The sequence below is a fragment of the Desmodus rotundus genome, chromosome 8, assembly GCF_022682495.2.
Source record: "Desmodus rotundus isolate HL8 chromosome 8, HLdesRot8A.1, whole genome shotgun sequence".
NCBI lineage: Eukaryota > Metazoa > Chordata > Mammalia > Chiroptera > Phyllostomidae > Desmodus > Desmodus rotundus.
This window is the reverse complement of record NC_071394.1, coordinates 26,531,047-26,603,135: the sequence shown is the minus strand read 5'-3', so window position 1 is coordinate 26,603,135 and position 72,089 is coordinate 26,531,047. Positions and strand designations below refer to the sequence as shown.

The following is a 72,089-nucleotide window of genomic DNA, read 5'->3' as shown; positions in this document are numbered from 1 at the left end:
TTGTGGCACCTGCCAGGGTTGCAGGCCAGGCCACCGGCTGGGGGCGTGCGAGAGGCAATGGGTGGGTGTCTCTATTGCACATGGACATTTCTCTCTTTCCCCCCCTTTCCTCTCTCTAAAAATAAATAAAATCTCTTTTAAAAAAAGTTCAGAATCATGACGGGTGAGTGTGTAGAGGCTATTGATAGAGTCATTGTATCCCAAATTTCTCTTTCACACCCTATATACACTCGCGTACATTTAAAACTTTGGGGAGAACAAGCTTAAAGTAGGTTTATGGTACTTTTTATTAAAGACAATACTGTACTACTACAAATTAAAAATGTTTACATTCCCTTTCTTTCAAGATAATTTAATCCAAAGCCTTCCAATTTGGGCATGTACAAGTTCATCAATTAGAATTTTTAAAAAGTCAATTAGAGAGGATCTGCTAGGCCTGTGATATAATTTTCTGCCACTAGGTGTCTCTGAGTCTCAAAGTAGCACAGTAATGAGGTTTTTGTCTATTTATAACAGATCACCTACCTCCCTGTTACAGAGTTTCATAATCCTCTTATGTAATGCTGGGTCGGCAGCTACAGTTAATCATCAGTTGGGAAATGGGCAGACGGGGACCTCAGGGGCTCAATGTCCCCAACACCAGGCCGGATGTGTTGAGAGAAGGGTCTGTTCCAGTGTGACCTTGAGAACCCCACAAGTCTGAAATTTGTCCCTGCATTGGGCAGGGAAAACAAAAAGCTGCCTTGGCCCCTGACCAGCTGGATGCAGAGGCCAAACCATCCTTTTTCTTGCAGCTTGGAACCAGCAGAGGAGCTAGTGGGCTTGAGTAACCTCCCAGCATTTCTCCCCGGGCTGCAGACGCCACTTACAACCCTGACGCCCTCACACCTCCTGCCCTCCCCACCAGGGCACCTAACAGCCAGCAAAAGTCACAGAATTCTCATCAGTCTGTTCTCTGCGGTGTTTCCTGTCTGAGTCTCTCTGGCAGCCCCCGACAGGGACTCCCCGAGGGCACAGACCACTCTGGTTCATCGCTGCAGCCCCCATGGCCCTGCACCCTGTGCTTTCCGGATAGTAGGGATACAGTGAGTGCCTGATGAAACCAATGTGTGATCATGGGAGGTGCGAGAAGACTGAGGAAATTGTTCATCACTCGTGAGTTTTTGAACCTTAAAAAAAAGAGCTCGAATCCTGCAATAACATATACCACCTTTGAAGAATGGCTCTCATGGTTACGCAGAGGCTGCTTCATGCAGCTCCTTAAAGCCTGCCATTTCAGTGCGAGGGTTAAGTGTGGGAACTCTGGAGTAAGACTGTCGGGGATAAAACTCAGCTCCACTATTTATTAGTTCTGTGACCCTGTGGCAGGAGATAGGCAATCTCTAGGTCAGTTTTGGCTTCTGCAAAGTGGGAGCAATAATAATACTCATTTCATAGATTAGTTGTGAAGAGTCCATAAGTCAACACTCACAGTGTGCTTAACACAGCTCCTGGCACACGGTAGTTGCTTAATAGTGATTAAGAGTTAGAGGCCAAAGTGTGATTTGGACAAGTTACCCTAAACTCTCTAGGCCTCCGTTTCCTCATTTATGAAGTGGGGGTAACACTACTCAAACTCACAGCGTCGGTATGTGAATAAGTAAAATAGGAAGCTACTACCATATGTTAGCTATTATTAGTAGTACCTTTCAGCACCGACAACATTAAACAGGCGGTGGATAGGTTGGTTCTTCAAGATCTCAGGAATCAGTCATTACATTAATATTCATCATACTGGCAAACCCTTAATTTTTCTTTAATTCCTTACTTTTGTATAATTCTGTAAAATATTTTATATTTATTGTTTTATTGGGATCATAAAACTCCTCCAGCTCATTTTAATCCAGAGGCTGGCGGTGACCAGCGAAACACCTGGCTGCAGTCTGGTCGCTCCCAGGTCCACCTGGAAAGCCGAGCATGAAGACAGGTGGGCAGAGGGAAGGACGGCCGGGAGGACAGGTCAGGAGTGCCTGGGGAGCTTTATCTAAGCCTGTGGTCCCCACCCTTTTCCAGTTAGTGGGATTGTTCACGGCTCTTTTGAAAATGCAATGAACACTGTGAAAACTCATCCAGAAAACTGTACAGGCCCCCACAACATATTCCTGGAGTTTACACAGGGTCAGACAGAGCTCTGCGGCAAGCTGTAATTTAGCATCCCCTTGAAGCAAATTTTTAAACAAGTATTGTTAAATATTTATTTGCATTGGCAGAGAGGAACTAATTTTATTTTAGTAAAACTCATGCACCTCTTGTGTTTAAAATTAGAATTTTTTTATCATCTACATGCAGTTTTCTGAACTTCTTGAACCCATTTCAAGTTAGTTAAGCAAATGACGAATTTCTGGTAGTCAGCACGAGAGCAAGGGCAACAACAGAAGCGTTTCCACTTAGGCGAGTGTCGCCTGTGCGTTAGCCGTAGGCAGCAGGCACCGTCTTTCCGAATTACGCCCGCTGTTGGGAGGCACTTGCAGAGGAAGACCTCAGCACCTGCCCACCGACCCACCCTTTAATCCACAGTCGGGGTCAGGGCTCGGGGTAAGACCTGGCAGTCACGGTGTGAAACACCAAGGAGGCCACTGGGGTTGGTGCGAAAGCCTCACTTTTCCCCTGAAGTTCATGATGACGGAAAGAGGGGGGCCGAGGTGAGGGGGCCGAGGTGGGGGGGGAGAGAACAAGAAAACGGTGTCTACCTGGAAGCCAAGGAGGGAGAGGCCACCACGCGTGCAAGGGGGCGTTGCGAAGCGACTCCTGTCCCGTGGGGCTGCCCTGGCCTCCTTCGTGCCTCAGCTGGATGGGTCTTGGCATCAGCTGACACAGGAAGCAGTTCTCAGACATCCTGCCCCGAGGGCCGCATTTCCGGTCTTTCCCCTGCGTTTGCCCGCGAGGGGATGGCCACGCGTGGGTTGGCCGGGAGAGCAGGGAGGGTTTTTGCGTTGGCTTTCGGAGCCAGGAATGCATGGGTCTAACTTGATGAACATTTGGCTCATCCCCCAACACAGTGTGGTGCTTGGCAGCAAGTTCACGCCGCAGCAAACGTTTTGTGTAGGCAATGAGAATCCACAGAGGGCTGGGCCTCCCCTGGCAATCGGGCCCCTGGCTTCCCCCGGACTTTTGCTGATGCTGTCCAGCCCAGCGCTGCGGAGGGCGGGGGCTGTGCAGGAAAGACGGCCTCTGGGCTGCTTTCTAGGCTGTTCCCTGGCCAGATGGGCGGCAAACATTTGGCCATCAGTATTGGAACAGTGTTGTGCCCCAGAAGAGAAGGTGGTGGTTTATAAAACAGTGGTCCTCAAAGTGGGGTACCCCTAGCGGAGGTTGAGTTTCTGTCTGAGAACTTGTGAGAAATGTGTATTCCCAGGCCCACTGAGTCAGAAGCTCTGGGGTGGGGCCTGGCGGACTCGGCCCTCCAGGTGAATCTGGTGCATACTCAAGTTTGGGAACCACTGAAATGGGGACCCACAGTCTCATCCCAACCTGTCTTCTCCACTGGTGAGTAGACAAGGGGCTAGTTTTGCAATTCCAAGATTTCCCCCACCCCCTGCACCCACCCCAGGGTTCAGAGTTTGTAATCAGTGCTGGTGGAAAGCTTCTAGGTCAAATCCTGCACTGACCACAGCAGCCTGAGGTGGTGGGGACCAGGACTGCAGATGGGAAGGCTGTGTGCTAGGCACAGGGCTGGTCTCTGGCTCCTGGAAGGAGCTGGGGTTGCTGGGCAATCCTACCCTCATCTAGGTCCTTGGAAGTGGCCAGCGCTTCAGCAAATATGGACAAGAGGTGAAGGCTGTGAGCAGGAAAGCAGGGTTACAAAATACTGGGAGGTGGGCCAGCTGCCCTCACCCATTCTAATGGCCCACTTTCTCCAAAGCAAAAGGGACAGGGAGGTGGCTTGACATTTCTATGACTTCCCAGTGACTGAAGCTAAATTAATGTTCATTTTTGAAGACCCTAGGCTGTCCTTAAACATGTAGGAGCCCTGTGCTTTCTCCCAGTAGCCACGGGAACAGCACTGAGGGCAAAGTGAACATTAGTTCTTGTGTGTGAGGCACAGACAGGCACAGGATGCAGAAGCTACACCCAGCTGGGGAACTCAGCCCCCAGGAGCCCAGAGCCTTCAGAGAGACAGAAGGAGCCCTGAACCAGCCCCCACCTCTCTCCTGAGAACCCCAGACATCCCTCTTCGGGCAGGGCCTGCATTCGTGAGGTTAAAGCAGAGGGACCAAGGTCAGTGCAAAATGCAGAGTGTCCCAGCAGCTCATTTTAATCCTGACCCTCTGTCTACTGGAACAGTTTCCTTAGCACAGAAAATTCAGCAAAACACTCCCACTGGGTGAGTCCAAGTAAAAACACAACCAATCAAATAAGCAAACAACTCCCTGAATAATGCTCTACATTTTCACTTTACAGCTCACCCATTTTCACTTTAAAATACCCATTTGGCCGGGGCAACGCTGCCTTTGCGTAGTGGAGTGTGGAGCACACAAACCCTGGAGTCAGACTCCCTGGATTTAAAACTCGGCTTTGCCACCTACCAGCCGTGTGACCTTAGGCAACTTATTTAACCTCTCCATTTTTAGCTTCTCCTTTTGTAAAATTGGGTTATTAATAATAGCTACATCTTAAGAGCATTAAAAAATTAAATAAGTTAAAACACATGAAATGCTTAGAACAGTAGCTGGCACATAGCTTTTTTGTGTTACCTGTATATGAGTATTAAATATGCTATATAGAAATTAAATAAGATTTCAAAGGAAGCTGTGGTGACTTTGTAATGTGTCAACTTGGCTAGGTTGAACTACATTTCCCAGCATGCCCTTCTTTGTATATTTCAGTTAGGGCAAGCCACAGAGAAATTCTTGAGCAATTTGGAGGGTGGAAGTGAAGCAGCAATTAATTAGCAGCTCAAATTATCCGCAGGCTCATCTCCTGTGTAATGCGCCCCGGCTGCAACCTGCTTTACCTCTTCCTGATCCTCCTTCAGGGCCTCTGACTCCTGGGCCAGGTGTACATGTTTGACCCCATGACCAAAGGCAGACACCACGAAGGGTGGAGGTGACAAGAGCCAGCAGGGGTTCCACTCCATCTCTGTGGGGCTCCCGCTTGTGCTTCAGGCTGCTATTAATAAGAGTTCCCAAAAGACACAGTGAACATGGAAAATAAGGGTAGAAAATGATCAAATAAATAATAGAAAATAACTTTCTCAAGTTGAAGGATATAAATTTTCAGAGTAAAATATTTATAATATTTATGCAAGGAAAGAAGAAAGAAAGAAAAGGAAGGAAGGGCAACCCAGAGAAAGACAGGTCTCACTAGCAACAAACATGGAAAACTCACCAGAGATCAGAGAAATGCAAATTAGAGTAACTTCATATCTACCAGCCTGGAACGAATGGAAATAGCTGGAACACCTTCGTTGGCAGCGATGCACAGAAAGGGACCTCTCATGCATTGCCAGTGGAATTGCAAATGATTACTGGCATTTTGGAAACAACCTGACAACATTTATTACAATGAAAAAATTTAAATGTGGACTCAGCAACTCCATTCCTGGGAATCTACCTCACAGAAGCTAAGGCACCCGAGGCTAATGTGCAAGGATGTTTATAGCCACATTATTTGTAATGGCAAAAACCTGGGGCAGGAAAAACAAACAAATAAACAAAAAACAAGCCTAGGGGATTAAAGTAGAGGCATCAGAATAAATGATGGGGCATCCATGCAGCGGCTCAGCATGTATTCCAGTCCCTGCGAGCTTGCGTCTCCTCTCCTTCACACAAGGCTGCTCCCACATCTCTCCATTCCTCCACCCCCATGAGACAGAGAAGCTGGACATGACTGCAGCCAATATGTCCCATGGCTGGCAGCAGTGGCCTCCCTGTTCTGGCCTCCCGTTAGTGTAGTGGGAAGAAGGATACATAGTCCTGGACCTCTCTCCCTGACCAGGGCGAGGCTGCTCTCCGCCCACCAGAAGCACCGTGACTTCTCCTCACACCCCCAAATTAGTTTCTCTTCCTCTCTGTGGTCTTTCTCTTCACTGACTCCGGGTTCTCAGCTGTGCGTCCCAGCAGTGGCACAGCAATACAGCCTACAAATAGCTGTGCAATACATCCACACAGTCCTCCACATGCCCGGTGAGCCCCTCCTCTGTCCACATACCCATCTCCATCAGAGTTTCCTCAGGCTGGGGGACGCTGCAGCCACTCCCTTTTTCAAGAACTTGGAGCCTCCATGGGGGCTGGTGCCCTGACTTGGGCATCACTTTGTCCTCAGGGCCCAGCACGGTGGCTGCTGGCCGAGATTTTCATTGGTGCAAATATATTAACACCCGTTTCCTGCTTTCCCATCTGCTCCTTCCTTCTTTCACACCCACTAATGGGTATCTTTTGTGACACTGAGCCAGGAGAGAGAGGACAAGGAGGACAGAAAGGGGAAAGGCCTTAGCCAGAACGGCAAGTCAATTTATAGAATAAAATGCTGAGTAGTAGGGAGGACAGAGAAAGGACGAAAAGCCACCCGGGCAGGTTGAGCAAGTGTGTGCTTTAGGATGCCAGAGGCCCCGGAGGCCCTGTGGGCATCTCAGAACCAGGGACAGGAGACACGGGCTCTGAGAGAAGTTACTGTGCAGTATGCCTTTGAATGTTCTTGAGACACCCAGGCGAAGGTGGGAGTGTCTGTAAATTACTCTGGTGGTCAGAGGGCGCTTCTTTGAAAGCACCACGTGGGACTGAGCTATGTGGAGCATTAGAATAAAAGGATTCAGAAACAAGATTGCTGCCAGAGAGTTTAATAATGAAGTAAATCCATAGCGGCTTCACACAGACACGGGCAAACTCACCCTTATGGGGAATGGCTTGGTTTTAGATGATAAGCCCACAGGGAGCTGCCTGAAGGTATCACGCATCCAAAGACAGAATGTGAAAATCCGGTGAGGCAATGTTCAGCCAAGGAAACCCAGTGACATCACTGTGTGCAGGGTGAGTATCCTGGTCCCCAGAATGAGTTCCACTTCTGTTTGCCAACCTTGGGAACATCTGCAGTTGGGATGGCTAGCTTACTACCTGTGGCAGATCCCGTGCCCAGCAGGCAGCTCCTGATTATAACCTAGTTTCCGGGAACTTGCATCTCCCAGCCTCAAGGAAGAGCAGGTACTGACCAGCAAATGCACACAAACATCGGATCGCTTGATACCTCTTTCCATTGACTTTCTGGTCTTTGTGAGGCAGGTACCCAGAACCCACTCAGCACTGGTGGGACAAACAATTGAGTTTCTTGGACTGCACAACAGGGGCTAGACTTGGAATGTGGACTCAGGTCAAGGAACTGCCACACGCCTGAGACCTATCTGGGGGTCCAATGGCCTTTCCAGGGTGATTCCTCCCTTTCCCCAACGATCTTCCCACAAGCTTTTCTTTGTGCATAGTCAGGATCAATACAAAAACCAAAGCTAAGAATGAAACAATTTGAGTTCTAGTTCAGCCCAGAGCTGGGAGTGTGTCCTAGCTTCACTAGTTGCTAGTTTTGCAAGTTTGAGTAATTTCTTAAAATTTTTCAAGCCTTGATTTTCTTATCGAAAAAATTACTGTGAAGAACAAAGGAGACGATGAGCACAAATAGTGTAGCACAGTGTTTGACACATAGTCAGTCAACATTATTATTACTTGACCCTTTGAACCGGAGTCTATATGGTTTAGGATGTGTTCAGCTGCAAGTAATAGAAGAACTAGTTAATCAAGAGATGTATGAAAGATACTTAATTGTCTCATATAATAAAGCAGTTAGAAGGAGGACAGCTCTGGGTTTGATGTGGTGTGGCTTGATTGTACGATTAAGGGCTCAGGCTCTGTTTATCTTCCTGTCGCCTCACGGTTGCAAGATGGCTGACACAGCGCCACCCAACAGTGTTAAGTCAAGAAGAAGGGTTCAAGCAAAAGGCCGTGAGCCTCTGCTTTTGTATTCAGGGAGACACTTTCTTAGAAACATCCCTTCAATAATCAGAACAGATCAAACGCTGGCTGTAGCCCTGGAGCAAAACCTTGGAGGCCCACTTCCATACCAGATGTAACCTTGTAGATGCTGGATCGTGGGGAGGCGCAGGGGGTCTGGGACAAGAGGAGGGTGTTTATCACCTGGTAGAGAAGTAGTTCAATAATTTAACAGCTAGTACCACCATTCTGGTGCATTCCAGCTAAATATCAGTCCTGCACTCACGTCTCGTTGACCAGAACTGGGTCACGCACCCCACTCCTGGGCCAGTCACTGCTTGGGGAAACAGTTGCCACCACTGGTTTGGACGAGTCATGATTCATTTCCGGGACGAAAGAAAGGCCTACCTGCTAACTGAACACAGCTGAGTCTGTTCGCAGCCAATCATTCTGTTGTTCATTTGATTAATACTAATTGAGTGCTTCACGCTGGCAATGACAAAGGATGGTGGGGGTGTGGCAGAGGGAACACGGATGATGGCTAAGTGACTGCCACAGCTGTTGTTGTAATCAAAGTCCATCATTTATCTTAGACTCTTGAGTTGTACATTCTATGAATGTTGGTAAATGCATAATATGTATGCACCCGTGTAGTATCACACAGTATAGCTTCCCTTCTCTAAAAATCCTCTGTGCTCCACCTACTCGTCAAACCTTACCCCCAACACCTGGCAACCACTGATCTTTTTACTGTATTCACAGTTTTTCCTTTTCCAGAATGTCATATAGTCAGAATCATACAGTATTTAGCCTTTTCACCCTGGCTTCTTTGATTTAATAACATGCATTTCCGTTTCCACCATGTCCTTCTGTGGCTTGAAAGCTCACTTCTTTTTACTGCTGAGTAATATTCCATTGTCTGGATGTACCACAGTTTGTCTTTCCTCTCACCTATTGAAAGACATTGCCACGGCTTTTCACCTGTACAATGGTGAAAATTATAGAAAATATGTATGTCAAGGAATTACTAACCCTAGGAATAAGCATCCAGAAAGATGTTGGTGCTTACTCAATAATTTAGATTATTTCAAACAAGATTCTCAGCTAAAAACACTATCGTTTGCCCCATAGGATTTTCCTTTTGTTAATTTTGTTCAGTTGCTTTCCTTTAGGCCACAGGTGGGAAACACAAGGCCCGCGGGCCGAATCCGGCCCTCCACCTCGTTTTATCCGGCTGGCTCCTTGTTTCTAACCCAGGGACAGCGCCAAGCTTTTTGCCCCTAGTTAGGGAGTAGTTACATTTATACAGTCCTAAAATTACATTTGGCCCTTTGAAGGCAACTGCGAGGCTGATGTGGCCCCCAGTGAAAATGAGTTTGACACCCCTGCTTTAGGCACAGAACATACTTATAGCATCTCAGGCTGAAGAGAACGTGGCTGCTGGGGGAGGAAACCTGCCACCTTCCTGTGTGGCCCATTCTGTGTCTCAGAACCTTGACTCAGAACTGGGTTTTTATCTAGAAGTCGTCACTGGAAATGTGAGCTGCTTGCCTTTTCTTCCTGGGTGAAAGTTTATTTTTAAATAAATTGTTTCGTTCAGAGCATGGCTTGGATCTTACCGTTGAGTCGTTCTATTCCAAAGTGGATACAATAGTTTACCTTAACTCACCCCAGGCCTCGTGGGTGCTAACCACGGCGACACGGCCGGGCCTTACTCATGTGCTGGCATGCTCGTCCTCCTCCTGGACTCTTGTCAGTGGTGTCACAAGGCCCACCGACTGCACAGACCCACAGGGAGAATAAGGATTAAATAAAAATCCTCCTGTGAACCATTCTTTAGTCATCCGATCTCACCCAGACTTGTCATTCTATCACAGGAGTCCAAATGAAGCATTTCTAATTCAAATCACTTCTCAGGGAGGGAGATGCTTATTTGATCCCAAAATGAAACTTGTGATTCTGCTAAGAGCCAATTCTGCTCTGTGAATGTTTCCAGAAGCCCTGAGCTTAGTTTTACTTGATGTTAGGCAGCTTGCCATTGTCTCCTCCTTGGGAAGACAGCCTGGAGTCCAGGCCCACGTGTTCAAGACGTGGTCACATGCAGTTTTAATGCAGAGCAATGAGGTCACAGACCTACTCCCTCCCCTAGGCTCTCCAGGCCCACAGGGAAGGGAAGGGCTGGCCTGGAGCCTACTGTGGCTCCTTCGGCCAGAAAACACATTCTCTGTACATTGGCTGCACACCTCCACACCCCGCCCCACCGGCCCCAGACCACTGGCCAAAGCTGCGTGGGTATTTCCCACTGACAGAGCTGCTTTCCTAAGATTACCCTGCATAAAGGGAGGCCCAGGGGAAAGGGGCTCTTCACCGAGCACAGACCAAACTGCAGCCCAGCGGCCTGGGCTCGAGCACACTTCTCATGCTGATGAGAGAATCTGGGGACCTGAGATTCCTCTTGCCTTTCTACTCATCACCCTCTGCAAGTAGTTCCTTTTTCCGGAAAAGCATATTCCTTAACGCTGCATCATGTGAGTTGTGAAATCCATCCGCCCCCTGGTGTAGAACAGGTGGGGACCACGAGGGGACCCACCTTGCTTAGTACTACGGTGGGAGGCCTGCCAGGGCCAGGCCTGGCCCAACAATTCATAGGTGCTCTAGGAGGGGACCTCGCCCCTTCTGATAGGGACTCCGGTGGGGACATGAGGGTGGTCTTGCCAGCAGAGAAAGCTTCTTGAAGTAGCACCAATGCTGACAGTGCCCAGGGCCCCTGTGAGAGGTTGAGGCCCCCCACATCCCCTGTTACAAAGGAGAAGCCCCACCCCCATCCCAGCCAGCCCAGTGCCAGGCACCGTGAAGTTTACACTTTGTCACTTAGAAGAAAATCCCGTCTCTTCTCATGCATCTTTTACGCACTGAAGGCTCGAAGATAGGCACTCTTAACCCTGATTTATAGAAGAGGGGACTGAGGAAAAGGCAGGTTGAAAGACTTGTCCCAGGTCATTTGGCTGATACATGATAAGACTGAAATTTAAACCCAAAGTTGTCCGGCTGTATAGCTTTATACTTTTCTTCTTTCTACTGTGTAGCTTTACCAAACAAATGTGATTGAATATCTGTCCAGGATGATCAGTCCTCTGGAACTAGAAAACGAGTGAATGAGTGAATGAATGAATGAACAAATGAATGAACTTACTGCCTTTATTAGAAATGGAAGCATCATCCACAGCCTCTTGAGCGTTCTGTCTTCCCTCATACCCAGCTCATGAGGAAGTTCTGGCAGTCTCCATCCTCGGCTAGGAGCAGGGGATTGGTGTCAGCCTCTCCCTCTCTCGGGCAGTAGAGTGGGACAACCCTGAAGAGGGAGTTAGAAACCTGGGTGTTGAGTCCCAACACAAGTCACTCAGGCTTTGAGAGCCTCAGCTGCCTCCGCTCTAGGGTGGAGTGGGAAGCACACCTTCAGAGGTGTGGTGAGGCGCAGATGAGGTGGAGTGAGAGCAGCTCGACGCGCATGAGGTTTGGCTGCAAGGGACGGCTTTGGAACAGTAGGGTTCTCCATCTCACCTCAGCCAGTGACGCAGCCCTCCGGTAGGGATGGTCACTCAGGAGGGGTGGACCCAGACCCTGCCCTCCGAGGCCAGAAGCCTTCACAGTGTGACCCACGTGGACCTTCCTTGCCTTTGGCTCCTCACTTCCATTCTCATCCTGCTACATTACCCCTAGCAGCTGTGAATTTTACAATTCAGAAATACAGAAACTGGAGTTTTCTTCCCTCTATATCTAAACATAACTTGGCTCATACCTTCACTTGGTGGCTAAGAGATCAATTCATCATAATCTAATGATGAATTAGATTCTACTTTTCCACCAGGTGGTAATGCATTCGTCTCCTTTCTCAGAGATGGGAGAACTGCTTTTCCACTGTCCAACCCCTTCTTCTTCCCATGTACCTCACCCTACAGCATAGCAGGGGCCGGCAAATTCTTGCAGATAAATATGAACTATTGTTGGTTTTGTGGGAGATTCTGCCTCCGTGGCAACCGCCCCTATCTGCCACTCTAACAGGAAGGCAGCCTGTGCAAATGACGGGTGTGTCTGTGTTCCAACAACTCTTCGCTGACAAAAACACGTGGCAGGCCCTGTCCCCCGACCATGGGTTGATGTTATACATTATGACCTTGGTCTTGGAGACTTCAGCTTTTGATGCTTAAGGCCAAGCTTGAAAATCCTTGACACACTTTGCTCCCTCCAGCTCTGGTCCTGGCATCAGGAAGTCATGGCTTTTGGGATTTATTGCTTCTCTGAGGGGGATTTAGGAAGGTCTTCTTAAAGGTCAGAAGCCAGGAATTTGACCACTTGTTCTTTAAGTTTCTATTCTCTATCTGCTGACATCTGCTACCTGAGTGGCGGCAGGAGGGCCCCTGGTATAAGGATGCAACCAGGAAATAACGACTAGATCTTATCCCACCACAGCCGCGGTTCTCAAAGCATGGTCCCCGGCCCAGCCACACCAGTGTCCCCAGAGAGCTTGTTAGAAATTCGAGGACTAGATGAGAAACCAGGTGAGGCCGGTAATCCATGTTTTCGCAATCCCACCAGGAAATTCCGGTGCACGCCACGGCCTGGGAGCCCTGCGCTACAGCTCTGTTTCCCGCGACTGGTTTTTTTCTTGCCTTTATACATTTGTTCATGCTATTTCCTCCTCCTAGATGCTCCCCGTGGGTCTCTGCCACCCTCTTCCAAACCATTCTACCTCTAAACCTCATCCAGATATTGTGTAGTACCATGTGACACGTCCCAAAGTATCTTCATTGTTATTTATTTCTTCACCTTTTAGCTTTTTGCATGTTAATGTGCTGCCACTGTAATGGGCCAAGAAACATTTTATAAATCAGAATCGTGTCTTCAATATCAGCTAGCAAACTTTTCTGTCCCTTGTCAGTTTCCTAGGAGGAGGGATTCTGAGAAAGGGTCTCAGATCATGTGACTTCCTGAGGCAGAACCCAAGGGAAAAGCTGTAAGGGAGTGTGGGGAGCAGGGAACAAAGGAGGGGGAAATGCTAAGCAAGAATGGGGCTCAGGACCATGCTAGTCAGGCTTTTGAGGAGCATAAACCACACCCCACTTGAGGCAAAGCCTTGGCATCTTGTGACTCCCTGTCAGTCAGTCATGGGCTGTGGGCCACCCTGAGGGACACCACTTCCTGAGGGAGGAGGTGTCCATTGGCTGAGGCCACTCCTCCACGGAGGGTGGCAGCTGTGGGTCACAGCGCACTCCCTACAGCCATCAAGCATAGCAGCTGTAGGGAGTGCGCTGTGACCCAGGCAGGCAAAGGGACCTGGGCAGGGCGTAACCCCATTTCCGTCTCGTATAGAACACACGTTCAATAAGTATTTGTGATCAATTGACTCCTTCTACCTGTCCCATCTAGCAAAGGAAATACTACTATAAAAGAACACAACTCTCTAGACCCCATAAAGCATTCTGCAGGCACACACTGTGGAAGGAACACCAAATTCCCTGTGTGATCTGCAGTAGGAGTGACCTGGAGATCCATGCCTCCCCATACACGGCGGGGAGTGTGAACACGGGGGTGCGGAGGGAGAAGAGGGACCATCTGGAGCCATTGAGAAGCAGAAGGAAAAGGTACAGCCCCAAGTTCCACCACCCTCCTTGAATCAGTGCGATTTTCATGTTTCATCGGGAGTATGAGTCATTCCCCACTCTCTTCCCCTCAGCCTCCCCAAAGTCCAAGTCAACCACAAGGGATCTCCAGATGGCTCACCCACGATTAGGTCTTCTTTGATTATTCCAGGAGGATTAATTAGTCACCACCACGAGTATGAAGACCAAATCAAGAGGCAATATGGCAGAGAAAGAGAGAGGGAGGGAGACACTTGTCTGCTGATGAGGCGCGCACAGACGGGCCTGTGGATTACACAGATGGCGTGTCATTCAAGAGCTCTTTTGAGAAACACCAACGTGGGTTGGACCAAGTGTGTTAAACAGTCCAACTCAATAATTCACAGTCCTGGCCGCACACTCGACCCACTGGGGGAGCCACAGGCCCTGCCCCTGAGATTCTGATGTAAGTGGTGCATCAAGGCCCAGGGACCAACATTCCTTATTTTAAAGCTCCCGGGATGATTCCAGCGTGCGCTTGGTGGTGTAGAGCACTGCTGTAGCCCTTGCTATTTACTCGAATGGCAGTTAAGGTTTATTGCATCTCCCCAAGTTTTTCGTACTTATCTGCCCCGTCCTGCACTAGACACTACAAAGAGACCAAAGAAATGTGGAATTGAATGAAGTAAAGGACTTGGGGAGTCAAAAGGTTGCTGTTCCAAATCCAGCTCTGCCACTTTCCAGCTGTGTGACTTTGAGGAAGTCACTTACAGGATTTGGTCCTCAGTTTTCTCATCTCTAAAATACTGGGGCCCAGAGAGAAGACAATGTGAAAACCTGGGGTTAACTCTTTCCTCAGCTCTTAAAGCAACTCAGAGTTCACATGAAGAACAATGAACTATATCCAGAATCCGTAGTCTTGAACGTCACAGAACTTTCCCTCCTATTGGAGTCGTAAAAATCTACCTGGCGATGTTGGTCTCTAAAGCATCTGACACTCCAGTGATTTACCTCCTACGTGCCCACGGCTTGCAGAGTCCACTCCCAAGAGTTCTGTGGCCCTGATTCTTATTCCTTCCTCCACCTCTTTGCTCGTGTTTTCATCCTCACCTCATATACTCTTTCCTCCAGCTCTCCAACCCACTACCTATACCTTAGCTTTCCAGGCCAGGCCCTTCTCCCCTAAAACATCTTTGGAGATTGATTCTGCCCACACCAATTGTCCCTCTTCCACCCATTGATTCTTCACCAATTATGGGACACCTGCTGTGTGCCAAGCACTTGCCAGGTGCATAACATATGTCATTTCTAATCCTCAAAGCAACCTGTAAAGTAGGGCTCTCCACATTTTACAGATGAGGATACTAAGGCGACAAAAGGTCATGTAAACTTACCTGAGGTTCTGGAATAGGAGTCAGAGCTCCAGCAGATTTGTCTGCCTCCCAACCATATAGTTTCCACCTCTCTACGTTGCCTCTGCAGTGGAGCATTTGTCAAATGATGGATTTAAATATGCATGAGTGAGTACAAGTAATATATGTTAAATGGCCAACTTGAGGAAAAAGCAGGGCAATCTCTTTGGTCCCACCTTCTCTGAACAGGAAACTGACACATCTATAGAACCCTAGTTGAACATCTGCTAGATACGTTTATCACTCAGCTTGACAGATTATGTCCAATCTGACATAGTCACTAAAATGACATAGAAATTATAAGTTCCCTGAGGGAGGGCATTATGAAACAGAAAAATAACAGGACTGTGGTCAAGGGTCTGAAGTTCCAGCCCTGTCACCTTTGCTGTTAATTTGCTGCATGACCATGAGCAAGCCACACAACTTCTCTGGGGCTTCTGTTTTTTGGTAGATTTTAGGAGTGAGATTATCTTAGTTGTTTCCAGATTTGACTTTGAGAAGCAGGACACTTATGTTAGAAGAGTTTTGTTGAAGGATGGGAAGACAAGGAGACACTATTCTTAGGGACCCCCTCTTCCCCCTCCAGAGGTAACTCTGGGGGACCTGTTGGAAAGCCACTGAGCTAGAAGATGCTCTCTCAGGATCCCTGCTGTAAGGTCCTGTGGTCCTCTCTCTCACTTGCTCTGGACAACCCCTCCAAGCAGTACTTCCTGCACTTAGGTGCTTACTGAGTATTTTCAGATGATTAATGGGAATTTTCTTGGATCTTGTCTACCAGGCACATTCTTCTCCTAAGCACATGGCCACTTCTCCTCCCTGCCTTCCTCTTGCATCCTATCATTGATTAGTTCTACTTGGCAAGTTTGTCTTAATTTCCAATCTTCCCTGCCAAGTTCATTCCTTGTAGGATGAGCCGGTCTCGAGGACAATGATGCATATGTCCACTGGGGATTCTGGAAAAGAGGGGACTTCCCAAAGTATGTGTTTCTGTGATTTCTACAACTCTTCTCTACTAGGGGCTGTTGGGCTGCCCCTCTCCACCGTGAACTGGGAGTGCCTCATCTACTCCATCAGTTAAGCTTGCTCCAGACCCCATTAAAGGAGGTAGAGACAGGGTGCTTCCTAATCGATGATGCCTTTATTAAAATTTTATACTGTGTAAGCTGTTACAGGGCTTAAATCAAAACCAAGACATTATGGCTACCAGGAGAAATAAAGAGTTGTCTCCAACTCTTCTGTGTCAGTTGGAGTCTTCTGAGAAGCAGACAGCAAGAGAAGCAAAGAAGATAGAAGCAAAATCAAAGAAGCAGAGCAGAATGAGGTTAGATGTGCCAGAGAAATATCGAGGGACACCCGTAATGAATAGAGGATTGGAGTCAAGAATAGTCAGGGAGAGGCTTCGGCCCACAGTGCCGGTCTGACTCCAGTAAAGGACAGTGGGAAGGAGGAGCGCTAGAAAGAACAACCTCAGACTGAAGTGCAGCTCTGAGGAAGTCCTGGCCGGCAACAAGGAGTCTCACACGGGGCAGGCACGCTCAGCTCCAGGTCTCTGTCCTGGGAAAGCGTGGCTTTGGTGTCAATGCCTGGTAGAGAGACAAATGTACACAGCTGCAGCTTCTCCTAAAACGAGATGGGAAGAAAGCACCTCCGTGGCTGATGCCGCCATTCTTGATCCATTTTATTTCACCCAAAGGACCCCAAGAAATGCAGCACCCTTGTCATGGTTTTAAAATTTGGCAGGATTCCTTGAGCACATTTCTTATAGCCAGAAAGGAACCTCAATGGAAAGGTCATAGGAACACTTGATAAGCCTCACAAATATGAAACCGTAAGTAAGAGCATTGTTTTACTAGGGATTGTGTTAAACTCTATCACCACTGTTCCGTCTTCTGTAAGACCTCAATCAACCAGAAATACAGCTGAAATTTAAAGCTTAGCCTAAATTCTTTGGAAAGAGCAGAAGCAATGCAAACTTAGATCAGAGATTTATCTGAAGTAGCTTTCCAGCTTAAATGAGCAATGATGATGACGAAAGCCAATTTTTAAAAAATGTAATCTTTATCATATTTTTTTCCATCACCATTTAGTCCTCTTATAACCCCTCCCCCCACACAATCACCACACTGGTGTCCATGTCCATGAGTCCTTTTTCCTTTTTGCTCATCCCTCCAGCCAGTCCAGGGGAGGCAGCATTCCAATGAGCTCACAAATAGAGTATAACCACAGGTTAATTTAGGTATTCTAAGGATGAGTCAACCACCATCGATTCCATTCTTTTTTGTATGTTCCCCTTACTAAGGCCTGGAAATATACATTTTCTGGAGAACTTCTTGCTAAAAGGGTTACATTCCTTTTTAAATCTCATTTACCCAGAAAAGCCAATTACTCAAAACATCCCCACTCCCGGACTGCCTCCCTCCTGAGCCCCCAGGGCTTGGCAACATTTGGGTCCCCGTGTTTGCCCCGCCTCTCTGCCTCACTCTGATTGGCTAATTTTCCTTTCTTTTCTTAACAGTACTTTCACCTGCTCAGTTTGTTTGGCTACCAACCCGCCTCCAGCCTTGGTTACAAAAAGGTAATTATAGAGATTAAAGAGAAAATAAGTAGTTAGCTAATTATTAAGTAGCCTTTCCCAAGAACACTGAAGACATTTTAAAATTGTATGTATCTATCTCCCCATTAAGCCATGCAGGCCTGGAAAATCGTGAGTGGTTTTAAATCTCTCCTGGGGGAGCATGAGTGGAAAATGTACTATTTAAACCAAAACAACCTCTCTGGAGCCCTAACAGCTTAATGTGGTTGGAATGTGCCTTCATCCCAACCAACATCCTTCCTGGGGAAAATTGAAGCGTGGTGAGCAGCCAGTGCAAAGGTCTTAAACACAAAGAAAGGGCTTTTTATGAGGGTCTATGGCCTTATGTTAAATTAGAGAATGGTGCTTTGCATGGGTTATTGCCTTGGGGGCTGCACTTGGAGAGGGTGAAAATATACAGAAGCAGAAGCATCATTTTAATAGACTCTTTGAATTGTTTGAAGTCAGTATGTCTATTCATTCCATACAAACAGGTTATTTTTTGGAGACAGAGAAGCAGGAAGAGAGAGAGAGAGACATCAATTTGTTGTTCCAATTACTTATGCATTCATTGGTTGATTCTTGTATGTACCCTGACTGGAAATCCAACCTATAATCTTGGCGTAGCAAGACAACAAACATTCTAACCAACTGAGCTACCTAGCCAGGACACAAACAGAATTTTTATATTCTCAAATTTAATACTTAAGAGTCTCAATCCCTTAAGAATAAACATGTACTCTGAATGTGTCCCTACAAAATGTGTGTGTTGAACCCCTAACTCCGCCAGGTGATGGGATTTGGAGGTGGAGGTTTTGTGAGGTGATTAGCTCACAAAGGTAGAGACCTTATGAATGGGGTTAGTGCCCTTATGAAAGAAACTCCAGAGTGCTTGCTTGCCGCTTCAGCCCTGTGAGTTTATGGTGAGGATACAGCCAGCCTGTATTCTGTGAGGGAACAAACAGGCTCTTACCAGACCCTGGATCTGCCAGCACCTTGACCTTGGACTTCCCAGCTGCCAGAATGGTGAGAAATTAATTTCTGTTGTTTATAAACCACCCAGTCTATAGTATTTTGTTATGGCAGCCTCAATGTACTGAGACAACACGGAAGTTTTAAAACCTGCATTAACTAATGACTCACCAGTGAAAGGTGTGTCCCTGAGGTCCCCAGAGCTAATCACTTTATGTTAAGTGTGCTGATGAGCCTCCCAGAAGTCTTTTCCCAGCGTGGCTGTGTGCTTCTCACCTATGACTGGATTTCATTCAATCATCATATCTACCCTCTGGAGTGGAGCAGTGACATCACCAATGGGCCAGGTCCTGCTGTCTTTCTGGTGGGGATGGCTGTGCTTCCTTGCCCCCTTGTAATTAGGGGGCAAGGAACCCCCACCCATGTCCTCTGCCCGGGCACCTGGGCTTGGCCACTTGCTTTGGTCAATGAAATATGAGTGGAAGTGATGCATTTCACTCTTGCATGGAAGCATGTGAGCTCTGTCTTCTCTTCCTACCGTGACCTTGAAAGCATATGTTGATATAGAGGTGACTTAAAACCAAAACATCCTAGAAAGATGAACCAGCCCATCTTATGTAAAATGCCTGTCTCCAGGGCTGCTAGAGAACAGCAGCCCAGAGAACTACTGGACCCACAGTGGACTTTTTGCATAAGTGAGAAAAAATTTTTAGTGGTATTAACTACTGAGGTTTTGGGGTCTTTGTTACTGCAGAATAAAATAGCCTATATAGCCTGGTACAAGTAAACATTAAAGATATTGAGAGAGAAGGAAACTGTAGAGTTTATGATGGTGAAAATTTAATATTCAAAGAACCTTGATATCTGCTTCCCATAACTTATGATGTCTTTTATCTTTTTCTTTTTCTTCTATCTATTTTAAACATTCTCAAATCCCAAACCCTGCCAATATCCCACATGCTCCTTTCATTGGTCCCCACTTTACGAGGTTAAAATCCTTGAGGGGAGAGACTGTCTCATGGTGTTCTGCACACAGCGGATGCTCAGTGAAGATTAGTGTCATTGAATCACTTCCGATAATGTCATGTTTGCTTTAGTTTTTGACATACAAAACAATCCATTCTCTGATGATTTTTGTAAAAGGGAAGTCAAACACTTTGAGAAAAATGAAATCTTTATTACCGGTATTTATTGAATGCCAGATGCTGTGCTTGGCATTTTACATAAGTGGTCTCATTTGCCCCTGGTGTGGTAGGTAGTCCCAAAGGTGGCTGCCATCAAGTCCTTTTTTCTGTGCACATACCACTCCTCCCACCCATGGCCTCTGCCCGGGCACCTGGGCTGGTCATGTGACCTGCTTTGACCAATAGACTCAGAGGAAGTGACACTGTGACAATTCTGGATCTAACTCTCAAGAGATCTGGCAGCTTCACTTCCACTCTGAGAAAGTCAAGAACCATGCGGTAAAAAAGCTCAGGCTAGATTACTGAGAAGAGACCACACGGAGAGCGAGGCCACTGGGAGGAGCACTGAGGCACCTCACGTGTGAGTGAAGCCCTCTTGCACCTTCCAGCTGAGTCATCTGGCAAGCTAAAGGCAGCCAGGAGAGTGGCCCCAGCTGATGTCACGGGAAGCAAAGAACCACCCAGCTGAGCCTTTCCTGAATTCCTGACCTACAGAATTATAAGACATGAAATTGCCATTCTAAGTCAATGCTTTGGGGTGGGTGGTGCACAGCAATGGTTATTGGCCACACCTAATAACAACCTTACACTGTAAGTACTATTTTTTTTAAAGGGAAGCAGAAAGAGAGGGAGAGAAACATTAATCTGTTGCTTCTCACATGCCCCTGACTGGGGACCAAACCTGCAACCCAGGCTTGTACCCTGACCAGGAATCAAACCCATGACCTCCCGGTTTGCAAGATGACACCCAACCAACTGAGCCACACTGGCTAGGGCTGTAAGTACTATTGGGGCTGGGAGAGGTTAAGAATCTTCCCCCCAAGGTCACACAGTTAATAAGTGGCACAGCCAGGACGAGAACCTAGTTCCATCTGACTCCAAAGTCTAAACTCCTAACCACACCCTGTATCACCTCTAAAGTCAGTCCGTTTGTTTAGGAACTGGAAATGCATGCTGCATATAACTTGACCTATTTATTGACTCAACACAATTAGCATATGAGGAAACTCAATAATTGCAAACTTTCCATGAGTTATTACCTCTCCCAGTGGTGAAACACCATGGCTTTCCTGTTTATGACACCTCCTCCTGGCCTTCAGAAAATGAAGGAACGCGCCACAGCTGTCATTCCCACCACTGACGGTGATATGCCCCAAGGAGGCTGGGAGGGAGGTGACTGTCAGATCAATGCATGCCGCGTGACACAGGGTGTGCATCTGGAGCACTTGTGAGATTGCAGAGGTAACCATGTTTCTTTACAAGTGGGTGTCAACTACATGTTCACACAGAACACAGTTATTGAGTGAGGTGGATTTTTCCAAAAATGGCCATATCATTCTGCATCCTCATCCTCAGTGTGAACTCGCCATTCCTCTCTCAAGTGGTGGAGTCCGTTTCTCCACTCCTGTGGCCTGGAAGGACTCCATGCCTGCTTTGACCAATATCATATGGTAGCAATGACCCAGTGCCAGTTCTTCTTATAGACCTCAATTGGCCTGGCATCTCCTACATCCCACCTCTTGGAAGCTGTTCCATGTGAGAAATGCAGCTACTCTGAGACCACCGTGCTTTAAGAAGCTGAAGCATAAGCCCTGGATGGTGAGACACTAGCCAGGAGAGGGACACCAGAGACCACTGAACGGGCCTGACCTGTGAGTGGGAAGCCCTGTTGGAAGTGGGCTTCTAGCTGCCCCAGATGACATTGTGTAGCACAGAGAGAAACCATTCAGCCAGGCCCTCCCCAAATTCCTGACCTACAAAATCATGAGCAAAAGAAAGTTTTGTTTTAAGCCATTAAGTATTTGGACATCTTGTTTCTTAGCTATTAAGTCACCATAACACTGAATAATAAATATTTGAAAGTAACCAACAATTATTTCTTAATTGTCCTGTATGCATGATATAAGTCATATGTCACAGGCTTTCACTGGTTATCAGTTCTAGAGGTGAAATATATTATGTATATATAATATATATTATTATATACTATATTACATTATAATTTTAGTACTTAAGATATATTATGTATAATATCATATTAACATCAATGTCCAAAATGCAGTGGCTTTGAGCCTCCAGCCCCTTGGTTGCCACCCCATAAGACCCTGCCACCCCCCTTACCCTGTTCAATTCTCCCAGTCACTTCCAGGAGCCCAAGGGTGCCCTTGAACCCGTCTGTCAGTGACAGTCACCGTGGAGTGTCCTGTGTCTCTCTTCTTGTGCTCCAAATCCCACTCAATCTTGTCCATTGCCCGAGGTGTCTCTGAAAGCTGACTCAACACAGCCACTGCCAAACAGCCTTGTCTTGGCCACCAGTTCCCGGCCTGCCAGAGCAATGCAAGATGAAGCCAGAGCCTCACCACGTCTCTGATGAAAGCAGTGCCTTCGCTCTGGTCCTTACCCCTCACAAAGGCTTCCGTCCTGCTCCAGGTGCAGGCAGGAAACAGCCAGCACACAGCTGATCCCGTGGTCCCTGATCCCACTCTCCTGGCCCTGCTGTTCTCTAGTGGCTGCTACAAGCACCTCCCACCTGTTCCTCTCTACCGCTCACAAAACCAGCAGCCCCCAGGCAATCCATGGGTGCAAAGGAGCCATCAGACAGAATGCTGACGGCTGCCCAGATAAGATGCCCTATTTTAACAACTCATTGGAAAAAATAAGCAACAAACAGAAACTAATAGAAGTTCTTATACATAAACGGAAACTTTTTTAATGTGATGGGGACTAGAAAATGTCTTTCCTCTTAGACGTTTGCATCTCTGCTTGTGTAGGGCAGTAGGATATAGATACAGGAAATCCTACAATCTGGAAAGATCCACAGCACATGCCAGGGAGCAGCCTCAGAGAAAGCAGAAAAAGATGAAAATGTTGGGCAGAGAGAGAGGAAGGGAGAAGAAGTCATGGGAAGGCGCCCAGCCTGGAGCAGGCTTCCCTGGCACTCAGGAGCAAGGCTTTAAGTGCCCGCTTAATAATGAATGGAGCTCCTCAGCTCCCCGGGGAAGCCCTGGAGCCTCTGTTCCTAAGATGGTTGAATTATTGATGGAAAGTATATAATGTTCTGACAGCTGGAAGACAAGCTGACGGCAATTTAAATGGATTCTTCCCCCAATAAAGTGAAGGCCACTTTCTGATGATCTCTGAGATGCTCAAGGCCCCTGTGGCAGAGATGGCAAGGAGGCCTGGGTCTTCGGAGTCCATGACTTTCACTTACCAGTTCTGGAAGCATCCTGGGCTTACCCAGGGATGTTCTTCACTTGCATGTGAAGTCCCGGGCCTCCTGATAGCTCGCCAGGTCTCCAGGTATTTTTCTAGCAGCGTGCATTCCCCACTCTAATCTGCTCACTCTTGCTGACTTCTGGTTGAAGCCTGTACTAATTTGCCAGGGCTGCTGCAACAAGTACCACAGTCTGGGTGGCTTAAGAGACAGAGATTATTCGGTCCCAGTTCTGGAGGCTAAAAGTCTGAGGTCAAGGTGTCAGAGAGTTGGTTCCTTTCCAGAGTTAAGAGGGAGGCTCTGTTCTGTGTTCTCTCCCTGCTGCTCTCCCTGATTGCCTTGCTGGCCATCTTTGGTGCTCCTTGGCTTGCAGACGAATGGTCCTGATCTGTACATCCCTTTAACACAGCATTCTTTCTGATTATGAGAAATAATGCCGGTGCTTGGCTTATGGGAGGCCCTCGATGCAGAGAAGCCACGAGTAGCAGAAGAGTGGAGAGCCACTTAGTCACGCTGAGGTTGTGCAAATTCAACTAGCTACATTCAGCACCCCCCCCCAAAAAGTGCAAGAGAAAAAAAGGATTTCATTTTACTTACTGTGGTGTTTTCAGAGTGGCCACAGATTCTCTGCCATAGATAGGTAGGAATCATTGTCCCCTCCTTTTGAGTCAACGCAGGCTCTGTACATCTGTATTGTGGAATATTATGCAGCTGTAAAAAGGAGTGAAGTGCTGACACATACTACAAGGTGGATGAACCTTGAAAAACATGATGCTAAGTGAAAAAAGCCAGATACAGAAGGTCTCATATTTTATGATTCCATGTATATGAACATGCAGAATAGGTAAATCCATAGACAAAGCAGATCAGTGGTTGCCAGGAGCTGGAGGGAATGTGAAGTAGGGACTGACTGCTTAATGGGTATGGGATTTCCTTTCACGGTGATGAAAATGTTTTGGAACTATATAGAGATGTTGGTTTCACAACATAATGAATGAACCAAATGTCACCGAATTGTTCACTTTAAAATGATTAACTTCACGTCATGTGAATTTCACAACATCAAAATAAATTAAAGCTAGTTGCTCTTGTGAAGCGTGAAAAAGTATCATAATTTGGGGATTCTCCCCCCACATGGGACTTCAAAGAACATTTTGCATTTGTCAAAAATGACACATGCTACCCTGTCATAGAGGACTGAGCGCAGAATAAGAAAATGAGCCATTTTCTTTAACAAACTCAATAGCTTTCTTGGTTTTACAAAAATGCTAAAATGATTTTCATCATGTTAATTATTGGGATGTACCCAAAATATTGATTTTATTTTATATTTTTAAAATATCTTATTTATTTATTTTTAGACAAAGGGGAAGGGAGGAAGAAAGAGAGGGGAAAAAACATTAGTGTGTGGTTGCCTCTCACATGCCCCCTACTGGGGACCTGGCCCGCAACACAGGCATGTGCCCTGATTGGGAATCGAACCGGCGACCCTTTGATTCGCAGGCCAGTGCTCAATCTAGTGAGCCCCACCAGCTAGGGCTGATTTTATATATATAAATGTATATTTATATACCACCATCTATTTATAAATATATATATTCCTAGTAGTCTAAATATCTTATATGTTGGGGAAAAAAATCCACTAATGGGAACACTGAGAATTTTAGGATTCCACTGAAAATTCTGCAGAGAACTGTTCTTATTAGGAGCATTGATTAAAGGGTGACATTTTGAGGAACAGATACACCACACTTACACTTTGGGGGAGAAAAGTGGCTGAGAGGAGCAGGGAAGAAGTGGAGTTTGCTTCTGGAGCTTACGTGTTTCGTTTAGCATCCTGGGTGTGCCGAGAAATGGTGGGCGGGGTGGGACTCACTGGAAATGCTTTGGCAATGCGATGGGTGGGTTGAGGAGGGATTCTGGGGGACGGGAACACCGTGAAGCTCAGAGGCCTGACTTCTATGGTTTTGTGGACAAGGGAGCCATCAGGGAGCCAAGTGCTGGTGCAAAGCTTTGAGGAGGCAGTGCCGCCCTACTTCCTGGAGAGCCGATGTCCTTTAAAACTTGCCCTAGATTCACCGATCAGTCCCTGGAGCAAGGCGAGGGATCTCAGAGGTGGGACTAAAAGCCATCTTCAAGGATTGTCTTAGCATTTGGGAGGGGGGTAACCACAATTCATTTCATAAAAATGGAGATACAAGGATAAAGATTATGAATGCAGGAAATACCCCAATTCAGGGTCAGGGGACCTGACCTACGGTCCCGGTCATGTCACCAACTGTGCGACATCAGGCAAGTCACTGAACTGTCTAATGTCCACCTCTGTCCAGTGAGGGGCAGCCCCAGAAGCCCTGCCCAGCTGCCGGTTGTAAATATGAATCATTCTAACAAGACTACAAACATCATTATGTTGGTCAGATCATCCGCATGGGGATGAGCATGTTTTATAAACTATAAAAGCTGTGCAAAGGTAAGGAACTTTTACTGGAGGTTGGAAACACTAGGTACACTTAATTCTCTCAATCAACAATCGTATATGAGGCCACAATACTTAGTGAGCCTCTGCCCTGGAGGAACCTGGAGCCAGGAGAGGGAGACAGCCAATTGCAGTGAGCTCGAGGGCTGCGGAGGGGGTTATACTGGGTTGGCCAAAAAGTTCATTTACTTCTTTCCTTACGATGGCTCTAGTAGTTTTTCGTTGTCTTTATTCAAAAATAATTTTGTCATTGTATTGTGACAGCTATTGTGTCAGTGTGCATTTTTAAAAACTTGTCAAAATTGGTGAATTTCTGTGCATTCTAATATTGAAGATGGAAGAAAAATGACATTTTCAGCATATTATGCTTTATTGTTTCAAGAAAGGTAAAAATGCAACTCAAACACACAAAAAAATGTGTGCAGTGTGTAGAGAAGGTGCTGTGACTGATTGAACATGTCAAAATTGGTTTGCAAAGTTTCTTGGTACTATTGACATTTTGGCCAAATAATTCTGTGCTGTGGGGCTGTCTTGAGCACTGGAAGATGTTTAGCAGCCTCTACCCACTGGAAGCCAATAGCGGGAGATAGCCAACATACTCAAAATATCCAAATCAATAAAGTTATTGGTGAAAAAGAAAAATGTGTCTTTTATTTTATGGAAAAAAACTAAGCAGACGTTCCAGCCAACCCAATACCAGGGCTAAGGAGGCCCATGGGCAGCATGGGGCAGGGCTAGAGGGTGTTCCTCTCAAAAGAAGGTGCAGTCTGAGTCTTAAAGAAAAATATTCTAAGCAAGGCATTTTTGGCTTCAAGGAGCAGAAATCTCTTCAAAGCAGTTAAAGTGAAAAAGAAGTTTTTACTGTAAGAATTGAGGACTGTCATAGAACCCAAGCTTGGGAAATGAGTTATGTAGCCCAGGGTCATCAAACTGAACAGGACACTGGAAAGATTAGAGAAGCCACAGTAGCTACTGGTCCTTTCCTTCCGTTCCCTTCCTCTGCCCTCACTCCCTTCCCTGCCCCCTCTCCCTCTGTCTCTGTCCCTGTCTCTGCCTCTCTCATTTCTGATTCCCGATATGTGTCTCTCCCTTTCCCTCTGTAGATCACCTTCTTCTGCTTGCTCATCAGCTTGTGAAAGACCCCAAAATGCTGTCATGGACCCCCGGCCTAGAATCCAGATAAACTTCTGGTAGCATTTTTGTTTTGCATTGTTTTTCTTTATCACTACCTGGCCACAATTTACAGAATTAGTTCAAACGTTAAAAAGAAACAGCAATCTGATTGACCCAGCTGAGTTCTTCAGTCCAGGCCCCCAAGCTGTTTGGGGCTCAGGTGACCCTGCTGGTCCAATCAGCAGATTGATAGGATATTTGGAGCTCCCTCCTCCAGGGGCTGTGGGCCAGCTAAGTTCCAGGGGAGTGGTTGGTTGGTTGGTTTTTATTATTTATTTATGTTTTTAATTCACTGTTTTTTAATCTGTTGGTGAAGAAAGAGGAAGAGCAATGGAAAGGGATCAGGGCCTGCCTGACAAGAAAGTAGCCTGGAAATGTAAAAGTTCACGGTGCGATGGAGGCACCTTGAGAGGTCCGGTAAAGCCCGCTTCATGCAGAGGTACTTATTTAAGTGACAACATTTAAGTGGCATGGCATGGGCACCAGCCAATCAGAACAGGCAACAGGAGTGAACAGCTGGAGTGACAGAAATGCCTGGATGTCAGGCCTGCCTTTATTATCAAATCTCCTTGTGTGCGTGTGCGTTTTTACTGAAGGGTGTGACCCTTGCTTAACAGCCTTCCGTGATGTCACTTCATCCTTCACCAAATGAACTAAGACTGGTGGGAAGTGTAGGATCCGCAGGGGTTGGCCAGGGTTGGGTTTCATCTCCTGGCCACTTGTGGGGTGGATAGCACAGTTGTCCCTTCTGGTGGCTGCTTGGGTAGGGGACTGGATCTGCCTGAGGGTGTCTAGAAGCTGCTCTTCCCTTTCCCAGCCTTTCTGTGAGTGAGGAGGAGGCAGCAGAGTGTTTGAGCCCCACTGAAGACTGGGTCTGCAGATGAGTAAGCACTAAAAACGTGGGAAGTTTCTGGGAAGTGTTTCTCAGCTGGCGATACTTTAGCCTGGCGGGGGCAAGTCACTGCCATTGTGTGTGTACAGATGAGTCACCAGAGTGACTGTCCTTGGGAGGAGCTGGCCTAACTGCAGCGGTGGGAAGGTGGGTGGGGGAGAGGAGCTGATACCAGGCATTTCCTCTGTGCCAGACAGAGTGCGCTGTCCTGTACATCATCTTATTCAATCATCCCAAATACCTGTGAGTATTTGGTCCTGATGCTCTGGCCCCATGGCCACATTCGAATCCACCCCATGAATCTTCCATTCCAAACATCCCCAGAGCCCAGCTATTTTATAAGAAGCTCCGGGTACTGTCAGAAAAACAAAACAAAACCATCCAGCATTTAAAAATAAGGCAGGTAAGGTGGACAGAACATTCTTTCAATATCATAGCACATGAAAGGCCACCCAAGAATTGTCTATAATTGTGCTGCCCAATACAATAGCCACTAGCCACGAGTAGCTACTGAGCTTGTGAAATACAGCCAGTCTGAATTGAAATGTGTTGTAAGTGGAAAGTCTACACTGGATTTCAAGGATTAATATGGCAACAAGGTAACATAGCTTATTAGTAATTGTCAGGTTGATAACATGTTAACATAATATTTTGGATATATTATGATAAAACATATTACTAAAATTTATCTTTTCTTCAATGTGGCTACTCAAAAATTTTAAATTATATACGCAGTTTGCACTATATTTCTATTAGACAGCCCTGGTCCAGTGAAATGTACTTATTTTAGTATGTCTCATTGTTTCTTATTGATTAAAAGTCCCAGACTAGTGAAGCTTCTTGTTAATTTGTAAATTTGTAGGGGTGCAAATAATATCTATTGAGTTCAACAAATAACCTTTAAGATTTAGGGCCTGTTGGATTTAACTGGTTTTATATCTAACCCAGTAAATTTTATCCTAATATTTTGTTGTTAAATTACCTTGGCTTCTAATATGTTGTTTGTACTGGTCATAATATTGTACTGGTTCCCTCTTTAACTAATGAGTTTTGAAAAAATCCTTGACACATGTTCATTCTATATTTGTCTGAGAGTTGTGGCGTTACCAGCACTGTCTAATAGAAATAGAATGGAAGCCACGTGTGTAATTTTAAATTTTCTAGTAGTCGCATTAAAAAATAAATTTAAAAAATGTTTTTTAACTCTATATGCCCCCAATACTATTATTTCTACATGAAATCAAGACAAAAGCAGTATCAATGAGATGTTTTACTATTTTTTTCATGCTAAGCCTTGGAAATCCAGTACATCTCAGTGCGGACCAACCACATTTCAAGTTCCTGGTACATGTGGCAAGTGAGTTCTAGATTGGAAGGTGCAGGTTGGACTCCATCTTTACAAGGAAAACAATATGGCCAACACATAAAGGCAGCTCGAGTCATCTAGGGTTCTTGTGTGAGCTGGAAGGCGGCTGTCTCTACACAGATAATCACAGGTCTAGGGGGAATAGGTAGGGGTGTACCTGAAAGTGTATTTCATGCTCAGGAAATCCTTCTCTCACCTTTGGACACTTCCCTCCTCTCCACTCACCAGCTGCATCACCTTAAGCAAAGCACCTCCATTGTTGGGTTCTCAATTTCATTTGCAAAATGAAGGGGTTGAACTTGAAGATCTCTGAGGTTCTGTCATTGATGTGCCATCACTCTCTGAACTACTCCTTGAGCATCTCTGGGGAAAGCAGCACCCCACTCTTGGAAGCTTTTGGGCACTTCCAAGAGTCTTCTTCCTGTTCTTTCCATCTCTACAGTAAGTGTTGTTGAACATGAAGCTGCCTACCCAACCAAGTAGTGACTGCTCCCCTCGGCTGGGGGGCAGGTAAGAGTTAAGACAGGGACGCTTTGAGGTCAATTATCTTCCTCTTTGGCCTAAAAGTGCATGTGGAGTTGGGGAAGGGAGCTTTTGCTTCAGAGTTCTATAGTTTATTTTTAAGCAATAGAAGATAAAGGAATTCATTCTCTGTTGAGGATCCCTAAGAGACTGTGAAGAAAAGTAGGAGCCAGAGTGTGAGAGAAAAGAAACTACTCACTGCTCACTTCAAGAGCTTTAACTAAGTCTTGGCTTCTGCAGTTAAAAGTCACTGGAGCCTTAGATTAAGAAAAGGGATTAGAGTGTTGGATATTCCTCTTAAGTCAATGAGAAGAAACCAACCTGGATATGCCCTTCCCCAGCCCCAAAACATGTATGTCCTTGAGGACCCAGCAACTAAGTAACTGGAGACACCTGACTTGCTGGTGCCCCAAACCAGGACTTGTGGGTCAGTTTCTGTCTGTAAGAGGAGGGACTATCTTAAGGATGGAACATCCTGTAAATCAATGGGCAACCTCTGAAGACAGAGATACACAGGTCCCTGGAGGCCCAGGCAGAGGCCAAATGACACCACCTGGAAGAAATATTACATGCAGAGGCTTAGGACCACCTTCTCTGTGCTCCTGTTTAAGTTATCTTACTATATTGTTTAATAGTTCTGCTTGAATACTGATCAGACTATGAGGTCTTGTGCCTTTTATTTCAGCTTCTTCAGTGATCTGGCCCAGAGCAGCTACTCACTAGATGCTGAATGAATGAATGAATGGATGGATGGATGGATGAACGAATGAATGTGTGATTCTTACATAATGGGCAAATTGAAGTAGGCAGTTTCTTCAACCTGAGACTGGACAGTTCAATGAACTAGTAATGGATGAGAATCACCCCCTGCTCCAGTGCTTAAGCCTGGCAGGTGACAGTGCTTTCTCCTGACATTTATTTCCTCAGAGCAGAATGGCCAGGAACTTGTGAGGCAGGGCTCCCTCTCCTCCTGGTCGGTCATCCTTACTGGAGCCTTCTGCCGTAGAGGCAGGAGAGGAACAGGGGCTGAGATCTTCTGTCACATTGGAACTCTTCCACTCAGGCCAGTTTGATTTGTTCCATCAAGCCACACCCTTGAGACTGAAATATGAGGGCAGTAGAGAACCACCAGTGGCATAATTCGTTAAGTTCTAGGAAGGGCACACAACATCTCCCTGATCGCTGCCTGAAGTCCCCACCAAGTGGGGAGCATTAATAATTCCTTTGCGTCTTGCAAGTAGTCTGATTTTAGGTCTGTTATGCTGGCAGACTTGTTTTATTGTGTGTCAGGTTTTTTTGTTTTGTTTTGTTTTTTTTAACAAAGCTAAGGCAAGACTCTACCAGCAGAATGACTACGACTCACCTTGTTGCGATACCCACTTGACTGTGATGGTCTGGAACCAATCCCTCCATCTCTGAGGTCTGCCTATACTGAAGAGTATAAAAGGGAGGACAGGCATCCTCGGACTTCTTAGTTCATGGAAGCAGCTCTGCCTCAGGGCCCTGTGGGATAGAATGGCCTGAAATGCTCTGCTTGCTCCCTCCCTTACACTGCAGAGCGTGGGCCCTTCCCTCCCTGGAGTTTGGGACACTTGTCCCTCCTGTTGCAAGTCTCCCTGTCTTCTGGGTCTGTTTCCAGCCCTCTCCATGCCCATAGTTCTCTGCTTCCATGTTTCCATCCCTGATCCTCTGTTCAGGCCCTTCCCGTCACCCGGCCTGCTTGCCCCCTTTGAATCCAGGGTCCAGCTCTGCCTGGCCAGTCTGGATGTCAAATTTAGGGCACACCAGTTATCTTGTCTAAGTAGTTTCTTCAATGTCAACAAAATGGGAGACTAGTATCAGTGCCATTAACCTCACAGGGTGGTTGTGCGAAGTTCCTGATTGTGAAAAAGGCTTACAACTTCCGAGTGCTACACAAATGTAAGAGATTTCCATAGTACTGCTCCCAAAGGACCAGCAAACACAGGCACATAGGGTAAACTTGGATTTCTAAGTCTGTCATCAGGATGCTTTAGAAAGGATGTGATCCATGGGGCTGCTAGATGATTGTCCAAGTGTGGCTGGAGGGTGTGTGTTCAATGTGAGTTGTCGTCTTTGGTATTTATTCTGCTGTGTGTTTGCCATGAAAACCCACTATTAGTCATTTGAGACTTGAGTGGATAAATCCCCAATGGAGCTTTCTCTCTTTCATCTAGGTCTTTGAAATGAGACACTGGATTCTGGGATGTAAGTAAGCTAGAGATGATGTAAGTAAGACTTTCCTCTTTTTAAGACTGAGGTCTGATCTTTCCAATGAATCATGGCAGATGCTTGATATATTTTTTCAAAACTGGTTTATCCACTTGTACAATATATAAATGTGGGCCGAAATTCAAAAGGATCTGCCTCCCACTTCTATCCAGCCATCCAGTTCTTCCAAGAGGCAACCAAGTAGGTTTCTCGTATATTCTTTGAGATAATCGGCATACTGATAGTTCCTTGATTGGACTCTTTTATTTAACATTTTGTAGGTTTTTTCATGATACAGAGCTTCCCCTCTTTTTATGGCTGTATAGTGTTCAACATGACGGTGGAGCTGTGCTGCGGGTGCTTTCCAGGCATGCGCTACTTAACAAAGCCACACCGAATACTCGAGTATGCGTGCAGGATGCCTACTAAGTCGACTTGGGGGTCACAGGGGCACGTACTTTTGAAACTGAAGGTACTGCCCAGCTATCCTGCAAGGTTATTTTACCGAATGATGCCCCACCAGCAGTGCCCAAAGCTGCTTTCTCATCAGCACAGCATTTTAAGCTTTTTGATCTTTGCCGACTTCTCTCTACTCTTGAACTTGCGCTTTTGGCTGGACTGTCAAGACTCCTTCCCTATTTTGCATCTATCATAGCTTTCCAGCTGATCTAAAACCAGAGAGCAGTCTTCTGACATCTCGTATAAACTTGAGGAAAAGCAAAAATAAATCCTTCCTATACATTATAATTTTATCCAAATGGCCATTATACCTTAGCTTAGGGTATGATTTCTTATTTAACCTAATAGTTGCCCTTTTTTCAAGTTCTTACATATGTGAGGGTTGACAGTCACATGTAACACAGATTTCAAAGGATCCAGGTGAGTAGTGTAAGCAGCTTTGGATGTACACACACCTTTAAGGTCAGTTTTTGGGTTTTTAAAGCAGACCTATTGTGATGGATTCTTGAACCCATTTTGTCATCCAAGAGTACCATCCTCCTTAGAAGCCTATTGTGAAGTTTCTTTATATAGCTACCTAGACCCAGAAATATCTTAATTTTAGGTTACTCGTCTTTTCAAAGGAGAGCTGGAATTAACCAATGAGATTGTGACTACTGTAAGACACACTAAAGATAACAAAATTATTTCACTGACGTCATTTCACATTTAGAAAAGGATCCAAATCTGGCCATTTTATAGGTCCCCAGTCTCAGCCACCACCTTGACTAGATATTTCCAGTCTACCACAGTAATCTCCTATGTGGTATAACAAAATATAATAGAGCTATGTAAGATTTGACCTTTCCCCCGCAGGGGTGTCCAACCCGTGGCCCAGGACGCCTATGAATGTGGCCGAACACAAAATTGTAAATTTACTTAAAACATTTGATACTGCTTTTGTGATTACATGTCGCAATGTATTTAATGTGTGGCCTGGAGACACCAAAAGGTGGGTCACCCACAGGAGTGTGAGAGACTATCTCAGAGCACACAGCACCAGTTAGAATGTCTCTAACGTATTGTAGGCTCTCACGCATTAACTCTGACATACTTGCACCCAAATAAAGCACCACTCTCCCCTTAGGGAGAAAATATAAACCATTTAAATGATGCTGCTGCTGCTGTTGGAAAAACCTCCCAACTCCTCACATCCGCATTCAGTCTGTGAAAGATTTTTAAACATCTCACTGATGGATAGAGTCCCCCAATTATTCAATCAAGGTTTCACTCTCAAGGTGAGGTGTACCACAAATAACCTAAGACTGCAGACTCCAAACGGCCTTGACTAACTTTAAAACATGCTTTGGGTCATGGCAGGATTGGTGACTATTTTGGAGGGAAGACAGGAAGGAAAAAAAAGTTGAACCCCTATAGTTAAACCACTTGACAACTTTTAATCCTCTGTTTTACCATCCCATCCCCGACATTTCCATGATCTTTAGAGAACAAAGTAACAGCTATTTAAAAAGCCAAGACCTAGGCTAGGGCTGCAACAAAGTCACACTTTCAACTGAACATACTGCTGCTCTACTCTCAAAGGACAACTCTAAAGTGAGTATACATAGCATTTCTTAACAATTCCAATACTACGCACACACACACAAATACTGTCAAATTCTCCAAACCCCTAAAGCTACATGTTATATTGACAAAAACAGACATGAAGCCTGAATTTGGGACAATTAAAGAAATAAATTACAAAAATTTTATTTTTCAAATCCAAGGCAAAAAAAAATCCCAGGTTGGAATCATCTATTGGGAACTACTACGTAGAAACATATGAACACCTATTATTAACGAAGTATTACCACAATTTGTTTCAGAATCCGACTAGTTTAGTAGATGACTGACACACATAAAATAGGCAAATGTGACAAGGTTCAGATTTTACTTATAATTTACTTGAATGAGATCAATCTCCTCAGTCTAGCTTACTTCTCCTGGACTATGGATTATTTCATGTTCTTGGCCTGGGGGTCAGAAGAAATCAGTTAAAATAAAAAAAAAAAAAGAGCTGTGAGTGAAGATGCATTATAATGTTGTCCCAAATGCATGAGTTATTTTCTTCTTGAAAAGGAAGACCCCAAGGCCTCCACTGCGCTTTTATTTGAATGTAATTTTTGAGACAATTGTCCTAAAGGGCTGGTATTTCCCAATTAGTCTGAGGTCATAATAAAACAAGCAACAAAATAGTATTTGGGATTTTGGTTTCCACCCTTATTATCAAGACTCACTGCCTCCCATCATCAATATTTATTGAGCATTTACAGTGTACTAGGCACAATAGAACATACAAGAAAACATTGTCCCTGCTCTTGAGGAGCTTACATTCTAAAAGAAAAAAAAAAATACACCTCTTTTAAAATGGTATTTTTGTTTGGTGTTTTTGCAAGGTACTGAGGAAATAGTTTGTAGGGTGAGCTTTGGGTATAACTTAGCCCCATTATTTAAAGAAGAGAGGAAGGAGGAGGATTTTAAAGCAGCCAATGACAGACCTTCCAGGATGGCAGTTTTACAGGGAGGTAACACAACCTCATCAACCAAGGAGACTTGCTGCAGTAAATAGGGTGAGGGAAATAGTTTGTGGGATGCAAGCAAAGGAAGTAGGGTATCCTTAGACATTGAGTGGAGCCAGAAAGATCATGCGGCCTTTTCCCCCAAGTATATGGCCACCAAGTAGGAATGGTTGCTGACAAGACAAAAGGCTAAAAAAGGTAATCCTGTGCACCCGACAAATAGAAAGGCAGGCTATAAGAGTATCAAGAAATTCTGAGAAACAAAAGTGATTTGGAAGCACAAAACTTACAGTTAACGCTACCCAATGTCACCATGGGCCAAGAACATTGTGACTTCCGAAGTTAGAAAAAGCCATGTACTAAAATTTTAAATGGAACGAACACATTACCTTTTTCCCCCCAATCAATCCCACCCCAAAACTATCCTTTTTTCCAGGGGGTTGAGGGTGGTGGGGAGGAGCATGGGATGTGGTTAGGAACAGTAGTTCTAGTAGTAGTATTTTGTTGTTATGATAAACTTTGTATTTAAACTTGGTAAAGCCCATTAGCTGCCAAGAGGGAATAAGGAATAAATTTCCAAAAATGTACAATTTCCTTGAGAGAAGTTTTAGAACCAAAAATCTAATTTACATGAAAAGCTGTAGAGAAGTAGTTGAAAAGTCCATTCGTAAAACTTTTATTCCACTTACATGAACTTAATACACATGTTCTTAACAATTATGCTTAGATTGTTCATGAAAATTTCATAAGACATTAACAAAGCTAGCCATCATCTCAAGTTATTTCCCTGTTAACTATTTTTACAGCACATGCATGTTAGGCAAGTATCAAAAAAACCCAAAAAACAAAAAAAAAAAGCAAAACAAAACAAAAAACCCTAAAAAAAGTTAAATACATGGGTTTGTTTTACTGCTATGCTTGATATACATACAGTAATGAATATCAAGCAAGTAATTTTACTGCATCTTTACTTGTACATTTGTTCTTCGGTTGCCTAAAACATTTAAATACAAATAAAATGAGTGTAGCAAAAATAATGAAAGCAAACAGCAGGTAACTTTACAAATAATGGAATGTGAACCGTTTCTGCCCTTATCCAGAGTAAGTTGGGTCACAACTAAAGGAACACTTCGGCAGCTGTAAAGGTGTGCACATCGGGACTGAGTATTCCACAGATACACACATGGTTCAACATGTGTTACCCATGGGACAGCCATTTCTACTACAGCCCTCTAAGTGCTCCAAAACGTAAGTACCCACAACAACTACACCTGTGACTGGAACCAATGATCCCTTTTATTCCCCACCAGGACAAACCAATATGTAGGCAGTTTTCTTTGCTTAGACATGGATGCAATTTTAGCACTGGCTCTTGTGAAGCCACGATGTACCAAAAGTACTACGCCAAACATTTGTAACTTGTATAAAAATTCCACATCCCCATATTGGCCACCTCAAGATGAAAACATAACTCCCTAAATATTAACTGGCTCTACTCCCCTAATATTAAACATAAAAACCACGTGGGAAATATAGAAATTCAAATAGAAGTAACATAAACCTGTCATAAGTCGTAAACAAAAAACTATTTGTGGGACAGCATGGATGACAAATGGTCTACTGTGTAAATTTTAAAATGAGGCAGACAAAAGTTTGAAGGCCGGTTAATTTTCTCCTCCTTCTCCTGCTTCAGCTTCGTCTCCTTGGGTATCTGATGTCCACAACTGGTTAAAAAAAAAAAAAAGGGGGGGGGATGAGGAAAAAAAAGAAGAAATAATTTTTCAGCATGTTTCAGTTTGGGGGGGTCTGAATAAAGGCAGTACTGAAGATAATTTCAAGATACAAACACCTCAATATAATACATTTATTTTCTCCCTAATTATCTTGTAAGCATGGTAAGCAGAGATGTCTTCAAATAACAAAGTCAAATACAGGAAACTCTTGGCTACTCACAGAAAGTAAAGAGAAAGCAGAGTTATCAGAATATTAGACTGTCCTGAATGAGAGCTCCAATGAGAGACAGATGTACAAGTTCAGTGCAATGCAACCAGAATCATCTCATCTGGCCTATGTTCAAGATGCTTTCCCCTGGTAGAACTCAGACTCCCATCCTGAAGAGAATTCCGCACTTCATGAAATTCAAGAGCCAGGATACTGAACTAAAATGCAAACTTAGCTTTTCTAATATTTTTAGCTTAGAGAAACACACTTTTATGAATTTGTCTGATTTAAAATAAATAGCTGAACACAAACCAGTATGGTCAGAACCAAATCTTCTAAGAGGTAAAAACTGAATTGTCCCATAGTGGTAGAATTATGGATTCAATTAACTTTTTCATTAATGTTACAGATTTTCCAGGTTAAAAAATTATTTAAGCTGCTTCAAATATTAATATTTTATAAGTCTTATCATTATATAATCTTAGAGATAATTATAAAAATTGATTCAAGACGACTTTAAATTTTATATTGCTTATACATTGAAAAACTAAGTGGAAAAAAAATCTCAATATTCTATCTCCCAAATCACCCATTAGTTTTATTTATTAACCAAATATATGTCTGGCCTGGGAAGGAGATTTCTTCCCAGGTCAAAGAGTTAGTTAACTGACTCCTGAAAGCCTGTGTGCTCCCACTAAAGAGGGAATTTTGTAAGATAAAATGAGATGGTCTTCTAGTATCTCTTTCCAGGTATAACCTTCAAGGAGATTATTTTTACCTATAAACATGAAAAAATCTGATATGAGATATTCTTCCTGGAGTTAATCTTGACAATATCTGGTCAACCAGATCCTAACTCAAGTACTAGGGAGTTTGGGAAAAAATTCCTTATGTGACAGGTAACAGATCAATTCGACCTATAATGATAAGAGATGATACTACCAAGGCTCAAAGAGAAGACATACAGTAAATACAGACAGAATCACAACCTTAAATTTTCTTCTCACTCATTTGTTATAAAATGTTCTTTATGCTACACTGATACCCAAATTTAGCTGAAAGTATATTTCAGATCAGGTCCTCTCAAAAAGTGATGGCAATACAACATAGTAACTAGGTCTCAGGTTCTAACTTTTAGAATGACAAGTATCTTGCCACTTCAAACAAAGAAAATACAAAAAACTATTATTAAAATTAGCTAGCAAATTGAAGTGCTTCTTTTATTTGATATAAAAAGGGTCATTCTTTAAGAAACCATGGCTTATTTTCTTGATTAAAATAAAAATCTCACAAGTTTGTAGGCAGTCCCCTAATTACACCTTCTATAATAATTTTCAGTATTTAGTGATAATAAACAAGTATACAACACTGCTTAAGAACTCTCTGTGGAGAACATCTGACACTAGAATGCAGAACTGGTTCAGGAAATTGGCAGTGGACTAGAATAAAACGAAGTGAAATGTGTAAAATGATTTACAGTCCCCAAGAGAAAAAGCAAACCAGTAGCACTAAACTATGTAGCCCTAAACTATATAATCTTCATTCCTAACTATTTACCTGGCACACAGCAGATACCTGATAATTTTTTTCACCAAACTTTAAATTTAATGTTTACCTAAAGGAGAATGGGAAAACCTATGGGACCAAACAGATCTATCAACAAACTGCAACGTGTAGATTTTATGAAAAATAGAGATAATTGCAATTTGAACAGTACTGAGGTATTTCACATAATTAAGGAACTACTGTCAATTCAGTGTGATAATGGCAATGTGGTTGGTCCTTTTTTCGTCTGGAGTACACCAAAGACAATCATGACCTTTTTTAAAGAGACAAGGCAAAATAGATTTCTATTTGGAATCTGCAGAGTATCTGAAATTTTGTAAGTGAAGTTAACAACCCCCTGTTATAGCTATATAAATATGGAGGTAATTTGCAGTCAAGAAAACTAGAACTTCAGTACACTTACGATGCTAAAAGCCAAACTCTTCTGTGACTAAAATGGAGGGTAGGGATAAAAAAAGAAATCACAGAGATTGGAACAGAAAATAAAATGGCCTACATGTTTAAAAGTTGAAAACCATGAATTACAAAATTTTTATTTATTACTATTAATCTTCACCTGAGGATGTATTTATTGATTTTTAGAGAGAGGAAAAGGGGAGAGAGAAAGAGAATCACTGATTGGCTGTTTCCTGTACAGGCCCTGACCAGGGATCAAATCTGCAACTCAGGTATGTACCCTTACTGGGAATCAAACCCGTTCAAAATTATTTTAACAATGTATTTTTAAGTAATGAAACTGTACATTTTTGGTCCTTGGTCTAATATTTCAGTTTCTGCATGTTAGGTGTTTTTTTTTTCCTGCCAGTCTTAACAGCAGATAGGATCTTGTATTTAATTAAAAAAAAAGGACCAAAAATATTCCTTGTAGTAATCTATACAATGACACCTCTTCAACCAGAGTAGCCATTACTGATGCTATTATGTACTTACTGTCAAGTTGTCTCTCAGTAACTGCATTATTAGCGTGCTGTCTTTGTATGACTCTTCACTTAAAGTATCAAGTTCAGCAATGGCTTCATCAAAAGCCTATGATTGAAAAAAGTACATTTCAGTGCCCAAATAATAAAGATAACTACATTTCCATATAATAGGTAAAATACATACTGTCTTTGCAAGAGAGCAGGCTTTCTCCGGGGAGTTCAGAATCTCATAATAGAACACAGAGAAGTTAAGGGCCAGACCCAATCTGATCGGATGTGTTGGTTGCATTTCCTTTTTGCTGATTTCAAAAGCTTCTTGGTATGCTTGTTGTGACTGATCCACAATCCCTAGATAATAAAACACGTCAAAATGTACTGATAAAACTTGCATTTCACCTCCATCCCTCAAGCCAAACCTTTAACATCCAACAATATCCTATAAAATATTAAGCTGTAGCGACCTTAACTGAAATTCTTTAATTTAAAAAATAAGCTTCCTTCAGACTGCCATACTAGCTACTGGTCAACGTCAAGACAAAATGACTCTATAATCATCTCAGCATTATATTTTATCAATTTGCACTGCTGTACATAATGCTGTAACCACTGTTTCTTAAAACTATGATGAAACATTCATATGCACAAAATTGGCTTTTCTGTAAGCATACAATTTACAATACCAACATTAAGTAGCAGATATATAGCCTCAGGACTAAAAAGAAAGCAACAAAAAGCAACAAAAAGCCCTGCCTGCTGTGGCTCAGTGGATTGAGTGCCAGCCTGTGAACCAAAAGGTTGCTCGTTCAATTCCCAGTTAGGGCACATTGCCTGGGTTGCTGGGCCAGGTCCCCAGTGGGGGGCACGTGAGAAGCAACTAACTGATGTATCTCTCGCATATTGATGTTTGTCTCCCACTCCCTCCTTTCCCCTCTAAAAATAAATAAAATGTTAAAAAAAAGAGAGAGAGACCACTACCATAATGTTATTGTATAGAAGCTCAACAAACAGGTTAGAAACACAGCATACCTTTCTTGTCATCCCCAGCAGCAACCTCGGCCAAGTAACGGTAGTAGTCTCCTTTCATTTTCAAATAGAAGACTTTGCTCTCTGCTTGTGAAGCATTGGGGATCAAGAACTTTTCCAAGAGAGACTTGGGAAGAAAAGAAAGTCGTCATAAGAATAAAACACTTATAAAACTAAAAGAAATCTGTATTTCTTAAGAGCGTAATAGCCTAAGTTATAAAATTTTAATATAGTCATCACCAGTAATACAGTAGTTGAATGCAGTAGACTCACGAATTTGTGGCTTAAAAGCAGAATGCTTTATTCAGCAGTACTTAAAATTTGAAATGTGTTCAGTTTATTACTTAAGTTTCATACATCTGAATATTATTACCCTTCCCCCTCTCCCATAGTGCAATCTATTTATATGCCAATATAGACAGACTTCATGTTTCAGTGATAGTTCATAATATTTTCTAACAAGCTGGCAAGCTTTCCGTGCTCAAAGTTGTCATGATGTTAGAAAGGAAAAAACATAAGAGGTTAATCTTTTGGGACTCTAGAGGAGCATGACTTAAGCAGAAACTAACAGAAATTACCAGAGTCCACTACAGAGAAAACAATAAAATTAACTTCATTTGTAACACAATTCAAGGAACACCTCACAACAAAGATCTTCAAAGTAAAAGTTTTATTTTTCTTAACTAAACTAAGACAGTAGCAGAACTATGAAAATTATAGTTCTGAAGAGTAAAACCTTTCATTTCATTAGAGATTTTTATCTAACAAGATACATGTTTACAAATCACTTCTAACAGATAAAACTTCTAACTGAAAAACAATCTAAACTAATTTTAATTCTAACATGCTAATAATTATATCCTATAATTGATTTAAAGCAAAAAATGAGATCATCATATTAGGGGGAGAAGTAACAATAAAATAGTGATTTTTTTTTTTCCTTTAAAGGGAAAATAATTTCAGTAGTAGATGTCACTTTGTGGAGTGAGAGTGCCTAATCACTACACCATACACCCGAAACCAATACAAAATACTGAATGTAAACTCTAAGTGGAAAATAATTTTTTTTAAACTGAGAAAATAGACCCATCAAATTGTGCATATTAAATATGTATCGTTCTTTGTATATCAATTATACCTCAATAAAGCTATTAAAAATAAAAGTTGAGAGAGGGTAAAATGGCACACTTCTATCAAATCTTCCAATTACATAATGCTAAGAACCATTACAATTAGAAAAATAAAAAGCAAGAAAGACTGCATTAAAGATTAAAGGGACTAACTTAACACACTAGTTCAGAAAGCTAAGTATGAAAGAACAGACCTGTGGTAGGCTGTCTCCAAAGATGGCCTCCACCAATTCCCTTGTCAACCCTGTTCATGTACTTGAGTGTCATTCCTCCTCCTTCTAAGAGGTAGAATTTATTTCCTTTCCCCAGAGACGGGGCTCACTTTGTTGACTTGCTTTGACAAACAGAATGTGGTGGAACTGACTGCAGTTCCAGTTCTAGGCCTAACTTGAGAGGACTGGCAACCTCCCCTTTTGTTCTCTTGGAGCACGGAGCCAGCAAGCAAAAAGTCGAACTACTCTGCTGGAGAGAAAGGCCAAGTCAGCTCCAGTCATGGTAGATGCTATCAAGTGAAGCCACTTGGTTATTTCAGCCCCTGCCGAATGCAGAACAATGAGTGACCTCAACCTATACTATGTGAAGAATAGGCCAGCAGAGTCTAGGCAAGTCACAGAATCACAAGAACAAATCACTGTTTTAGTCACTAGATTTTGATTGGTTTGTAATGTAATAGTCAAATCAGAAAAATAATCATAACATTATTTCAATAACAAACATGACATTTTTGACACTTCAATTAAGCATTTTTATGGATTATTTAATTTGACCCTTCCATAACTTTACCTATGAGGCAGAAATTACAATGATTTCTATCTTATAAGGCCAGCAATATAATGCACTGTTTAAAACCACAACTAACTTGCGAAGATACAATTCCAACTAGGCAATCTGACCTGTACTACCATTCTTACATTTTCTCTGGATGATACATGTCTACTAAAAAGGATGCGATTCCAAGATATTAATAAAATTAGGATGTTAAAGGAAATGATTCTGTTCTACGCTGGGCAGACAAGACCAAATCTAGAGTGTATTGTTGTTGTTATTGTTTTAAATGTACCAAGACAGGCATTTTCAAACTGGAGAGTATCCAGGAAAGCAAACAAGAACGATAAGGAAACTACAAACTGCCATGAAGATTTGAAAAACTGTGTATGAATGACTCCAGAAGACAAGATTAGTTAGGTTTAGCAAGAGGCAGATGTTTGCTCCATATGAGAAAACTTGTATGAATGGTCCAAGCTTGGAATAGGATACCCAGGTGAACAGTGAGTTCTACTCTTCTTATAAAGATTTTATTGAGAAATGAAAGAATCACTTGGATATTCTGTAAAGAATATTCATAAATCAGATGGCCTCATTAAATTCTAATGAAAGATATGGAAGATAAAGAGGTCACTGAATTAAGTTAATTGTAAGACTAAACATGTGACAATGTTAATTTGTCAAACTGACCAAAGAAAAATAAAAGTTCAATTTTCTGGATTTGGAAGCTAGAAAAAAGAGGCAAATATAGGTAGAATAAGAACAAAGGGGAAAAAAAGAAAGTACTACTTATCAGAAAGCAGCAGTGATGAGAAAAAAACACTGGGAGCAAAGAAAATAGAAAATGGGAGAAAGGACTAATAGCTATTTTCGAGATATACAAAAACTTGAGAATATCCTACCAAGCATACAATGCAATTTCCTAAATTTCATTCATCTACCTTAGTACAATGAATGCGATGATGACTCGGGGACACTGTAAAAATCTGAACTTAAAAGGGACACAGAGCATTCTGTAAGAAGTGTGGATAAGGCCTGTTACAACTTCAACAAAGGTTGGGTTGACTACTGATGTCCCTTCCATTTGTAAAATTATTCACATAATATTGTATATTAACTTTCTAATCCAAATGTAATTTACAACAGAAAAGGTTAAGTCAAACACAGTATTTATAAACATCTTACACTCACTCACGGAACTGAAGCTACAAAATTCACCAGTATGAATCTTGCTCAAATGTAATTTGACTTAGAAATTCACAGTATTTTCTAAAGCAATTTAAATTTTTTTTAAAAACACAGCCACTGTCTTTTAAAGATATCATGGCTAACCTTTTCAAAAATACCTAAGATTAATTTGTTGAATTAGAGTTGATGCATATTCCAAAGCCCACATCCAATACCTCTCTGTAAATGGTTCATAACCCAGAGCTAAACACATGATTTGAACCCTACTTAGTCTAATCAACAGGTAAAAGAAAATTATGTGAAGCTTGAGGTCTTAGTGATAATAGATTTTTCTCTCTACCACATTCAAAATGGGTTGGTCAAGAAGTCCCTTAACGTTTTCCTATGGCTCTAATAGTGCTTAGCTGTCTTTTAAATTATTAGAAACAATTTTATTAGACTGTTTGTGACAGCTGTTATATCAGCATGCATTTAAAAAAATACTTATCAGCACAGGCTGGTGTGGCTCAGTGGATTGAGTGCCAGCCTGTGAACCAGAGGGTCATTGGTTCGATTCCCAGTCAGGGCGCATGCCTGGGTTGTGGGTTGGGTCCCCAGAGGGGGCACGTGGGAGGCAACCACACACTGATGTTTCTCTCCCTCCCTTCCCCTCTCTCTAAAAATAAATAATCAAAAAATTATTTTAAGTTAAAAAACTTAAATTCTCTGCTGTGGAGCTGTCTTATGCACTGGAAGATGTTCAGCAGCACTCCTGGCCTCTACCCACTAGAAGCCAACAGCAGAAGACAGCCAACATACTTAAAATATCCAAATCAATGAAGTTATTGGTGAAAATGAAAAATGTCTTATTTTACAGAAAAAAAGTAACATGTTTTGGCCAACTCAATAAAATTGATATTCAGGGTCAAGTAGTGATTCCCTCCCGTCTTCAAGTCAATCAAACTACCTAGGGCAGACTACATTAACCATAGTTTTTTATAACACATGCCTTGATCCAAAGATGGTCTATATGTAACACCAATGCTTTGCTTTAGAGTGTATAAAAATTCAGGAACCACACAAACTGACAGGTCATCTAGTTCTGACAGGTTCAACCTGCCTCCACTAATAGGAAATTAAATATCCAATCCTGATTATGGACAAATTATTTCTAATGAAAGGTTTATAAACTGAAAATCTGTCTCTATTCTAGTGATAACACCTTTCACTGGTCCTTTAGTATGGTTATAGTCTAAAACAGGAAACATAAAACATCAAATCTTAGGGAACAATTAGACTAGACCAAAATGCTGTCTGAACCAGTGGCACTTCTTGGAGCAATAGTTTTGTGTAAGAAAAACAGTATAAACTCTAAAATTAGGCAGACTTTGAATTCCACTATCAGTTTTGAGATCTCAGGCAAGCTAATCACTCAGGGCCTTAATTCTCTCAACTATAAAATGATTAAAATAAAAACTATTTCAAAAAGCTATTAAGTCTAAATGAAGAGTATAAACAAGAAAGCACCAATCAAAGCTCCTGACACAGCTGGTATTCTACTTACACGTGAACGTAAGATACAGGATTCTGAACAGGAATACTTTACACTTTGGGTTAGATAAGTAATCTAAAATCTGTGTAACTAGTAAGAGTAGTGAAATACTACTGCACACAAAGTTTTCTGTATCGAAGGACAAAAAGATACTTATTCTTTTTACATCAGACTTGCAAAGGGCGCAGACTACGGAGACAAGACTGCCTTACTGCCCAAATCCAAATCCCAGTCAGTGCCTACTAGCTGTGTCACCCTGACTAAGTTCTGGAATCTCCCTGGGCCCGGTTTCTCATCTGTAAAAGGGACATACCAACCAAGTAAATGGCCACAGTACCCTTTCTACTAAATAAATACATACATACATACATACATACATACATACAAAAACAAAAACTGGCAGTAACAATGAATGCTCCATATTTACAGTTATATTAAGTTTTTGGTCTTAAGATCACTTTGTATTCATAAAATTTTTTAAAAAGCTGTCAAGATCAAGGTGGCACATACAAGTTTTCTAAAATTCTCATTTTTGTTTCAAAGTTTGAACTTTATCATTAAATACTATTTCTTTTCCTTAAAGTGACATGACAGGATAGTTTGTTATGATCCCACTTATGTATGTTCTTCAAGGAGAGAATGCAAATTTCCAAGACATGAAAATGCCCAATAATTATTACCTCTCATGTGATGGGATGTCAGAGTTTTAATTTTTTACTTAATACCCTATTCTCTTTAACATCTAAATTATTATTCAAAACAAGTATAACTTAAAATTATGATTTCATGCCTAACTTTTCACATACATATGCATTCTTAACCTACTTGTTGGCCTGTTAAAGACACATTTTGCACATGTTAGGCACTCAAATGTTAAACCCCAGGCTGAACTGTAATATATGCATAATTTAAAGCTTCATTTAAATATAACAGAAACTTACAACTATCTTAAGAGAGGGAAGGAGAAAAATCTTAGGTCAGCATGCTGAAAACTATCAAATATTCATCATCCTACCAAACTTCTAAATGGTTAAGATAAAACACAAAAATTATTGAAGTTGATACTGTATGTTAGATAATAAAAAATACTCAATGTTCTGCTTCTCAGAAGACTTAAGAAATTGCTCAAAAATTACATATACTATACTAAGCACATATATTCAGAAACAGCAGCCAAGGAGCAGACTAGGTATATCCCAATAATATGCTTCCTGAATGCTTGAATAAGCTCTAGGATTCCATGCAGTGACCCTGAAGGAGGCAGCAAAGGGAGAGAGAACACCCATCAGAGATAGGGTGCGAGGATAGTTTGAGGCAGCAGTGCAGAGTAAATTTCCAAGTTAGGAGGCCTGGATTTTGGTATGAGTTTCAAATACAAAATCACAACCTGCACTCTCATTCAATCTTTTTTTCAACTATAGCACTAATTCCAAAACCTCCCTTCCAATTTTATTCCAGGAAACTGTCTCTAATACACTCAACACTTGCCACCCCACCACCACTATTCCTCAGATGCTCCTCAACACAATGGGGTTATATCCCAATAAACCCATTGTAAGCTGAAAAAAGTTAAGTTGAAAATACATTTAATACGCCTAACCTACTGAGCACCAGTTTAGCCTAGCCTACGCTACATGGGCTCAGGACCCAATATCCAAAAAACATTGGTGACACAGTGCATCTTGTACAGTGTTGGTTGTTTACCCTCACGATCGCATCCCTGACTGGAAGTTGTGGCTCACTGCTGCAGCCCATCATTATAGAGTTTTGCACCACGTATCGCTAGCCTAAGATCAAAATTCAGAATTCGAAGTATGGTTTCTACGGAATGTATATCGCTTTTATACCATCGTAAAGTCAAAAAAAAAAAAAAAATCACTAACTCAGACCATTGTTAAGTCAGGGACTATTTATTTAATGAATGGCCACTTGCCACTTTGCATGCAAATCACTGCACTGTGTGCTGTCATCATTTGGGCTTGTGAATTAGAATATACATGAAGCCAGCTAACGAAAAATGTATTTCAAAGGAAAATTACAAGTTATAGGGCTGGGATATCTAATGTCCTATCTGAATGAGTAAGTAACAAGAATATATCGTGTGTTTCCTAATATGATGCACCAAGGAGTGCACAATATCAATTCCAGAAATTCTTCCCCAAAATGCACAATCTGAATTTAATCATGAGGAATCACCAAATACAAATTGAGAGACACTGTACAAAATAACTTATCAGTACTGTTGAAAGTGTCAAAATCATGAAAGGCAAAGACTGAAAAAAATGGTGCAGAATAAAAGAGAGTAAAAGGAGACATGACAATGAAATGCAAAGTGTGATTCTGGATTGAATTCTGAACCAGAATTAGGAGATTAAAGTGGTATAAATTTGTGAATAAATCCAGAGGTTACATAGCTTATGTTAAGCAATTAATTTACTGATTTTGATTAACACTTGATAAGTGTTCATAAAATATCATTAATAAATAGTAAATAGCCCCACAATATCAAAGCAAAGGAATCAACCACTAATGAGACATTAATGGACTGCCATTTGAAAATGTAGCTGAGATAACACTCTCCTTTAACTTGACCTTACCAAGTATGTGAGTGGGAAAGACTAAAGCCTCCATAATCTATTCCTGTTCTTGACTATACTATCCTGGCCCCTCTTCCATGAACACAACAGAGGAGGAGAGAGGTTAGGAGAAACAGATATTCCACTTTTATACATATCATGCACAAAAAAATAGCCAGTGATTAAAAAGGAAATGATGACAAAACACACAAGGGCCCTCAAATGTAATTCTTGTTATTTTCATTTAAGTATAGAACCCTAAAATATAGTCTGAAACTATAGTCATCATCCCTTTTAATGAAATTAAAACAGTCCAGTTATTCTGACAACCCCCAACCCATCATTCCTAAAACTGTACATGATAGCAGAGTAAATATGTTTCAATCTATAATTAAGTAAATACTACCATAAAGGACAGAAATTATTAATGCTTACAGCATGACCTAATGGGAAGTCACTGGACCACTAAGCTTCAGTTCCCTGACCTGTAAAAATGAAAGAAAAGTTCAAATTTCTAGTCTTTCACAATTCCCTTGGCACAAAGAGGAATTTCCCAGAACTTTCACATTATTCTGTAAAGACACCGATCCTTTAACTTCCTAGATTCCTAAAAATTCTAAAACAAATGCAGGCTATTTTTGTTGCAATAGGGATCCATTAATTTGGAAATTAGTCTCTTACTCCCCCTTGTGGCTGGAATGGCTTCCTTTCCTTCAATAGCAACCATCCTTTGCTTTCAACGAATTAGAAAGTGCTCCATCAAAATTGCTAAAACTCAGGTAACATAAAGAATCAGTTTATTAAGTATTAGCAGACATTTTGACTTTAAGCCCACTATCTTGTGCAATGTTGGCCTAAGAAAGTAAAATTTTAAGTGTTCTATGAATGATAAGGTCACACACGTATGAAGGAACAGCGCTATTAACTTCATGAATGGAATCATAAAAGACTGACCCATCACTTAATTAATAACCATTTCCCATTAATAACAGATGGTAAATCTTCTCCACTTAACTTTTTAAAAAATCAGTAAATCTGGTAAAGCCAAGTACATTATCCCTGGTGTTTAAAGAATGTTAAAGCCAGCCTAAATTTCATTATAATTCCCATTGAAAGCTAGAGTGTTTGCTCTTTGTTTTTTTAACCCAAAATGAAACAGACGATCTGCACAAAACTTAGTGTTAATAGAAAACCACCAATGTTCTAAAATGTTTTGTTTCTCAAAAAAATCAACGGGGTGAAAGGGCTAACTCTAAGTGGGACTAAAAAGTGTTTAATTAAATCAGGTTCAGGGAATCACCTGTCTCTGTATACTTAATGCTAGCAAAATAATCCCAGGAAAATCAAGTGTTTTACCTCATATTCAAAATGTCACTTCTAAAGATTAAAAGTAAAATGGTAAAAAGTACCAAAAAAACCATACTGAGTATCAGGTGACAACTGTTAAAACTGTTCCGACACTCTTGAGGATTTTCCTTCTATCCTCCCCAAGAGTCCCCTTTACAGTTGCCATCAACCTTGACCTGGGCCCCAACCAAGGCCCCATTTCTCACTATTTCCATCACAAATCATTTTTTGGTTTAAAACACAATTTTTGATTGTTTTGTAACTTGCATATTATATAATATGTATGGGCCTAGATTTTATCAGCTGTCTTAAAAAAAAAAAAAAAAAAAGGTCCAAGACCAGCTCTTCCATATCCAACTAACATAACAGTCATACTTTCCTTCTCATTCTGTTGTACTATTTGTGTCCATGCCCATTTTCCTCTCTAGATTGGAGATTTTTTAAAAAGCAGGGTTTTTAAAAATAAAATATTAAATTTTTTTTATAACAGAGCCCATGAAATAGCAAGTAATCAATACATAAAAGATTTTAAGCAGCTTATTAAAATTCTATTATATTAAATCTCAAAATTGATAAAATTAACAGTCTTAGGATAATCCCCCCTTATCAAATGGAAACAACCAAAGGTGAAACTGGAAGCAAAAGTCATTACTCTTAACAAAGAGCACGATCACTTTGGGATGGTTTATTTCCAAACATCTTCCAAACATGGTAGGAAAGTATTCAATAATTCACTGAATTGAGAACTTGTTTGTTCTAACTATACTACATAGCCTGCCTATATAATTCTGTCCTCAACTGTCAATTCCACAGAATCACATTTTAAAAGTAATGTGTTTTGGGTAGAATATTCATCAAGCGTCCCTGGGATGAATGTGGTCCAAGTACCTCCCTTCTACACCTTCGGCAAAAAATTATGAGCCGACAGTTTATGAGTCTTGGATCAACAAAGTGGGTCTTTCTCAGAAAACATTTATAATCATTTAGATGAGAAACATTCAACTCACTACTGAGTTCTCTTTGGTAATATTGCTAATTTTAAAAACTCCTAGATCCCCAAATTTGTTTGCAAGATGGAAACTAACCTGCACTAAAAAATGTTTCTAACTTTTCTAATGATGTCCAAGTCATTATACAATTCAAGCAAATAAAACTTTACCAAACAAAAACTGGGCACACCCTGCAAATTAATGCAATAGGATCTTTCCTAGGTTTTAGGAGAACAAATATGCATATACAGGCCAACCCACTGGATAAAGTCTTATTTTGGTCTACTTAACTCTTTAGATTAACATTTGAGTGACTGTACTGAGGTTATTTATTTATTTTTAATTACATCTTGTCTCTCATGCACCCCCTACCGGGGACCTGGCCCTAGCAACCCAGGCATTTGCCCTGACTGGGAATCGAACTAGTGACCCTTTGGTTCGCAGGCCCCTGCTCAATCCACTGAGCTACATCAACCAGGGCTGTACTTACATTAACTTGCCACCCTGCCACCCATGGCTAATACCACTGCAGTATATTTTTACTTAGGGGAGAAAAGGGAAGAAGGCTCACAATGAATTCTGTCAAAAGAAATGCTTATTCACTGAAACGTGTTAGTAATCTATTTCAATGTAAACAAACATTGCCCAAGCCACATAAGATCATACTGATAACAAATCAGCTACTCAGTCATGCTTTGCTGCCCCCCAAATCCACAATAGCAAAAGAATGTCAATAGAAAGAAATGAGTGAATTCTGTCAAGATATGATTATTTTGTACCAAGTTACTATTTATGTCACATCGTACTTTAACAGAAAATGCAGAACTAAATCAATGACAAATGACAACTGCTACTGCATAACAATTTTCACACAGGTAATAGTTCATCATTACAAGGAATTACTCACTAGAGAACAAATGGACAATGGCCATTGCACAGAAATGTACCAAATACAATGGGAACTACTGAGATATGGTGGCTAAACACACTGTTCCTCTCAAGCCTAATTCAAATTTGTACCACCTAAAAAATATTAAGCATATCCTACTCCTTCAGTGTACTTTACAAGTTAATTATCACAAATGTTAATGGTCCTGTTTTCAAGGAAAATGAAGGGATTGAAACCAATTCTCTAAAGTGAAAACAACTGAGACATCAAGTTTAAAATAAATTCTGAATCAGAGTAATAAAAAAACCTCTCAGGCCATAAAGATGAGAATTAGCAATGGCTGTATGAGGTACAGTGGAGAACACCAAACTAGAGCCAAAGGCTTTGTGTATAGGGGATGTGGGGAAGAATCGAGCAGATGGAAAGCAGTTACCTTATACAAAGGTAAGAATAAGAGCTGTATGCAGCATAGAACTGGAAACAGAAAATTAAGGTAGCAAGTTTGAGTGAATTAGCTAGCACCAGATATAGTAAAAAGTTTTATGTAGCTTTTGTTGAATAAATCACGTTTATCCTTACAATATCACTCTCTTGCCAACATGCTTGAGTGGGAGAGTAAGGAGTAGAACTACTACTGGTACAATGGGAATGGTTAAATAACTTAACCGTGGGCACTATAAATGAGTTACCAACATGAATGTAAAAAGTTAAGAACAACCTAGTCAACATAGCAGTAACTTGAGCCAGAAAATGAAGTCCAAGTTGGGAACAATATGTCATTTTAATTAAGTCTAGAGAACATGCTAAAATTAGGTAGTTAGAAAGAACAGGTATTTTCAAAAGGAAGATGATGAACCTTGACTTTCAGCATACTGAAATTGACAGCAATTCTAAATCCCGAAAGAGCAGTGTTTATTCTCAATGTAAAACCATCACAATAAAGCAAGCACTATGGGAACCAGGATGAAACCTCAAAAGGGATTTCAGAAACTCTAGGAAAAAAATCATTCTAAGGCGTATCAGAATTTTAGTTGACAAGTTTTTTAACTTAATGATCAGAAAACACATTGACTTTTAAAAACTTATTTCTCTCTCCAATATAAATGTGCTAAAGACCATCTATTTTGGAATCAAAAATGTATGGTCAAATTTATCTCAACAGTCCAATAACATTTAATTCCAAATTATACTGGGCTCCCTTTATGTGCTAGGACCACTTACCACATTTAAAAACAGGTATTATATTCATAGGGTAAAAAAGTCCCTATGTCTTCCATAGGTTAAAACCAAATTCCAAGGAACAACAGGATTAATATATAAAAAGGCTTTTAAATCGAGTAACCTTGTGTCCCTCTAATGTTCCAACACCATGATGCAGAATGCAACAATTCTTTTACAAAATGTTCACTTAATTTGTTGGAATAACCAAATTTCACTTGAGAACCTAGTTTACACTAGGTTCTTCATTCCTGGGTAAACGCTGATAATGCTCATTACTTGGCCTAAAAATGCTTGAGGATAGTTTTCCAGCTACTCTCTAATTCCCTTCAGCTTCTATCAGCAATTACATTCTTATTTAAGAGCCTGATTATTTTGTCTCCAAGGCTATGCCATTATACTGACCTAATAACTTAAAATGCAATGCTACTTAAATGCTATGGATAAATATGAAAAGATGTGTTCCTATGAAACCTATGTTGAATTCACAAAAGATGCACTTATGGGGAGGTTTAGCAAATTATTTCCAAACTGTGGATCTACGTATTCAAAGAAAATCTTTAAAAATGGGCTTACAATTTTTTTTCCCTTAATAATCCAGGTGAGAGAGAATGGTGGCCAAGACCAGGGTGGTAGTATGGAGGTGGTGGCAAATGGCCAAGCTCTGGACATGTATTTTTTTAAAGATTTTATTTATTTATAGAGAGAAGGGAAGAAAGGGAGAGAGGCAGTGAAACATCAATGTACGAGAGATACACTGGTTGGTTGCCTTTCACGGGGATCTGGGGATCTGGCCAGCAACCCGGGCATGTGCTCCTGCCTGGGAATCAACCCTGCGCAACCTTTTGGTGAGCAGGCTAGCACTCAATCCACAGAGCCACACCAGCCAGGAAACCTTACAATTTCTTCCTCTTTTGGGGGTACATTAAAAGAGTTGGATCAAAGTGTGCATGTTTTTTCTGTATTTGAGTCATATTTTTCACTCTAATTCCAATGTGTCGAATCCTTTAACCTCTTCCTCTTAGTTAACTTTTAACTATCTTCATAGCTCATCTAATCACCAAACATCTCTAGGTCATCTGCATCTGTTACTAGAACAGGTAGGAAGAATTCCGTTCTTATTTAAGTATTGTTTTACCGAAAAAAGGGTCATCTGTCATTCTTGATCTTGTTGGTTATTCTCCCCCTTCCCATCAAGAGCAAACATCTGCCTTCCCATTCTCATCCCTTTATTTTCTTTCATTTCTATTTGATATACCTCAGACTTCCCAACTGTACAAAATACTTCATCAGTGGAATACTTAATAATACCTACTGTGAAAACTCTTTAGTTATGAAGATGAGTATAACACCACAGAATTATTTCGAGAAGCCCTTATTCCACTAAGGGGGCTACTTAAGTGATTTTCAGCTTAAAATTCTATACATGTTTTTAAAGTCCAAGACACATATTAATATATTCAGACTAGGAAGAACCTAAAAGCTGCCTGGTTCCCTAGCTTGCACCTGCTTAATGGCAGTTCTGTGGGCACGAGGGGAAAACGAGTGCCTTGGAAACACACACCTTAAACAAACCTGCCCTGGGAAGATAAAAAAGTTCAGAGAAGCATAACTAAGTGGGATTCAGTCAGGTTAACTGAATCACTATTACTAAACTACTGTTACTGAGTTGGAAATGTTAAGACTCACAATTTTGTTCCTTTACCTGCTGGAAAAGCAAGCCATTTTTTGCCTTATACTGGAGTTTCTCAATTATTTAAATGAAACTTTGGAAATCTGTTGGCCAGTAACAAACCCTGTGCCCCAGAAAATACAGTTTTTAAGGTTTCTTGGCTCTTTTAAATCCCATCCCTGGACTCAAGTTAAGAGACCTCGCAATATTATTGGCAGGCTTGTCCTGTTGTCCCTGCTTCTAAGCAGAACCCCGGACCCGACACAAATGGCACAGAAGGTAGTCAAGAGCTTTACCTGACTTTTATTCTCTACAACAATCCTATGAGGTGGATATTATTTCCACTAATTGAGCTCAGTTGTCTCAGAGGACTGAGTGATTTCTTTAGTATAAGAAGGTATTAAATGGTGAAAAGTTGTCTGAATCAAAATCTGGAGCTCTTTTTACACCACTAAATTCTTATTTGAATGTGAATTAAGTTTTCTAATATGTATTTCCTCATTTTGTTTTCCATTTCATCAGTTAAGACAAAAGTATCCAATTTTTGGTTGCTTCTTGTGGATTTATGCAGAAGAGGTGTTAGTGATCCCTAACCAACTTGGTAGAGGGGAGGTTAAGTCCCTCCCCACTACCACCAAGAGAGCTTTTTGGTCTATGATCTGACAGGAAAGGCAGATTGCGTTAGTTCACACGTTGCAATTTCAAATTAACACGCAAGAGAAGAACCCCAAGCTCTCTTGCATAAAGAGAAGTCCATACTGAAAGAATATGCCAGTGATCCTTTCCCACAGTAATGTTCTTCAACTCTCACACAAAGTAACATGGTTCCTACTCTTTGTCTGCCTGGTAGATGGTATTAATTAAAACCTATGGAAAGAGGGTATTTTTTTGGACAGGTGCTCAACAGTACAATGGAGTCTAGTTCATTACTGATACTACCAGCCAATAACATTAATTCTAAAACAGGATTACCTGTGTATTTTTCAAATTAAAAAAAAAAAAGACTCAAAGTTCAGAAAAATTGAGTAATTATAATTGATATGTTAAGACCTTAAAATATAATTAAAAGATCATTTTTACTAACTATAAAGTATCAGTTCAAAGATGTTTTTCTCTAGAAGACATATCAGTTCTGCTATATTTTACTACTCCATTTTACTAGAAAGGGGGAAAGGAATTTTATCCAAGATGTTTCCAGAGTCAACATGACCTGTTTGAAAAGATGACAGGGACAGTAGGCTTGCTTGTAAAAAGCCACATTATCTGTAAATATCAAATTTTCCCAAGTTGAAACAGAAAAAGCCTTGGAAAATTAGCAGTGCTGCTGACCTAGTTCTATTATCCTCTTTTCCAAAAGAGGTTCTTTTGCTCATTTACTCAAATACTTGGGGGTCAAACTCATTTTCTACTGGGGTATCAAACTCATTTTCACCATCAGCCTCACGGTTGCCTTCAAAGGGCTGAATGTAATTTTAGGACTGTTTAAATGTAACTGCTCCTTAAGAGTTAAGGGAGAGGTTGGTGCCACCACCAGGCAGAAACAAGGCAGCATAAAATAAGGTGGAGGGCCGGATTTGGCCCGTGGGCCTTGTGTTTGCCACCTGTGTACACGTTAGGAGTCAGGAGCCATGCAAAGATCACTAACGAGACTTTTACTCTTGAAAAGACAGAGGACGGACGCAAAAGCTTGTTTAGAATTCTCTGAGCCTTTTGTATAGTAAAGGAATTAAACTTTCATTTACCTAAACTTTCAAAATTCAAAATTTCAGTCAAACTTGGTGATAAGCCAGTGCTATTCTGAACAAGGGTAGTGACCAATATCAAACCCTCTTAATAATTTTATCAACAAATAGCTATTCAGAGATTATCTTATTATCATCCACTGATCCTATGCAGTACTTTTTTTTCTTGATAAGGAAACCAAAGGGAAGCAAAATTAAAACTGCTACAAGGTCTTTCCTATGAAAATACTCAGGAGCTTTTATACTTTCAGTGTGGAAAACATGCAAATACCTACCTGGAATAGCAAATAAGCTTGTTAGTAGAGGGTAAATGTTACCTCGTCCCCCTTAATCCTAAAACTGACTTTTGTCTTAAGGCAAATTATAATGTATTAAATTCTTTGAAACCAAAATAAAAATTATTTGATTAGGTGTAATAATGGGGGAAAACCACGAGAGTGAACAAAATTCAATAACATATACACAGGGACCAGTTAATAAAGAGAGCAAGGGAGAAAATAAAAATCCCAATACATTAAAAAAAAAAAAAAGTTGCAGAATCCTAAAACTTATACATTAAACCACTGTTATGTTTATTCATTGTTAAGGAGTGTAGTAGTAATTGTTTTTAATTTTTATTTAGTTTTAAATCCTCACTCAATGATTTGGCAGGGAGGGGGGAAAGAGAGAGAGATGTCAGCTGCATCCTGTATGCGCCCCAACTGAAACCTGCAACCTTGGTGTGTGCCCTGACCGGGAATCAAACCTGCAGCCTTCTGGTGCACAGGACAATCCTCCAACCAATGAACACAGCCACCCTGGGAGGGTCCAACACTTTTTTTTGTTGTAGAAAACACGATCACTTAAAAATTTTAAATATTCTTATTACCTTTGCAATTAGGTGGGTTGTGGGCCAGGTCCCCAGTGGGGGCCATGTGAGAGGCAACCACACATTGATGTTTCTCTCCCTCCAAAAAAATAAGATATTGAAAAACAATACAAAGATAAAATAAAAGACAAGCATTGTCATTTAGCCTCAATAAATCATAGAACTCCTCTCTCATCTTTTCAGTGTAAGGATTTCAAATAAAAGCAATTAAAAATGCACCCAAAAGAGAGAAGACGTGAGCCATGAGACGATGTTAATTAAGATAAAAAAAATATTGTTCTTTAGAAACACAGCCTGAAGTCAGGGCACATGCTTGGGTTGCAGGCCAGGTCCCTGGTGGTGGGGGCACCCAGGAGGCAACCACACATTGATGTTTCTCTCCCTCCCTTCCCCTCTCTCTAAAAATAAATAAATAAAATTGTTTAAGGGGAAAAAAAAAAAAAAGACAGCCTGAAGAAAATACCATTTGAGAAAAGTACTCATAATTTAGGAACTAAAGCTATTCTATTAGTAATTAAAAACTAGTTAAATGAATCGTAATGCCAGCGCAACTTAGACAAAAGCCTATATATTTGTTCATTATAGTAGTTCTTCCATGAACAAGATTCAAATAAATAGCGCACCTGGATTTCCATACTGAGTCCCAGATTCAGTAACCCGTCCAGAGAAACTCAGATACTATCTGTCTCTATATACCAGAGTCCTACCCAACATGTAATCTAAAGTTCTGCTATATAAGGGGAATTATTTCAGTAACAGCACTTTAAATATCCCCAAAACTCCTGGTTCATTAAATAGGTAACATATCAATATATGTGACATTATATGCTAAATGGTTGAATCTTCCACCAATTTATCCTCAGACTAAACTTTTCTGAGTCAGAAAGTCATCATTTGTTAACATAAGCAATAGAAGAAAAAAGCAAACAAAATATAACCAGAGACATTGAAGTTAAGAACAATCTAACAATAGCCAGGGCGGGGGTGGGGGGTGGGGGCGGGGATAGTGGGAAGAGGGTATTACAGGAACTACTATAAAGGACACATGGACAAAACCAAGGGGGAGGGTGGAGAGGGGGGAGGGAGGTGGGTTCACCTGGGGTGGGGTAGAGGGATGGGGAGAAAAGGCATACAACTGTAATTGCATAACAATAAAAAGAAAAGAAAAAAAAAAGAAAAAAAAAAAAGAAGTAAAAAAAAAAAAAACAAAAAACAAAAAACAACATACTGTTTAATTCTTTAAAGCTTTTAGGGCAGCAGTGTTTCAACAGAGTAGATACCGAATACGTAAAATACTTTGACTAAACCTGAAAAATCAAGCTTGAGTTATGAATAACCTCTTATTGTGAATGTCTATGTACAAAGTTAACTTCCAACACTTAAACGCAGGAAGAGGCAAGAGTAACTGATGCCAGTGCTTCCTGCGAGGCTGACTCATTACGTTAACATTACAGTGGGTAATCCAGAGGATAGGTACTGTGTCTCTACAAAGAGTCTCCCATTACATCTCTTTTACATAAAATCAAGATCTGTAAAGTTACTATATCCACATATGTACATTTAAAAAAATTAACTCCACAAATATTCCAACAATGAACTGAAATGGCACTACTACTAATCTTTTCAATTAGTGCAAAAAAACATTACCAGTCTATTTTATAGTCTCTTGGGACTCATTTAGTACAAATTTTAAAAGAAAAACCAAAGGAAAAAAAAATGACAGTATCAAAACTGATTTCATTATAAGGACCCTATAGTAGAGTGAAGCTAAAATGAATGTTGGATTCTCACCAGGACATCATTGCAGATATCTCTTAGCTCGGTCTCAATCTTCTCTCTGTATTCCCGAGCCATCTGCTGTTTTTTCTCAGCACCTTCTGTCTTTTGCTCAATACTTGAGACAACCCTCCAAGATGACCTACGGGCTCCTACAACATTTTTATAAGCAACCGAGAGAAGATTCCTCTCCTCATTGGATAATTCAGCTCCTTGCTCAGTTACAGACTTCATGCAGGCTGCCATGTCATCATATCGCTCAGCCTGCTCGGCCAGCTTGGCCTTCTGCACCAGCTCATTTTTATCCATGACTGGATGTCCTGCAGAAAAGAAAAGACAAGCATTTAGATATTTTTTCCACCAAAACAAACAGACTCAAAATTATACCTTCTGTTAAAAAATTTAAAAGCTGTATTTAACAGCCCATGGAAGACTGACTGCCTATGGAACATTCTTCACAGGAGGAATTTAATGCAACCTCACACATACAAAAATTATCAGAACGAGGAAAAAAATAGCGAATCAGCTTTCAAAGGGTAAATTTAAAAAGCCATTAACACCAGTTTAGCAAAATTTAAACTCCATTACCTTTTCTTTGTTCAGAAGATCCTAATTTCAAGTGTAGTCAAAGCACAAGAGGCCACCTTAAAAACCAACCCTTACCTTACTTGGCCAAAATTTCAACTCCAGTTTCCAGTATCACTAAGTAATCAAAAATTAAGCAGCTTTTCTTTAGTGAAAACGCTGCCTACGAAGAACACATTTCTATCATACTTTCAGAATCATGATTCATGTCAGTTTAATGTGTACTTCACGTCTCGTTGCTTTCATAAAACCTACTTTTTTCAGGAGTGTTTTAAGTTTAAATATTAGTTGGTATTACCCCCACTCCAACTCCACTGATCACTGTAACATTGCCAGCTGATTACAGAATGATAATTTTCTGGAAAGAATGACCAAATTTCTTGTTTTAAGATTTTTTTGAATACAAAGCAATACAAAGCAACCACTAAAAATCGATAACTGTCCCTAAGGCCTCATTTAGCTGTATCTTGTTATATACACACCCGCTTAACAAAATTTACCCATGAGTCTTGAAACTTCATCTCTCACCATCTGTGAGCACTAAATTTATACATTAAGTGCTGTCAGTGTGACCAGTGCTTCCGATATCATTATTCCAGTTTACACATAGAATTGTTTCTAGAAATCAAAATTGAAAAGTGCTAAAACACAAAGATACTAAAACATACACTGAGACCCCACATAAGAAATGATTTTAAATAAAAATGTACAGTGTGAAATACACTAATTAAAGGTGAACCGAGGAACCACTGTCACTATGGGAATTGACTCACCAATACCATATCCTTTATCTTCCCAGGGAAATCCCACAAAACTTAAAAGAAAAATCGGAACTGATCCCCAGTATTCAAACAAGTCATCAGCTACCTTGAATGTAAGGCAGTGTTTCAATGCTAAAACTATTTAAAAATTGTGATCGCGTAAGTCTCCACCCCCATTTCTCGAAATTAACAAATTCTCCCCCCAAGAACTCAAAAAACGCTCTCAGATTAATGCTGCTTCTAACGCAGAATCATCTAAAACCAGTATAAAGGTTTTTCTCCCCAACCCCTAGGGTACAAGGGGAAGTGGATTGGGTTTCTCACATAATAACTAGTCCTCCCAGGCCTCGCCGCACCCATTTAACCCTTAACCGACGTCAAGACGTCGAGTTGGGCGAACCGAAAACCCGCCGACCGTGACTTAAAAGCGCAGATCCTTGGGTCCGCGCTATCTGCAACCCCCACTGCTTGGCTCCGCCCAAGCTTGTGCCTCCGCAGAAGTCCCCGACTCTCCCTCTTTGTCATGGCGGATCTGTGTCAAGGAGCCCAACCTACTGCCGAGTGTTAATTTTCCCCCACCAGAGCTGGAGGGAGGAGCAGCGCGCCCCCGCCCGAGCCGGGGTACGAGAGAGCCGCCGCCTGCCCCGGGGGCAAAGAGGCCAACGACGCCCGCAGAAGCAGAACCAAGGCCAGCCGGGCGCTGGACACACCCAACTCTCCCACCGGCGTCCCCTCCGCCACCCGACACCGCGGGTGCTCTCATTCAGTCTGTAGCAGCCCGACAGCTGCAGCAGGTGGGGGAGGGGGCCAGAGCCACACCCTGGCGAGCCGGGCCACCGCCGGCTGTTAAGCTCGGGCTTCCCGGCCCCGCAGAGCAGGGTACGCGCCCTGAAACAGAGCGCAGGGACCCTCCAGTGTAGCCCACCCGGTAGGCGAGCGAGGGCCTAATACAGCCGTGCCCACAGTCTTGCCCATCTCCTCCACCCCACCTGGGCTCGGGGCCCCCATCCCCCACCGCGGAATATTCGAGCCCCCTTCCCCGCGGAATCCAGGAAATTCGGCTGTGTCTCAGGTGACCCCCCCCCCCCCCGCGCGAAGCGCGGCCTCGCCTAGTCTACCTGGCGGGCGCCTCCGGGCGGGCCTCTGCTCCGGACGCGGTCCCCAAGCCCGGCCCTCCCGCGGCGCCGCCGCCCGAGTCGGGGGGTGGTGCTGGGTGCCGCCGCAGCAGCGCGGGGCGCCGAGGCTGCGCCGAGGAGCGGGCGGGGGGCAGGGAGAGCCGCGGGGAGGGGGCGGCCTCACCTGCGCCACCGCAATGCCCGCAGCCGCCGAGTCATTATCTCGGGCGGAAGAGGGGAGCGAGGAGGCGAGAGGGAAGGGACTCTGGGGGCACAGGGGCGACGACTGGAACGGATCTCGGAGAGTGAAGCCTCAGCCACCCTGGGAGCGGGCGACGAGCAGGTCCCCGGGGATCCCGCGTGCGGGCGCCCTCCCACCCTCAGGGAGGGGAACCAGGAACGGGCGCCTGTCCGGGCCGAGGCGCCGATCCGGAAGCAAGCACCCCGAGGCAGCCGCGAGCCGCCCGCCCGAGTCCAGCGGAAGGAAAGCCGCCGCCCGTCTCCGCTGGCGGAGACTCCGCCTCAGCCCAGCGCCGCTACCGCAGGGCGAGCGGGGCTGGAGGGCTGTGGAGCGGGGCTGGTCCCCGCGCTTCCAGAAGATTGGTCTGGGACAGGAAAGAGTGGGGCGAGGCGACGGCGGCCGGGTTCCTTACCTGTGTCCCGAGTGGGTGGCGGCGGAACGACCGGGGCTCTGTAGTCTCTGGGCGGCGGCGGCAGCAGCGGCGGCGAGGCTGAGACTCTGTCCCTCGATCTTACTGCTCACAGGCTACAAGACGCTCCGCAGACACGGGGTTTCCTCCAATCACCAGCCCCGGCAGCAGGGGCACCACACGCACGATGACGTCAAAGGCTGCTATGGCAACCGTTGATTGGTGCCCACAGCTCCGGGGGCCAGCACAACCGCCGCTCCCGAGCGCGCGCGTCCCGTCCGCCCGCGCTAGAGGGCGAGCAGAGGAGCGCGCGTCCTCTCCCGCCACCAATCCTCCTTCCCAACCTGCTCGGCTCCCAACTTCTCTAGTCCCAAGTGCGCCTGGGCAGGAAGCTCCTTTTTTTCCGTCTCCACACCGCTACGCCCTAAGTCTTCCCCTCTAGCTTCAGCAGCTCAGTCTCAACCAGAGGGAAAACTCCCCACCCCCACCTTAGCTTGCCTTGCGGGCCTGCGCCTGCGCCAGTTACTCCCTCTGGAAGCGGCTGTAGTTCAGCAACATCCGGGACCTTTCACAGACCCCTCCACCCCTTCCCCGCGGCCCGCCCCGCCCCTCTCTCGCTGCTTCGCAGTGGTAACTGTCCTCGAGGCTGTCCAGGGGCTGGATTACGAGAGTGGCTCCGCGGTTTGGGCATTGTGATCAGGCCTTGGCGGTGGCGGGGGGGCGGGGCGGTGGAGGGACAGGGCGCGATCTGGTCCGGCGAGGTTGTGTGGCTCGCGCCCCCAGACTGCCGGGCGGGCCCCTCCCTTCCTCCCTTCCTCCCTTCCTCCCTTCCTCCCTTCCTCCCTTCCTCCCTTCCTCCCTTCTTCCTCCCTTCCTTCCTCCCTTCCGCCGCCGCGGCTTTACCTGCAGGCTCCGAAAACTCAGTCTTAGCCCTTTTAAGGCTGGGAATAGGGAGTGTAGCGTCCGGTCCCAGAGTGTGGACTGAGTGACGCGAAGGTTTTCCAATCGGCAGTTCAGGATCTGCGCGCTTTGACAGCTGCGAGAGGACAATGGGTGGGCGCGAAGTAGGGGTGAGGTGGCTCCGTAGAGCGGACGGAGCTGACGGGAGGTGAGGCTTGGAAGGAGACGCCGCTGCTTTCAGAAAGCCTACAACTTCCGAGTGCAAAAGACCACCTTCGTATGTGGAGGGTTTGGGGTGATCATGGAGGCCTTTTGTACTAGCTCATTTATCATAGGTTAGATTTTAATACCCAAATAAGACATTCACTTGAAGACCTTATGCTGTAGTGATTTAAAATATACAGATCATTACCTATTTTCTTCTGGAAACAAAGTTTGAGGCAAGTGGTAGTTCCCAGGGCTCCTGCTGACCCGACCGTGGCGGGAGAGGGGGGCGGGGGGGTTGGTGAGTGAGCCACCGGCGAGGACCTGGACCGAGACCCAGGAAGCAGGGCGGGGTAGAAGGGCGGATATTGCTGGTGCCTTACAAACCTGCCGACCTAAAACGGTGGGCCTCCACCCAGGCTGCTTAGGGAAGTTCAAAGAGCTACATTCACAGTGTAAAATGTCTCTGCCCCTTCTCCCTCTAACTGTATTAGAGCTAAGGAAAGGTCAGTGGTTTGGATGACCTGCGAAATCAGTTGCAAAAGTCTTTGAGAGCTTACAGTTAGCAATGAGAGAAAGCAAAACTCTTCTACTACCTTTGAGCAAACTCCATCTTGGCCTCACTGGTTTTAACACATCTTTACTGAGGGACCTGCTTTAGGCACAACTGACAAAGGTGCCTCACGAAAGAGTTCAGCAAGCTCTGCCAAGGATTTTTATCACCAGCAGACACAAAATGACTCCTCAGTCTTCTAGCACCTTGTCGATTTTGTTTGATGGAACAATGTGCCGCAAGGCTGTTCTACAAATTACATTTTGTCTGAAGACCAACTGGCATTTAGGTAGCAAAGTAAACCAGGAAGAAGATTTCCAGTGGCCAGTTCAGTTTCTGTGTTTTTCATCGCCCCCCAAATTTCCGCATCAGCACATTCATAGTGGACTGAATGGATAAACACATTGATCAGGGTTTAATTTCTGAGTAGTAAAGTCATCTTTTTTTTGATTCCTAAGTCATTTCTTTTAGAGAATGAGTCATTTAAATGACTAATATTTCAAAAGCTTTCTTTTTTTAAAGTCTCCAGTTTTATGGTAGGCACCAAAAATTTGACAGAAGATACTAAGTTAAATATGTCTTAAAACCAAAACTGATGTTCCTTCAATACCTCAAATATGTGCATAGATCCTTTTTGTTTTAGAGGAAGTAAAAGGATTTCTCCCCGTAAGTTGTGGATTTACCTTAGGAAACAGCTAAATTAGGTTTTTTGCTTCATGCTTCCAATAGCAAGGCATTTTTTTAAGTGAAACAATGGGAACTATTAGGTTTTACATGCTCAAATGAACATGTTCATGGAATAAAGGTGTGATGAATGAGGTTGCTGGGAAGCAAAGAGAGAGAATGCCAAATGATAAGTATTTTGAATGGGAATAATATGTGACAAGGATAATGGCAAAACACAAAATAAAACCTGTGAATTTTGAACTCTGGGAAAATTACAGGAGACTTAGACTAGTAGGCTGCCCTGTTTTATTTTCTTCATTGTCCATCTCTCGTGCCTCAGTCAAGTTGCTTAACATGTGCCTTGATTTCCACACCAATAAAATTCTGGTAATAAAAACACTTAATTCATTAAGTGGTGTTGAGGATTAAATGAAGTAATATGTATACACATATTACTTTATTATATCTATATATTAATATGTATTACGTAGGTGTATATATAATGCTTAGCACCATTCTTAATACAAAGTAACAGCTATTATTTACTTGCAAATGGATATATTGAATGTCTACTTTTCAAAGTGTTGTGAAGATAATTCAAATTATTTTAAAAGTGTGAGGTATAAAGACGTTCACTCTGAAAATGCAAGTTTGCGTTGGTCTGTTAGCACTAATGAGATATAAATGGTGAGACCGTGCATATCACTCCATTCCTACACCAGGGACTGCAAGGATCACTTCACATCTATGCTATACATTAAAATGGGGAAGAGTTTAGGTGAGTTGGCATAAGCCCATCATTCCAATTGGAAAACTCAAAGGATGGAATCTAATGATGATGTGCAGTTACGTGATCTTTTAAATTTAATCACAATTCAGTCAGGTTATAATATCCCTTAGACTGCATGATTTAAATGAAGAAAGCAGCATGGTACAGAGGGCTTTTGGAGTCAGAAAGAGGTACAAATCCTGGATTGTTATTCAGAGCTATAGGTTACCAAATTGAACATACTATAGTAACACCCAATTCCATCAGGTTACTGCAAGGATTAAGCGAGAGAGTAAGAAGAGGGCTGCACATAGTGCTGTAATCATGATGATCTATTGTTGGAGTAAGTTGGAGTTTGTGGCAGAGGCGGGCTGGTATTCACCAAAGCCCTTTTCCTCTATCAGAGCCACAGCTAGACTCTAGCCCCTAGTCCCCCTTGCAGTTAGGCGGGATTATGTGGCTGAGCGCTGAACTACTGGGATATAATCAAGTGATGTGCTCCACTTGTGGTCCTGGTCCATAAAAGCCTCTGACCTCTCTGTGGTCCCTGAATGGAACTCTATCTGCCAGTTGAATGGAGAGGATTCCAAGGCTTTCCAGGAGGGTAGGCCCATAAAATAAAATGAGCCCAAGCCCCTGAAAGTCCATGAAAGCCGATCCCAATCATTTTAGAATTTATTGAGGGATAACTTCTATTTTTGTCACTGAGAGTTAGACTTTATCTGTTGTGACACCGAGCACTGCGATATCTAGGTATCACTGGCAAGTCCAATGCGTGGTAAAGATGGTTTTTTTTTAAGAAGAAAATGGAAAAGATAAAAAAGTGAGTGAGAAAGAAAAGGAAATCTGATCTTGTGATAAAAGGCAGTTTATAAATTCTTAGTTAATCTGTTGACTTCTAGAATGACCTTAGGAAAGTAATTTTTTTCCTCACTTAATTCTAAAATTTAAATTTACTTTTAAAGTATACTATTTACTGGATGCCATCTTTATTTCTGTGCCTACTACTTTAGCTTTGTTTTTCTAAAAGAACATTTTTTGTTTTCAGTCCATACCTTCTAACTCTGTTCCCACACCTCAGACTCTAGCCTATGTTCTATGATACTTTGGTCACTGACTGGGTTCTCTGCATGTTGATGGAAAAAACAAAAATGTAAACCAACAAGAAAGCCAAACTGATTGTGAACTGTCATTTCATACATTCATCGAGCCCTTAATGCGGGCCCACTGGTCAGATTATGCTGCTGGGTGGGATAGAAACACCTGCGTAGATCATGGTCCCTTCCTGGAGGAGCCCACGTTCCAAGGACAGAGACAGGCACCAAATGCAATTACAGAGCAGCACAGTGAAGTAAGAGCTAATAAAGGTGAGCAAATTGTGTTTTTGGAAACCTGACCTGTGAGCACTAACTGTCCATGGAGAGGTAGGGAAGATTCCCTGAAAAAACTCACACTCATCCTATAAATTACTGATTTGATTATCAACGACTCAATTTTGCTTTCTTGCCTCTGCAGTGAAATTTTTGAGTTTCTTTACATTCTTAACTCATGGCTCACTGTTTGATAGATACCAGGTCTCCTCGCATGCTATACTAAAGCATCTTCAAATATATGTTCTTCCTTGGGGCCTTCAAATAGTGTTTTGTTTCCTTGTACTATAGAAATTTTGGTAGATCTTATGCTCTGGTAGTGATAATTTTCCTATTACATGTCAATGAAGTAAGCCTTCCAATCTCAGAGTTGGCCAACTGACAGATGAAATTTCCTCTGCTTCTCTACCATCCTCTTGAAAAATGATAGGTCTAAAGATTTGGGAGAGTTCAAGTGCATGCTGCCTTGCCTAAGTTCTGGAATCCAGCAGACATTTACATCTACCACCTGTTGAGCAGCCTCCATGAAAAGATCTTGCCCTGACCTATTGTCCAGTTGCCTGCTATGAAGAGAATTTATGTTGTCACGAATCAGAGGCTCTCTGTGGTTCTTCTTGAATAAGCTGTGATAAATGAGAAAAACTACAAACTTGAACACTATGGGGTTGTCAGCATGCTTCCGCACACTGCTTTATCTGTGGCTTCTTTTTCCAGGCCTAGCCATCACATTTTGTAACCAGCTACCCCTGGCTCTCTGGTCCTCTGTACCCCTGTTGGCCTTCTGGGATTTGTAGATTTTGACTGAATAACACTTTGAAAGCTCAACTTCTTTTTACCAACTTTGCTCTTTCTCAGCGGCTAAAATATTTGTGATAAATTTTTTGGTTTAACCTCCTCTGCATTATAGTCAGTGGAAATTTCTCTTGCAAGTGGTTGATTCTTATTTTTCAGAAACTCATGATATTATAATGGGGAGATGAGAAAGGTTGTAACAAGAATCTTAGTTTGGCACCATTTTAATATCTTTAAGTTTCCTTAGTTTGGCACCTTTAAGTCTCTAGTAGTTTTCTCTCTATATATGAATTCTACTTATAAATTCTATACATATTATATATGTGTAGGTACATATACTACTTTTATATGTACTTTTTTTGAGTAATTTAAGGTTCACAGCAACATTGAGGGAAAGACACAGAAATTTCTATATACGCCCAGCCCCTCACTCTACCCCATTCATGCATACCCTCCCTGTTTTAAAAATCCACCACTAGAGTGGTATATATGTTAAAACTGTTAAAAATGTTTTGTTAAAAATTGGTATATTTTATTAAAATACATTCACAAATCATTATCACCTGAAGTCCAAAGTTTCCACTAGGTTTCACTGTTGGTGTCGTACATTCTATGGGCTTGAACAAATGTGTAATAACACACATCCACCACTGTAGTATCATACAGAGTAGTTTCCCGGCTCTAAACGTCTTCTGTTCCACTCTGTCTCTTCCCGCCGAGCCCGTGGCACCACTGGCCTTTTTACCGTCTCCATCATTTTGCCGTTTCCAGAAAGCCACATAGTTGAAATCATTCAGTATGTAGCCTTTTCACATTGGCTTCTTTTGCTTAGTAATGTGCATGGGAAGTTCCTCCACGTTTTTTATGATTTTTCTCCATGGCTTTCCATTTCTTTTTAGTGCTGAATAATATTTTATTGTCTGGATATATGTCAGTTTATTTATCCATTTACCTGCTGAAGGACATCCTAGTTGCTTCCAGGTTTTGGCTGCTATAAACATTTGTGTGAAATTTTTTGTGTGGATAGGTCTTCAACGCCTTTGGGTAAAACCCAAGGAGCGAGATGGCTGGGTTACATGTTGAGTATGTTTACTTTTGTAAGAAACTGCCCAACTGTCTTCCACAGTAGCTGTACCATTTTGCACTCTAAGACTTCCTGTTGCTTCATATCCTCGCTGGCATTCGGTGTTGGTAGTATTCTGGATTTTGGGCATTCTAATAGGTGTGTAGGTAATAGGTATCTCTTTGTCGTTTGGGTTTATATTTCCCTGATGACATATGATATGAAGCATCTTTTCATATGCTTGCCATCTTCTCTTGGTATCTTCTCTGGTGAAGTGTCTCTTAATGTCTTTGGCCTACTTTTTAATTGGGTTGGTTGTTTCTCATTGTTGTCTTCTCATTTTCTTAATCAATTTTATTTCAATGTATTACATTTTTATATTCTGTAAGCAAAGGTAAAGACTTTAATTTGGTGTTAAGCCTTAGAATAGGTTTTGAAAGTGTGAAAATTAATGAATGGAAACCTAATTTAATTGATTTGGGAGGCTAGAGGAGAGAACTCTCAAGCTTGTACCTCTCAACATCACTCAACACACACTCCTGACCAGGACAGGAAGAGACACATCTTGCATCTCCCACAGGAAATGATACTGCTTTACTACCTCAGCTGGAGGAAGAAAAGATTCCTCCTTGCCCAGTACCAGCGTAGCTTGTAGGAGACAGCCATAACTCAGCCAATGAAAAGTCACTATACTTTGAACTTTCTGTTTCCTCCGATGGACTCTTCCTTTACAAGAGCCCCTCCCCAGTTCATAAAAGAGCACTTCCCTCTTTCGCTACTCCAGGCTTGCTCGGATTTACCACACGTCCTGAATTGCAGTTCTTTGTTGCTCCTGAATAAACCCATTTTGCTAGAAAAATATTTGACTGTCTATTGAAGGTCAACAGAAGTTAACATTGAGACTAGTGGCACAGAAATGAAGGTTCTGGTTTATAATACCAGAAACTTTGTCTGAAGGTAGGAATCGTTTCATATGAGAAATATGCATATGCACAAAGAAAAATGAGAAAAGGTGCAAAGGCACTACCCTGTCAGTTCATTCAGTGGCCCTTGCCACCACGTGACGGTGGCAGAGGCAAGTAAAGGCAGCTGGGAGCTCAGAGTTTCAAAACTGCATCATTTACAATTCAAAAGTGACCAGTGGCAGTCAAGGGAATAGAAAGGTCAGATGAAGAATTTATCCCTTTCTGGCCTGTGTTTCAATCATGAGTACCCACGAATAAGCAAAAGGAACATTTGGAATTAATTAAGGGTTTAAAATACAATAAGAATGCATATGTATTTGAAGACCTTAAAAAATAATTCCCCCTCTAGCAAAACAGGCATCTGGAAAAGGAATTAAGGGCAATGTGGATTTCTGGCAGTTTTCCTGGAACCTGATATAAAGCTTTTCCTGAACCTACGAGCAGAATTTCTGTATTCTAGTTTTCTTGGTCCTTCCTCAGCTGCGATTGCTCTCAACTTGAAATTATTTTTAGGAAGAGTTCACACACTTTTTTAGCCATGAAATCCTCAGGAATCTCTGGGATATTTCAATATTTCAGCAATGTGATAGGAAATTGAAACCAAACCCACTCCATAGGACATGGGATGGTTATTCTGGGTAAGTCAGGTGTGTGACATGATTAACTTTCATGCAGTTAACGCCTCACTTCTTTGTTAAACACTGATTTTTCAGTCAACCTGATATAGTCAGTAGGGTTCAAGCTTGGACAATTAAAAAGTGAGTAACAACTATAGGAACATTTTCAATTGGTAAATGGCCAATAGAAGGGAAGGACACATGTGTTGAACTGTTTCACTAAACCACCATTTGTCAAAAGATCTTCCTAAGGAATTTATAAGATGAGGTCACCTTCCTTTTGTGACTTTCCTATCACAGCAGTGCAGCTCGCAATAGCTTATGCATGCAAGTGGCATAAATAAAATATATCAGGTAGCCAGCATCTGTAGATATGAGAGTGTAGGCATTAGAAACAGTACAAAGTTCAAGCTTTAGAAAGAACGATTAACCCTGAGTGGCTGACAGAGAAGGCTTAATCGTTTTATTAGATAGTGTTGAGAGTCAGAGGTCAGTGGGTGTTGCATTTAACCTATGGCGAAGGGGATACGAAATGTAGGAAAGCACCTAATGTCTGCTGCATAGACAAAGAATGGACAGCACATTCTATGACCATGCCTTGCTTATGATAACCTACTGTTCTTCACTGAAACCTCTCAAGGGCCTTTCTAGAAGGGCAAATAAATAATATCAGGACCGGGGATTCAGGAATGTCAGTGAAACGTTCCATATCACCATGTAGGATTTTTGTTGTCTTTAGGAAAGCAGATCACCATCAGTGGGTCTGGGTTCTGGACAGACCACATTTATTCTTTCATTCATTCTTGAACAGATGTCTATTGAATAGCTGTTTACATACCACATGTAACAGGTGCTGAGAGGGGAAAGACAGAAACAAAAAAAGACACTTCTGGACCACAATAAAGCCATATTTTGGTGGGAAAGGCAAATATATTAGCCACTTCTTTGTAGGTAATTGGTAAAGACTGGTTGTTGGAAGAATAATGAATACATAAGTGGATTTTTTAAAAGAAGAGAATAGCATTTTAGAGATTACTAATACTGCTACTTATGAATAACATGAATAAATAAAATTCACTGATAAACACATTCTCAGTATTTATTTAAGCCCAGAGATGTTATTTTATTAAGAAAAACTGAGTAAATATTCTTTGTGTTCATATCTCTGCGAAAGACCCCAGCATAGATTTGGTTAGTGATGAAATGAGGTCGGGAATAAAAGGAAAAGAGCAATACCCTAAATAATCCAATTATACATAAATATTGAAAATAAATAGGACATTGTCATTTCTGAAACATTTTACTTGATTCAGGAGACAGACTCAAGACCTGTAGCCGTCTTCCAATAGGCTAATTATTTCCTGTGTAAGTTGCCATGGCTTGCGCCCTCTATGTTGAGTGACCGACCATGCTCCTTAGCTGTGACTGACAGGAGGGGCTGGGGAATCACCACAGCCCAAGGCAGCCACACACGGATGGCTCGATGTAAAACTGTGCCATTTTGAATGGGGACAAACCAACTCAGTGCTCCCGTTTTGGAAGACTCAAACATTGAAGATACAGGGGACGTTAAAGCGTGTGTTCAGGCTGTATCCTAAAGCTATCCTGAGCTCTGTCCTGAGTTATCGTTGTTTGTCTCTTCTGAGCTGTCCAGAGAGCAACGGGCCCTCGAAGCCCTATTGTTGCAATGTGTCCTTCACTACCCAGTATCCTTGCAGGAAACCCAATCATCACACATGATCTAGGCATGTCCATTCTCTAAAGAGTCTATCCTTTGAATTTCAAAATGACAATGCTGATGGTTATTTCTTCTTTGTAAAAATGGGTAAAGATAAAGATGGACCCTAAATCTCGAAGAACTGTCCTTTAGTTCTTGGTTTGGGCAACTTTGGTAAACCTTGAACATATTCAGCTTGCTTCTTCACCTCCCATAATTATTTTTCCCACAGCAAGAGCTGTCACATCTCTTCATTTTAAATGTCAGGCTGATCAGTCTGCTGCACTTTTATGACACTTCAAAGAACTATCAGGCTACCCAAAGTCGCCTAAAGTGATTATTTTCTGTATCATTTTGCTCCCTCGCATGGAATTCCAAAAGGATGAAGTGACTTGTGCAAAGAACTTCTACTTTTGCTCTGCCATAAAGCAGTCCTACTGTCTTGTTCTTTCACTCATTTATTCATTTATTTGTTTATCCATTTTTGTCCCCCTTCTCCACCATTGCATGTATCCTGCCCAACGGAGTTCAGAGTTCAAATGCAGTGAATGGGCAGTTATGACCTTTCTGATTCCAGCCTGCTCTTTGTATTTTTAAAAAAGATTTTATTTATTTATTTTTATTTTAGAGAGGGGAAGGGAGAGAGAAAGAGAGAGAGAGAGAGAAACATCAATGTGTGGTTGCCTCTTGCATGCCCCTTACTGGGGACCTGGCCTGCAACCCAGGCATGTGCCCTAGACTGGGAATCGAACCAGTCTAGGCCAGTGCTCAACCACTGAGCCACACCAGCCAGGTCTGCTCTTTGTATTTTTGATCAAGTTTTACTGTCGATGTATAGCTAGATATTGAGAAGGGGAGCAAAAGAGAATTTACATATTAAACCTAATAATCAGGGAAGTATAAGCCTGCTTGCTAGTCTGGAAGCTTCACACCCCATAGGATTACAGCATTGCTCGGCCAAGGGGATTAACACTCCTCCCCTCCCCCGCTCCAGTACCTAATTGTTGGGGAGTCCAGGGGAGGTACTGAACGACAGAGGCCTGTCAGTCTAAGTAGGGGGTGTAAACCTATCCAAAGCCCAAAGAAACTTGGGAAGTTGATTGGTCATTTTGAGAGACCACCTGGTCCATCCCAAACCCAAGTTCCTCATTATAACCCCAGGGGAAAAAAGTTCTCTCTCGCTGGCTCATGACCTGCGCTTGAACAGTACGCATACCTGTTCTCTCCATGGCCACGTGGCCTTAGCAGCCACATGGCCCATGGCCTCCAGGAGGGAGGGAGCCTGAATACCAAAGCACAGCAATGGACCGTAGCTGTAATCACATGCTAAGCTAGCCAGATACTGGGCTGGACTGTACTTTAATATGGAGCAGAAACTCTGGGCAGTGGCCTTCACCCTGGCCCTCCTAGAGACGAGATTGGACGTTTTCCATGGCAAGAAGGATGAAGACGGGACGTTTGGAAGTCAGGAAGAGAACCTCCTTAATTGTACATCATCAATAAACCATCCCACAGAGCCACATCCTCCTGTTCAGGGCTCAGGAAATTCTTTCCCATAACACACCACAAGAACCCCACTTCCACTGATAACAAAGTCACTCGTGAAGCCAGATGTGATG

At 42.4% G+C, this 72,089-nt stretch overlaps 1 protein-coding gene across 2 annotated transcripts; it reads right to left on the bottom strand.

The window, feature by feature from the left end:
• Nucleotides 1–34,324: 34,324 nt before the first annotated feature.
• On the bottom strand, nt 34,325–61,346 carry YWHAZ (tyrosine 3-monooxygenase/tryptophan 5-monooxygenase activation protein zeta). 2 transcript variants are annotated; one of them, XM_024572102.4, is made up of 6 exons: nt 60,858–61,346; nt 57,759–58,063; nt 40,056–40,179; nt 39,214–39,377; nt 39,040–39,135; nt 34,325–36,326 (listed from the first exon to the last, which is right to left on the bottom strand). In XM_024572102.4, the coding sequence occupies exons 2-6, from the start codon at nt 58,050–58,052 to the stop codon at nt 36,267–36,269; spliced, it is 738 nt and encodes a 245-aa protein (XP_024427870.2). In that variant the 5' UTR covers nt 58,053–58,063; nt 60,858–61,346; the 3' UTR covers nt 34,325–36,266. The 2 variants fall into 2 exon arrangements, with proteins under 2 accessions (XP_024427870.2, XP_053785626.1); XM_053929651.1 differs by lacking the exon at nt 60,858–61,346 and adding an exon at nt 60,208–60,230.
• Nucleotides 61,347–72,089: the final 10,743 nt, after the last annotated feature.

Bases quoted from the DNA above. Each gene is read 5' to 3' on its own strand.
- YWHAZ (XM_024572102.4), bottom strand. From the start codon at position 58,052: ATGGATAAAAATGAGCTGGTGCAGAAGGCCAAGCTGGCCGAGCAGGCT. The intron at 39,136-39,213 runs GTATGTATTTTA...TTTCAATCATAG, and splicing joins CCTGCTCTCTTGCAAAGACA to GCTTTTGATGAAGCCATTGC. The intron at 36,327-39,039 runs GTAAGTACATAA...TTTTTTAACCAG, and splicing joins TACTGAGAGACAACTTGACA to TTGTGGACATCAGATACCCA.